The 72,089-nt window shown below is 45.9% G+C and overlaps 1 protein-coding gene across 1 annotated transcript; it reads right to left on the reverse strand.

Moving 5' to 3' along the window:
* Nucleotides 1-9,898: 9,898 nt before the first annotated feature.
* On the reverse strand, nt 9,899-40,646 carry LOC118663487 (zinc finger protein 64-like). Its single transcript, XM_036323153.1, has 6 exons — nt 40,099-40,646; nt 36,885-37,124; nt 23,443-23,604; nt 21,905-21,967; nt 17,752-18,003; nt 9,899-11,818 (listed from the first exon to the last, which is right to left on the reverse strand). The coding sequence occupies exons 1-6, from the start codon at nt 40,142-40,144 to the stop codon at nt 10,536-10,538; spliced, it is 2,046 nt and encodes a 681-aa protein (XP_036179046.1). The 5' UTR covers nt 40,145-40,646; the 3' UTR covers nt 9,899-10,535.
* Nucleotides 40,647-72,089: the final 31,443 nt, after the last annotated feature.

Here is a 72,089-nt window from a genome sequence, read left to right on the forward strand (position 1 = left end):
TTGGGGGCTGTGCTGGGTTTGGCTCTGGGCTGCCAGTGGGTTCACAGGCCCACATGTCTGCTTGTGTCTCATTGGGCCATCAACTACACAGGCCTGTTCTTCCCAAGACAGGTCACATGAGAGTGAGCGGATGAGCCAAATTGTACAGGCACATTTAAAGCCCTCCTCCAATCAGGCCCACTGGTATTTCATTAGCCAAAGAGCCAAAGTAAAACAATGGTTTGGCCCAAAACCAATGGGGCAGGGAAGGACACTCCACTCACCATGATGCCAGTGGGCAAGGGTGGATGAATATAATTCTGTCCCAGGGAGGGAATGCCAACTGGAAACAATGATCTCACCACATTTACTAACATTAAAAATAGGAATACAATCACGTGGCTAAAATCAAACGGATTGATAAATATATTTATAGTAATATAAATGTTTACATAAACATTACGTAGAAAACCCAAATTTTGATCAGCTTTATGGCACGTGACTTATTTTCCTGGAAAACTGACCCATGGGCTGTGGAAATCTAATCTTTGCTGCTTTGCACCACTAGGGTGAAGTACTGTCATTATTTTACAGCTTCTGGCTTGGCTTTCGATCAGTAATGACAGTAAATTAGAAGCTGATTTACATACCTGTTCACCCAACATAGTGATCAATAATGCCACTTCACTCTCAAAGGTTTCCCAGTTTGGATGACAAGCTATATGATCATCTTATAAATACAATATAAATACAGGATTTTGTTCTCCAGAAACAAACAACCTTCCTAAGAGCTAACACTCGCCAAGAAGCACCAACCTTTTTTTTTAAAAAAAGTATTTTGCTTTCCCGTCTAGAAAAATGCTCATTACAAATGACCTCTCTTCCTCCAGACCTTCATATGTTCCAGCCCACCTTAAGCTGCTCACCCCCATTTCTGTTTTCTGCATTCAACTGTGTAACTCCTGCCCCTCATTTTCACTCTATGATTCAAGTCCAGTGACATAAACTAGCTGTGTGAGCCGAGGCCAGCTGCTTACACATGCTGTTTCTCAGTCTCATCAGCCCTAAATGGTGATGGTAATAACAGCTCCCGGGTAGGACTAAGGGGGATGGTCCGTGAGTTAATGTGACTAACACAGAGCAACTGCTCGGTAGGTAGTGGACACCCTGATAAAAATTCACAAATGATTCTAAAAGCCTGAGTATAATGATGTCTTAAAAACTATGGCAAAGAGTGGGAAAAACCCAGATTTCTATCAGTCGATGAAGGGATGAAAGAAGTGTAGTAGAGTCGTACAATGGAATATTAGTTGGCCATAAAAAAGGAATTCAATACTGATACAAGCTACATGGATGAACCTTGAAAACATTGTGCTAAGTGAAAGGAGCCAGACACAGAAGATCCCATTGGTATGATTCTAATTATGTGAAATTATAAAAACCGGCGAAGCAACAGCGACAGAAAGTAGACTGGTGGTAGCCAGAGGCTGGGGAGAGGCAGGGGAAGGACAGTGACTGCTAGTGGGGACAGGGTTTGTTTTGGGGGTGATGAAAGGTTCTGCAATCAGAAGCTGGAACTGGTTGCAAAAACACAATCATAGTGAGATGTTTAAAAATACTTTCAAAGTTTATCAAATAGACAAAATCTACGGGAGGATTACAAGAACTGAATAACAAGTCAACATGCTTCATTCACAGATATCCACCAAACTCTTACAAAAATCACTCATGAACATGGCCATAAAGAAATCTAAAATGGGCTGGCCGATGTGGGTCAACGGTTGAGCATCAACCCATGTATCGAGATATCAAGAGGTCCCAGGTTCGATTCCTGGTCAGGGCATATGCCCAGGTTTCCAGCTTGATCCCTAGCAGGGGACATGCAGGAGGCAGCTGGTCAATGTTGATGCATCAGTGTTTCTATTTCTCTCTCCCTCTCACTTCCTCTCTCCCTAAAAATCAATAAAAACATTTTCAAAATAAAAAACTAAAATTACAAGAAGTACTTTTACAGGTCGCATTCTCAGACCCAAACCCATTATTATCAGAAGCCGAAAGCATGGTTTCACAAATTGGAACTACTTGAAAAATAAAAAGCATACTTTGATGTAACGCTCAGATTTGTCCCCCCTGACCCACAAACCCAACCAACCAACCATCCCTGAAACTAAAATAACAAAAGATCTAGACATTTATGAAAGGATGCTTCAGAGAAAAATCTATACAAATATGGATGCCATGAAAATTTTTTGAAAGACTTTGAAATAAGCAAAAGAGATTTCTGAGTGTCCTGTTAGTTTCCAGCTCTGGATTGTCTAATTCTATAGGGGTTAGTGCCTTTCATTGTTTTTGAGGTATTTTACAACCTGTGGGTTATAGAAAAATATAATAATGCAAATAAATCATCAACATGAATGCAAACAGACTGTTGCCCTGGAGATACCGACCAGTTGCATCTGTCTGTAAATTTATTTTGTGTTTCTGATGGCTGTTGTAAGTCTGCACTTGTTGAATTAATTCTCCTTTGAACCTGTTGTACCATTTTACTGAGTCCCCATTTAAATAAATAAATAAATAAATAAATAAATAAATAAATAAATAAATAATAAATAAATAAAATCCCTAATATGTTCATTTTATATTTGTATGACAGTCATTTTAAGTTTTTTAAAAATTATCTTTTAACATAGGTGAAGTCAAATGGAAAATATATAGCTTTAAATGCTTTCATTACTAAAGGCTAAGAATAAGTGAACTTAGGGAAATTAGAATAACAAAATAAATGGAAAGAAAAGCACAGAAAGAATGCATAAAAAGATAAAAGCTGAAATGAATAAAATGGAGGAGTAGAGAAAAGAAATAAAAGCAAAAGCTTTACTTTTACTTAATACGAATGACAAAATAAACTCTCAGCAAACTAAGATGAAGAATGAAAACACAAAACAAAAACAACAGAAATAAGAAAGCTGCTAAACAAATGTCAAAGATTTAAAAATAATTTTAGGAGAATGTTAAATGGAAGGGCCACAGATTTAAAAATTTAGAGCAAAGTGAAAATTTTTTTTTCTTTTGAAAACTATAAATTACCTAAATTGATTCAGATGAAACATAAAACAGACTGAAAATTACAGAAAAAATTGGAAAGGTTACTAAGGATGTACAATGATAAAAGGCATCAGCCCAGATGATAAACAGATTAATTACTGAGATAACTAAATATTGGCTGGTTACTGAGAAAGAAGGCAAAGAGTCCCAATTTATTTTCAGAATAGAATAACCTAAAACAAACAAACAAGCAAAACTCGAAGCACAAAAAACTCGAAGCACAAAGAGAACTAGACACCAACTGCACTTACACATGTAGTTGTAAAGTATTCAAGGAAAATACTAGTAAATGAGATCCCGCAATGCATTAGAAAATGAATCCAACACGACCAAGAGGGCTTATATCAGGAAAGCTAGGTGATTAGGTACCAGGCGATGTCCTGCCCTAATTTACTATAGCAACATATTTAAGTGCAAAATCCAAATACTTATATCAAAAGATATTGAAAAGATATTTGATAATAGTAAGGAACTCACCCTAATGAAAACACTATGTAAAAATTATAGTAGCCCTAGGTGGTTTGGCTCAGTGGATAAAGAGTCAACCTGTGGACTGAAGGGTCCTGGGTTTGATTCCGGCTAAGGGCACATGCCAGGTTGCGGGCTCGATCCCCAGTAGGGGCGAGCCAGAGGCAGCCGATCAATGATTCTCTCTCATCATTGATGTCACTATCTCTCTCTCCCTCTCTCTTCCTCTCTGAAATCAATAAAAATATATATTAAAAAAATCAGAGTAGAAGAAAATGACTTAAGTATGTAAAAACCAACACCCCAAGGAACCGTGTATTTTATATTAAATTTGAAAATTCTAAAACTATTCAAGTTAAAGTTAGAGACGCAACAAGGATGCCAGCTGTAGCAACATTGTTTGGAGGTTCTGGCTTATGCAATAGGACAAGAAAACAAAATTAGTATATATACTGTAAGGAAAGGATAAAACAATCTGGAGATGAAATGACTATTGTCATATCCATCATATATCATATTTATCAGAGACCAAGAGTTTCTAATAAATTCTGTCAATTAATAATAATTTTTGCTACTAGAGATTGGGACTCACAGCAGATCTACCTAATACACACACACAAACCCAAACAGGCAGCCAAAATGGGGAGGCAAAAAAAACAAGCCCCAAATGAAAGAAGAGACTTTTCCATAAGAAGAGCTAAATGAAATGGAGATGAGAAATTTATCAGATATAGAGTTCAAAAGAATGATGGCAAAGATGTTCAACAGCTTGAGAAAAGATATATAATAACTATGAAGACTAACATAGCACTAATAAAGATACAGTGGAAGGAATACCAGATTTGGGGGAGGCTGAGGATTGGATCAGTGAATTAGAAGACAGGGTAGAAAAAACCAATCAGAGAACCAAAATAAAAATAAAAAACAATAAAAAAAACACAGGAGGACAGCTTAAGAGAGCTGTGGGACAACAGGAAACATAACAATCCTTGCACAATAGATGTGCCACAGGGGAAGGAAGTGAGCAAAGGATAGAGAATGTGTTTGAAGAAATAATGGCAGAAAACTTCTTTAACTTGGTGAAGGAAAAAGAAATCACACAATTTCAGAAGGCACAGAGAGTCCCAAGCAAGAAGAACTCAAAGAGGTCCATGCCCAGACACATCATAATTAAAATGCCTAAAATTAAAGACAAAGAGAGAATCTTAAAGGCAGCAAGAAAAAAGCATTTGTTACCTACAAAGGAGCTCCCATAAGGCTGTCAGATGATTTTTCATCAGAAACTCTACAGGCCAGAAGGGAATGGCATGAAGTATTCAAGGTAATGAAAAGCAAGGATCTGAAATCAAGATTACTATATCCAGCAAGGCCGTCATTCAAAATAGATGGTGAGGTAAAGAGCTTCCAGACAAAAAAAAGTAAGAGAGTTTTTTACCACCAAACCAGCACTGCAAGAAATGCTAAAGGGACTGCTGCAATGAGAAGAAAAAATAGAGAGAGAGAGAGAGAGAGAGAGAGAGAGAGAGGAACAAATGGGACTACATCAAAATAAAAAGCTTCTGCACAGCAAAAGAAACCATCAACAAAACGAAAAGGTAGCCCACTGTATTGGAGAACATATTTGGCAATGATACATCTGATAAAGGTTTACTAGCCAAAGGAATGCATTCAACTTAATAAAAGGAAGACAAACAATCCAATTTAAAAATGGGCAAATGACCTAAATAGACACTTTTCCAAAGCAGACAGACAGATGGCCAAGAGACAATGAAAAAATGCTCAAAGTCACTGATCATCAAAGAGATGCAAATTAAAATGATAATGAGCCCTAGCTGGTTTGGCTCGGTGGATGGAGCATCGTCCTGCTGACTAGAAGGTCCCAGGTTCGATTCCGGTCAAGGGCATATACCTTGGTTGTGGGCACATCCCCAGTGGAGGGTGTGCAGGAGGCAGCTGATCGATGTTTCTCTCCCATCGATGTTTCTAACTCTCTATCCCCCTCCCTTCCTCTCTGTAGAAAATCAATAAAATATATTAAAAAAAAAAAAATAAAACAACAATGAGGTATCACCTCACACCTGTCAGAATGGCTACCATCAACAAATCAACAAATGACAAATGCTGGCGAGGATGTGGAGAAAAGGGAACCCTAGTACATTGCTGATTGGAATGCAGACTGGTGCAGCCACTATGAAAAACAGCATGGACTTTCCTCAAAAAACTAAATAAATTTGACCCAGTGATCCCACTGCTAGGAATATATCCTAAGAAACCCGAAGCACCAATCAGAAAGAATGTATGCACCCCTATGTTCATAGCAGCACAATTTACAATAGCTAAGATCTGCCAACAGCCCATGTGCCCATCAGTAGATGAGTGGATAAAAAAGCTGTGGTACATTTATACCACGGAATACTATGCAGCAGTAAAAGAGAAGGATCTCTTAGCCTTTGAGACAGCATGGAGGGACCTGGAGAGTTTTATGCTAAGCAAAATAAGCCAGTCAGAGAAAGACAAGTATCACATGATCTCACTCATATGAACAAAATAAAATGAACAAAATAAACTGATGAACAATATAGATCCAGAGACATAGAGCATGGAAGAGACTGTGGAATCTCAGAGGGAAGGTGGGAGTGGGTGGATGGGTGGGAAGAGAGCAACCAAAAAGAACTTATATGCATATATGCATAACCCATGGACACAGACAATTGGGGGGGGGTGAAAACCTGGGGTAGGGGGTGGGGGCAAGCTTATAGCTTGGGTCAATGGGAAAAAAGGGGGTTAAATGTAATACTTTCAATAATAAAGATTAAAAAAAGATTTTTTGCTAAGCTAGCTTAATATATTCAATTATATCAAAAATAGCTACACTTTATGCGTGCAACAAATAATTATTTTAGTTGAGTTTTTAAAAATTAATTTTTATTGATTACAGAGAGGAAGGGAGAGAGAGAGAAATATAAATGATGAGAATAATTGATTAGCTGCCTCCTGCATGCCCCCTACTGGGGATTGAGCCCGCAACCTAGGCATGTGCCCAGACTGGGAATTGAACTGTGACCTTCTGGTTCATAGGTCAATGCTCAACCACTAAGCTATGCCAGCTGGGCTAACAAATAATTATTTTAAAATGGAAAAAGTTCTATTTACAATTATAGTAAAATTCAGAACATGAAAATACAGGCGTATATAATAAGACTATACTGTATATGAATAAAATTATGTAATTTCATTGAATAATGTTTACAACAGCATTTGAATAAAAGTTTTTGAGTGGAAGATTTAACACTTTAATCAAGTTATTCTTTTCCTAAGTTCATATATCACATTGATGCAATTCTCATAAAAATCCTCAATGGGTATTCTTTTTCTGGATGGGGGGAGGTACTGGACAAGTGACAGTTAACCTAGAAGTATGAATACCTAAGAATTGCTAAGAAAATTTTGGACAAGAGTATCTACAGAGTCTTTGTAAGTCCGAAAGCTATTAAGGTTTACCTTAATGCAAACATAATCAAATATGTGATGTTAGCAAACCAGAGAAAATATGAAGATCAATGGGCCAAAATAGAGATTCCAGAAATAGATCCAAGTACATTTGGGTACTTCATCTAAAGGTGAAATTAAGATTTCCATCCCAAGGGCAACCAAACTCCTACATCAAAAGTGTATAGATACGAATCCTGGCAACAGCAAGGTGCTAACTAAGCCAAACAATAACAATATTACAGAAACGTCTCAGGAGGGAGGGCCTTCACAGGAAAGACAGGAGCTACAAATTAAGCAGAAGAATCGACTGCATAAAAGGACAGTCATTTTTATATGGAAACAATACCATAAGGAAAGTCAAAAGACAAAGCACGGCAGGGGAGAAAACTCAGCAATATCTGATGGACATGGGTTCGAATCCTCGAGTTCCCAACAACCCAAGGAAAAGAATGAGTGTGTAGGAGTTTAAAAGTCATAGGACAGAAACATGCAAATGATCAAACAGTCTATGTAGAAACAATACAGATCAAAACACCAGCCGGGGAAACGCACAAGGACTAGACAACTCTTTTCTCTCATCAGATTAGCAAGACTTCAAAGGCCGGAAAACACCCAGGGTTGGTGATAATTGGGCACAGACCAGATAAGACTACCATTTTGAAATCTACACAGGTACAAACTACGGAAATGCATTGAAACTCCAAAAGTACAACCGAGTATGAAAAATTATGTAGGATGTTTTACTGTGGATATTGTGATGGCAAACAAAACAAAAAACAACCTAAATATCCACGAAGAAGATGACTAAGTAAAGCATGCTTTGGTCATAGCCTCATCTTTGCTTAAAAAATAAAGTTAGGGCCTGGCTGCAGTGACTTCGTTGGTTGGGTATTGGCTGGTGCAGCGAAAGATTGCCAGTTCGATACCCAGTCAGGGCACATTCAGAGGACAACCCATTGATGTTTCTCACATTGATGTTTCTCTCACTCTCTCTCTCTTTCCCTTCCTGTCTCTAAGCATGTTGCTGGCTGAGGGGGCATGCAGGAGGCAGGCAATCCATGTCTTGCTATCACATCAATGTTTTTTTCTCTCTCTTCCTTTCTCTAAGAATAGTCAATTACAAAAAATAGTACATAGAAAGGAAATAGTATGACCAATTCAACATCAACTCTGTAACTGGAGTAGAAAACAGAGACATAAGCAGGGGAAAAAAGATCAGGATAAACTTCATCAAAATGGTCCCAATGTTTACATCTGGATAGTAAGATTAGTAACTAATTTTTCTAGATAATGTTTCCCATACTTTCTGTATTTAAAAAAAATATGGTTATTTTATTGATTTTTTAAAAATATATTTTATTGATTTTTTACAGAGAGGAAGGGAGAGAGGTAGAGAGTCAGAAACATCGATGAGAGAGAAACATCGATCAGCTGCCTCCTGCACATCTCCTACTGGGGATGTGCCCGCAACCCAGGTACATGCCCTTGACCGGAATCGAACCTGGGACCCTTCAGTCCGCAGGCCGACGCTCTATCCACTGAGCCAAATCGGTTTTCGGCTTTTTAATTGATTTTTAGAGAGGAAGGGAGATAGAACCATCAATCAGCTGCCTCCTGCATGCCCCCTCCTGGGAATTGAGCCCGAAACTTGGTACATGGGCCAGTGCTCAACCAACTGAGCCAGACAGGCCAGACCCATACTTTCTATCTTGAATACACATTACATTTACAGCCAGGGGGAAAAATCTTTAAAAGCTGAAAAAAAGGGGGTAGTCTGGGTAAAATGAAAGAAGTAAAATACCAGGTTCATGACAATGGAAGTTTCCCTGCTAAAATTCAATAACTGAGCTTCCTCAAAAGCTACAAGCAATAATATTATTAAAATACTAACACCGGACGCTGCAAGCTTTTTCAATTTCTTATCAAACAATAATGAATCATATTACCATTGCTGATACGAAAAGAAAAAAATTCTGGCAAAGAAAACACAATGAATTATCAGCATTGTGTTCAAGTAAGTAAGGAGCAAAGACAGAAAAGCCCAATTCAAACTCTGTATCTATTTCCAACGGACAAGCCTCAAGGTTTCCAGCTTTGCCATTTTGTTATTTCTTTAGTTTGCTTTATATCTTTTATGTAAAAGTAAACTGATGTGCATGAGAACTCTAAGTTTGTGTATTAGGGAAGTAAAAGTGTGTAGTAAAAACTCTGATTAAAAAAAAGTAAGTGCTCTTATATTTTAAATATACTTCTCTCACAAGAATAACCTCTCTAACTCACAATCTTGCTGACATTCTGTGAGAGCATGCTTCATTCATTCAGTACTTACTAAGAGCCCATCATGAGTTGAAGATCATGCTAGAGGCTGGAAATTGAGATATTATGACCCCTAGTTCATGTATTTGGGTATAATCCTAGCTTGCTCTCTGGTGCCACCTACTGGTCAAACAGCATTTCCACTCAAATCACTTGAGGTACCACAGATATTTGACTTTAAGACCAGTGGTTCTCAACCTTCCTAATGCCGCGACCCTTTAATACAGTTCCTCATGTTGTGGTGACCCCCAACCATAAAATTATTTTTGTTGCTACTCCATAACTGTAATTTTGCTACTGTTATGAATCGTCATGTAAATATCTGATATGCAGGATGTATTTTCATTGTTACAAATTGAACATAATTAAAGCATAGTGATTAATCACAAAAACAATATGTAATTATATATGTGTTTTCCGATGGTCTTAGGCGACCCCTGTGAACGGGTCGTTCAACCCCCAAAGGGGTCGCGACTCACAGGTTGAGAACCGCTGGTTAAGACGTTTCTATAAAACTTATAAGCCAGGGCTACACACCTTTGCTTGTTCAAGTTCTCTTTAATGATATGCTCATTCACATCCCCTCAACCCCAAATCATACTGTGACTACAAAATCATTAACATTCAGTATATTTTAATCATGTATCAATACATTAGAAAATCATTCCCTTTTTGTTTTAGAACTAAACTTTTTTTTGGAGGGGGGTGTCAAAAACCCATGTAACATTATGTAGAAAATGGTCCTTCCTACCATAGATTTGTAGCCATGTATTCTGGGGGTATTTCAGGATGGCACGTGAGAGGCTGGGAAGTACCATCTACTCCACAAGTTTAATGAGATGGAGAAAACTTTTATTAGAGTTGGGAAATCAAGTTGGAGACAAATGTACTCACTACTCAATGCATTTAATTCCAAGCTCTAATCATAATTATCCCGGTAACGTTGAAGATTCTACAACAGTGACAACACTTCGATTCAAGAGGAGGTCTCAAAGCTATTACAGCATTAAAAATTATAGTGGGCAGTATAAAATTACAATTTATTAGGGGTGTGTGTGTTTTCACAGTAATGTTTAAACACATAAAGGGCGTCCCTCTTGCAGAATTCTATGTATGACTTGTCACATTTCCCCTCCCCCCCTTTCTTTCAAGCTCCCCCTTCCTTCTTTTGTTTTTTAATCTGGTATGGAATCCGCTGGGCAGAGCAACGCCGGGTGGGCCCCTCCTTGAATGATGGAGTAAGTCTGCTTGGGTAAGTCTGGCTGGGAGGAGGAGAATATCGGTGGGGCCGTGGTGGCCACAGCGATGTTCTGGCCCCCATCGCTCACCACAGTCACCTCGGCCGTGCCCTCCTGAATCAGAGCGTTAAGGCCTTCAAAGTCGGTGCAGGTGATGCCGGAGCTGGTGATAAAAGTCTGGTTGCCAGCGCCTTCCTGGGGGCCGCCTGGGGCCGTGGGGATGAGAGTCTGGTGCAGAGTGGCTCCGTCCGTCTGGTCATGCGTGGTCAGCAGGACAGCGGGCTGGGTCATGGCACCCACCTCGCTGGGGCACCCCGAGGGCTGGGGAGGGGCGATGAGATTGACCTGGCGCAGGATCTGCAGCCGGCTGTTAGCGGGCAGCTCCTCTGGGTTCTGGGCCACCAAGGCCGACGGCACGATGTTCACGGCGGCGGCCGCAGCCTGGACGATGGTGTTTGTCTGGGGCACCTGATGGCCCACAATGATTTTGACTCTCCCCTCACTGAACTGGGGCACGGGGCTGGGCTGGAGGGGGACCTGGAGGTGGCCCACCGCGAGGGGCGCGGCGGCTGGCTGCTTGCTGGGGTCGATCTGAAACTGCAGGACGGTCACATCCGAGTTCTTGTTCTCATTGTACTCACTGTGCTGCCTCTTGTGGCTGCGCAGCGAGTCCTCCCGCATGAAGGAGGCTTCGCAGATGTCACAGTGGAAAGTCTTCTTGGCGTCCAGCTTGGCCACCTGCCGGCTGCTCTGGCGGCCCGTGTCCTTCCTCTCCGAGGCCTCGCTCTTGACCTTGTCCGCGTGGAACTTCTTCATGTGCTTGCTCAGGTTGCTGGGCTGCTTGGTGTCGAAGCTGCAGTAATTGCACTTGAAGGGGCGGTCGGTGCAGTGGATGCGCTCGTGGATGCGCAGCGCCGCCTTGCTGGAGCAGGAGTAGCTGCACTCGGCGCACTTCTCGGGGTGCTCGGCCTGGTGCAGCCGGCTGTGCTTCCGCAGGGTGGCTTTGCTGTCCCCCAGGAAGTCGCAGTGCGGACACTTGAAGTTATTCCCGCTGTGCTTGATGCGGATGTGGGACTTGAGGTTTCCCTTCATGGTGCAGCGGACATTGCAGAACTCGCACTTGAAAGGCTTCTCCCCCGAGTGCACGCGCATGTGCCTTTTCAAGTCCGAGCTGATTTTGAACTTGGCGCTACAGAGCCAGCACTGGAAGGGGGCGTCCCCTGTCAACACAAGGTGAGTTTCGATGAGAACAGGCAGGCAACAACCACAGCGGATCCCCCCGAAGCACACACCTTCTAACCGCAGCTCCCAGCAGCCCCTGGGAGAAAAAAAAGGGGGTGGGGGTGGGGGGCTTCTCTTCTTTCCCCAAACCTAAGCCGCCACCACATGCTTGGTGCACCACCACCGTCTCAAAACCCAGGAGGAAAACGGAGATTGGAAAGAGCTTTGTAATTTGTCCCAAGTAAAGTAAGATGTGTGCATATCCTTAGCATAGTCTTTAAAACAACCAAGCTATCACTCCTACAGTTACTGTGACCACTCTGGTTCGGGGTTGTGCCATTCTGCGTGATCCATTGATTGTGACCGAGTTACATGTTGTAACAGATTGCAGGACACATTTCGAACCAGTCAGCTCCATGCTCACTCATCAGAACACTCTTTTTACCGTGATTCAAATGGCCAGCTTATACTTCAGGCAGATTCTCATTAATAAAGACGTGTTTATCGCGCAAACTTTATCCCACACATTGCCAACTGCGTTCTTTGCTGGTGGAGTTATAAAATCCAGCCGCTTGACTTTCTACTTTTTAATGTTAAGTTCATATTCGCTGAAAGATGAGCAGGGAAAGTGAAACTGCATGCATCTCAACGGCGTGATACTCCAAATGGATTTGGTCTGTGAGTGCCAAGTCCAGTGTATCTTAGGCACATTGGTGGCCCCGCCCATTTCAATTACTGTATAATTAGGCAAAACAGCAGCTAACATTCTTCAGGGTTGCTTCCGGGATGGCAGGCACTCTGCTGAACACTCCACAAGAATGGTCTCATCGGATGCTCCGACAGTCCCAGGAGGTAGGTACATTAGCAGTATTATCATTCACACCATTGTACACATGAGGAAACTGAGGCCTAGAGAGACTACATAGAGAACTTGTTCACAGTCACCCGGGAGCATGCAGCAGGGCCTGGACTCCCAGGCTGGTATGCTTAGATGCCAGGTAATCAACCATCGGTACCTATGGCCAGTGTTCGCTGTCTTGGGCCACAGGCTCAATAAACTAAGCCTGTGTTCCTGCTTTTTGGTGTAAGGCCTAACACATCACCATGAGCTGCTTAATGCATGCAATTAAAGATGACAGGGAGTGCCCTAGCCAATTTGGCTCAGTGGATAGAGCGTCAGCCTGCGGACTTGAAGGGTCCCTGGTTCGATTCTGGTCAAGGGCACATGCCTGGGATTGCGGGCTCAATCCCCAGTGGAGGGTATGCAGGGGGCAGCTGATCAATGATTCTCTCTTATCACTGATGTTTGTATCTCTCTCCCTCTCTGAAATCAATAAAAATATATTTAAAAAAATAAATAAATTTAAAAAAGATGACAGGAAGGGGAAATAGCCAGCTTCAAGAAAATTGGGAAGCCCAAACCTAAAAAAGGCTTTCTGTGTAACTAAATACCACCGAGATCATGCACACTAAATTCTAGAATGGTAAGCTATGGCCAATTCTGGCTCACAGCCTGTGTTTGTAAATAAAGTTTTATTGGTATGCAGCCACACCCATTTGTTTGTGTGTTGTTTATGGTCACTTTCAAGGCACAGGTGAGCGACCGTGACAGAGACTGGGTGGCCCACAAAGCCTAAAATATTTACTATCTGGCCCTTTTTAAAAAATATATTTGATTGATTTTTTTACAGAGAGGAAGGGAGAGGGATAGAGAGTTAGAAACATCAATGAGAGAGAAACATCGATCAGCTGCCTCCTGCCCACCTCCTACTGGGCATGTGCCCGCAACCAAGGTACATGCCCTTGACCAGAATCGAACCTGGGACCATTCAGTCTGCAGACCGACGCTCTATCCACTGAGCCAAGGTTAGGGCTACTATCTGGCCCTTTACAGAAAAAGTTTGCTGACCCCCTTTTCATAACATCAACCCCTTTTTCCCAGTTCAGTGAAACCCATGGGCCCTTTCTCAGAATAATGCTTAAATATTCAAAGTAAACTGAAAATGAATAGGAATACAAAAGAAACCGATTACATTGAAGTAGTTATTAAAAATTAAACGAAAAAAATCTGTGGTATGGCAATGTCTGTGCTTACCAATGTATTAAAGAGTAAGGTCCAACGGCAGGTCTAGTGACTACAACCCTTTCTAAACAGAGAAGAGCACTGAGGAAATTCTGATCTTCCGGCAGCCACTGGTATGGGAAGACCTGTGGTTTCCACTGGCAACGAGTCCCGTGCACTGTGATCAGACTGGTTGCCAGTTGCTGTAACTGAAGGACGCACTGAATTTCAGTCCGGGCGAGTGAAAATGAAGATGTAGAGTCTTCCCACCCAACTTCATGGACTTCCTAAATTCTACGCATGGCTCCGTGGGTGGAGGTGTCTGTGGTCTCAGAGGAAGACTCGCTGCTCTGGAATGTTTTACCAGGTTTTCTCTTACATCCCTGCTGAAATTAGTGACAATCTTTTTGCCTTTTTTTTTAAAAAGCATCAGCAGAGGTGAAACCCAGAAAAGACAGATAACCAAATCTCACAGAGCTTAACAACACCTTTGACATGAAAGTCAAAGGTTTAAATCCCTTTACCATCTTCTTCTTTATTCCCCTTTAACCATAGATTTATTTCTTAAATGAGGAATGCCCACTACCTCATCCTCAGTGGGGACTTAATGGGTGTTGTTGAATGAATAAATGACAGACACAGTTAAGTGGACAGATCTTTCTTGAGGTTAAGTTGCCCCTAAGATGACTGACAACGTAGTTGATCAAAGCAAAGGAAGAGTGAAACAAAATCCTATTACTTTTACAATTTGTAAAATATTATAAGTGCCGCAGACTTAAAAAGGGGAAATGAAAACTCCATGGAGACATAAATGGAACACATTCAAATTTTTAGATAATACACTTTTCTGGACCACGTTAAAGATGCTACAATAAATGCTAAGTTTATCCATGTAAATCAAAATGATTCTGAACCGTTTCCAAAAATGCATCCTTCAGCTCCTCTAACCTAGGTTGGGGAGATTTCTGAAGATCGGCTGGGCATTAGTTATGTCAACGTCTTAATGTGCTAAAGGCCACAAAAATGTCCCCCAAACCCCCACCTACCATTCCTCCCTGTAGCCATGGCCTGACACATATATCATCAGGCTGCTCTCCTGACCGGGGCAGGATGACCTGCCATGACCTCAGACAACAGGACCCATCATGGCATCAGATCCAGCTGATGGTACGCTGCGCAGACCTGACACCGTAATGGCTTGAAATGGGCTTGTGCATTGGGATTTGCTCACTTGCACGTCTGTCATCCATTGCCGTGAGAAGGTCAAGCCTGGGCTGGCCCTCTGGTCCCAGGAGGAGGAGGACAGGTGCATGGAGCAGAGCTGGGGAACCACGGTAAAGGCCAGTGCACAGGCCAGGCCACGGCCAGCTGAGTCTCCGACGGGGAAGTGAGCCGGCCAAGATCAGCAGAGCTGCCCAGATGACACCAGCTGATCCCCAACGTGGGAACAGAAAAGGCACGTTGTTGCATCCACTGAGGTGTCGGGGTTGTTACACTGCATGGTTGTGATAATAGATAACAGATACAGATACCAGTATGGAGAAATGGAGCGTTGCCACAACAGAAAACTAAGTTATGTAGCACTGGCTTTCGGATTGGTTGGCAGGCAGAGGCTGCCTATACACTATGGAATGGCAAACATTTGGTAAAACTGTCACCTGCGGTAACTTAAAAGATAGAATACCACACCTATTGAATGGTGGGCTTGATCGAAGAGGTTAATTCAAAGCAAAACATCCAAAGTGTCTCACAAGCTGCACCTGATAAGCTAACACAAGAAAGAGACAAACACACAAAAAAACCTGGCCATTTTCTAAATGGACCTTAGAGAGAGAAAGTAGAAAATCAAAGATGCACTGGGTTGAATAAAGATGCTCAGCTTGCCTGGCCGCTGTGGCTCAGCGGTTGAGCACCGACCTGTGAACCAGAAGGTCACAGTTCGATTCCCAGTGAGGAAACAGGACCCCCAGCGAAGGGTGTGCAAGAGGCAGCTGATCAATGATTCTCTCTCATCATTGATGTTTCTCTCTCTCTCCCCCTTTCTCTCTCAAATTAATAAAAATGTATTTTAATAAAAACCACAAAAAGATCCTCATCTCCAGCCAGCAGAAGGTTTTCAAAGAAAACAAACTGTGGACAAAGATCCTGTCCAGGGAGTTGATCTGGAGATGGTGATGAGTGGGGTGGGGTGGGGGAGGACAGTGAGGAGGGGGGGAGAAAAGACTGAATGAGAAATGAAGGATGTGAATGTAGGTTCTGTTAAAATCTCTAAAAGAATGAAGCTGGAGCCACGTAGATTCTCTCAGCTGGACAAGGAGTCCTACAGGTCTCAAGGATTCGACCCACAGAAGGCTGTGCGCCCAAAGTGCCTGCAGTTGGGCTCAGAGGAACGGCAAGTCTCGGGAGGGACTGTGGTGAGGCTGCTGGCACAGACACAGCGGAAGCTCCGAAGTCTTACGACCGCTCTGCCAGCGAAGCTGTCCCAACCTGGACTAAAACTCGAAAGAGGTGCCCAGCTTTCGGCAGCTGAGACACAGGCTGAGAAAGGCTCCCAAAGGCACGTTTTCACTCCTTTTCAGAAGTAGCCAAGGAAGGGGAAGGAAAGGATGTGCCACGGAACAATCTAGAAACCAGGGAGCTGAGCCAAAGCTCATCACGAACCATTCCCTGTCCACAGATGGGGGACCGGGACACCGGTCGGAGGGACTTCAGAAATGTGTTGACCAGTGACTGCCAAGTGCCTCAGTCCTTACCTGTCCCAACAGCAAGGTTACTGCTATTGTCCTGGCTCTGTACACCGGGAGTGCGGGACGGACCTGTCTTTTTACTGCTAGGGTCTCTAGGTCAAGGGGACACGTATCCACACCTGACGGAGATCACGAGATCCTGGACTTGGGAGGGTGTGAATGCGTCTGCATGCCAGAAAGATGTGAATGACGGTGGGGGGGGGCCTCAATTCCTTATCCCTCCCTGCATCTCTCTGGCCTTTGCCATGTAACCTTGTGGTGACCTCCTCCTGTAGGTGAGCTCGTGCCCAACCCTTTACACCAGGCCCAATGTATCATTTTCTTTAGCCAGTGGGATATAAGTACAGGTTTGAAATGGGGTTATACACTGAGGCATGCGTGCTTGTATTATTGCCATGGTCACGAGAAGGTCAAGCCTGGGGTAGCCCACTGGTCCCAGAAGGAGGAGGAAATGTATGGGGGGCAGAGCTTAAACCCCCGCCTACCTGCCCCAGCCAAGGCGACGGACATCCAGGGAGCCCACAGATAACAGATCCCCAGCCAAGGGCAATGGACACCCAGCCTTCCCCACACACGTGACTGAGCCCAGCCAACATCAACAGAGTTGTCTAGCCACGCCCATGCTGACCTGAAGTATATGAGCAATACATACTTAGTACGATATGCCACTGGGGTTTCACGCTGGTTGTTACACAGCAGCATTGATCAATAGCTGACGGATACACTTGCCAGAAGGAAAACACACACCATTTGTTAAGTTACCCACTCTGCTGAGCTTTTCCATCAAGCTGTCCCACGCTCAACTCATCAGAGTACACTTTAAGACAGAGGAAATGACTGAACAACCATTATGCAGAAATGTATTAAAAATGCACTACTTGTATCTCTATTTCGTTTAGCATATCTCCTCAATTAAATACTAGTGAGTAAATTATAAAGTTACATAAAGCTATATAGAGAGAGAGTTATAAATTGGAGGTTCCCCCTATTTTACTGAGGAAGGCACATCTGGGCAGATGAAAAGCAAAACTGCATACAATGGGATCATCAAATACATATGTTGTGCCTATGACGGAAGCAATAGCAAGCCAGGAGCACGGAGCGGGAGCGGCGAGGGACTTACCCGTGTGGGACCGGAGGTGGACGGTGAGCTGGCTGGAGTTGCGGCTGGCGTAGGGGCAGATCTGGCACTTGAAGGGCCGCTCGTCGGAGTGGATCCGCAGGTGCTTGTTGAGGCTGCTGCTGTCGGCGGCGGCGTAGTCGCACGTCTTGCACTTGTAGGGCTTCACGCCCGTGTGGCACCGCATGTGGGTCTTCAGCTTGTCCTTCCGGCTGAAGCACTTGCCACAGACCTCACACTTGTGGGGTTTGTCTCCTTCAAACACACAGAGGGCGTCAGGAAACAAGCGTAAAGAAGAAGGCTTATCTCCCACTGCCTTGTGGAAAGAGCAACACGCGATCACCAAAGACTGTTAGAAAACCCCCGATGGGATGTGTGGTTGGCAAAGAGATAACATCTTGGGAGGGGGGCGGGGTGCCTCTATTTTGAGGATGACTGTGCTATTACTGGTATTTTCTAATTTTTCCTATGTTGAATATGAACTTCTTATTTATTAAGAATAGAATGCAACCTGGCCAGTGTGGCTCAGTGGTTGAGCATGGACCCAGGAACCAGGAGGTCACCGATTGATTCCGGGGATGCAGGCTCAGTCCCCAGTAGGGGGCATGCAAGAGGCAGCTAATCAATGATGTTCCTCTCTCACCTATGTTTCTATCTCTCTATCCTTCTCCCTTCCTCCTCTCTAAAAATCAATAAATACATATACTACTATAAAAAAAAGAATAGAATGCAACTTAAATTTTTAAATTTAAGCTCAGTAAAATAAAGTGTCCACTGTCCCTCATATCCATTCTCTCCATTTCCCTTGTCACAAGAGACATGCCCTAAACCTCAGACCCCTTAGGTTTTAGGGGCTCGTGTCTGACCAGCTGCGGACCATGTCCCTCGGCCTCATGTGCAGCGAGGTGTGATTCTGCGACCACGTCCTCATCAGTGAAATGGCAGAGAAGGAAAACGTGCCCCTTTTGGAAAAAGAAACTGTGTGCTTTATACTTTTCCTCTTTCCCCTCCTTCCTGTCAGCTGTAACCAAGACACGGGGTGGACTGGCAGGTGTGGGCAGGTTAGGCCAGCGCACCTGCAGATGGCGGGGAACGTAACGTCATGCACTGTGATGGCACAGAAGGAGCTTAAACCCCCGCCTACCTGCCTGGACCACCTGCTTTCCTCTGGCCAGGCATGTGACAGAGACACAAAGCCCTACCTTGTCTGAGCTGGTGTCGGGTTTCTTTGCTATACCTGCTTAATCTGGACTCGCTAGACACGTGTCAACTTGTCACCCATACGTTTTTTGACGTAAACTGTTCCAATCTCTTTTGTATCTGTGTGTACCTGTACTTTTTTTGGTACAAAAAGACCTCTTGGCTGACATCAATTTAAACACTTCCTTTCTGAAAGGCACTGTGCCTCTGAGTGGTTTTACTGAATTCTCTCAACAAGTGGGATTAGAATCCGGGACTGTCTTGCTTTCTTAGCCAAACGCAACACTGCCTCCCCACTGACTACATCTTTTCACATCATTGATATTTACATAGTTTTGATTGATTTCAGAGAGGAAGGGAGAGACAGAAACATCAATGATGAGAGAATCAGTGATCGGCTGACTCCTGCATGCCCCCTACTGGGGGCTGAGCCCACAACCGGTGCATGTACCCCGGCCAGGAATCGAACCGTGACCTCCTGTTTCATAATAGGTGGACGCTCAACCACTTAGCCACGCCGGCCAGGCAATACCCACATGATTTTTAAGGCTGAAGCATTTCATGTGCAGATGTACCGTGCATTACTGAACCGATTCCTTACTTGGCCACTGAGAAGAGTAAAAGAGGTATGTGCATACTGATGTGGGAAGATGTCCAGGAGTAAACGGAAAACAGCAAGCTGCAGTGATGATGTATACAATATCACGCTGATCTTTGCCAAAAGGCTGAGAAGCTATCATATATACAATATTACCTTAGTAAGAGATGAAAAAAGGAAATTGTGTGTGTGTCGTAGGCTTGGTATAGGCATGCCAAAATCTAAGAATGAGACCCACTGGACGATTAAGACTGGTGACTTATGGGCACTGGGTAAGAAGGAGATGGGATGTGAGTTAGGATTTTCACTTTTACTTTATAGCAAATACGTAAATAACCAAGTGCTCATATCAACGTTGGCCCAAACTGATCACTACCATCATAGACTAAACATCTGGCATTCAAGAACACCCTAAGTGTATTAAATATGACAATTTTACTATTAAAATGTTAATAGTCAAATTTAAATATCCAGGAGCAGTACTTTCTCATTGTTGTCAGCTGTTAGGTGGCGCCTGGAGTCCCTGTCCGTGTGGCTGCAGCACTGAGCAGCTGCTGGCCGGCTCTGCTGGAACAGAGCCCTGCTACGCTTTTTTTCCATTTTTTATTTTTTGTCAAATATAGTTTTATTGATGTCAGAGAGGAAGGGAGAGGGAGAGGGAGAGGGAGTGGGAGAGAGAGAGAGAGAGAGAGGTCAATGATGTGAGAGAATCATTAATCGACTGCCTCCTGCACACCCCACACTGGGATTGAGCCCACAACCCAGGCATGTGCCCTGACCAGGAATTGAACTGTGACCTCCTGGTTCATAGGTCAATGCTCTACCACTGCGCCATGCCAGTCGGGTGAGCCCTGCTATTCTCGCTCCCGGCCACGTCCTCTCCTCTGAAAGTAACTAAGGTAAGTTTGCCTTCTTGTCAACTCTCCAGCTTGAAGATGTTGGTGGACATACTGCACTTATGCAGAAACTACTCTATAAACGCAAGCCTGGCTGACTGCATGTAAAAGATGCTTTCTGAGGATCTGCAGACACAGACTGAAGATCGTGGCCCTTACTCACATATACATATACTTTTTAAAAGATGTTTTTAATTGATTTTTCTAGAGAGAGAGGATAGAGAGAGAAAGAGAGAAAAATCGATCAGCTGCCTTCTGCATGCCCCTGACCGGGGATCGAGCCTGCAACCCAGGCATGTGCTCTGACTGGGAATCAAATCAGCTACCTTTCAGTGCATGGGACGATGCTCAACCAACTGAGCCACACCAGCCAGGGCCTTACTTATATTTTTATAATGCTTCCCCAAGCCTCATTAATAATCACAGCACTGTACTCGTGCAATGATGAATATGTGACACTTGGCTGACGGAACTTCAGCACATGAAATCCGTGTGGAGAAATTCACTGCTTGTTACATTGAGAATGCTTACCAATACTTGAAACTTAATAACTGAACATGCTGATAATTAGAATAAATTCAGGTGGCAGGTCACTGTGAGGTTGATAGGATCCGATGGTGGCCGCCAGTGCAATAAGGCAATCACTGGCCAGGGCCAAGGAGTATCAGAAACAACCGATCTTCCAAATGCTGAGGCTAAAATGTGGTCTTCAGGCAATCAGTGACACCTAAGCCAGATCTCAGTGGGTCTCTACCTTATACACTCATTTTTAAATTTATACATGTCTGTAGCATCGAATTAGGGGTATCTCATACTTTGTTAAAAAAAAAAACAGTGTAAAAATGCAATTCCTTTTCCTTGCAGAAAATTGGGGAGACATAAAAGTAACATATTAAATAAATTTAAAATCACTAGAAATAATCACATTTTTCTTTTTCCCACACACTGATTATTTTCTCTCCTTTTATAAAAAGTATTTATTTATGAAATCCCCCCTTCAAAATTGCATAATTAACACACTCACTGCATCCAATGATACAGTGTAAAGATACATCAAAGAAATGTTACTATTCTCCCCCCTTATTCCTCTCTTCACCAATCATCTCTCTCTCTCACACAAACATCCACACAGAGACACATTTATACAATCATCTCCTCAAAAATGACAAAAATAGGTGCATTTAAATTTTAATTCATTCTGGCAAATTAATTTTCCCAATGGCTGTAGCAGTTCATTCACATTGCCACTAGTTAAGTTCGCTCAGGTCTGTTTCAGTCCTGGATTTATTGCTTTAGACATTTTCTGCCAAAATCACGTGTAGGAACAGCATCTTGCTTTTATTTATTTGTGTGTGTAAGGCACTGAGGTTCTCTGTCATGTCCTGTGTCTGACTTGTCTGGATCCCCAGCTCTTAGCACAGAGGACGTGTCAGGGCGTCGGTGCCAAAGAAATGGAACTTACCTGTGTGGATTTTTAAGTGCCGCTCCATGTCCTTCATGCCATAGGCAGTCTTGAACTGGCAACCTTAAAAAGGCAAGGAGAGAGTAATTACAAGACATCATCACTTCAGAGCGGAGACACTTCCTCAGCCAAGCGATGAGAGTTACATAACCCCCAGAAACAGGACACACAGGTGTCCCGTGCCCCCGACGCGATGAACCACGGTCATGACATCACTCCTGCGCGTCCGGCCCACATTGCAGAGCCTAAGTCCAATCGGGAGGAAACCTCAGACAAACCCAACGGAGGGACACTGTGCCCAATAACTGGCCTGTACTTTGCACAAATGTCAAGGTCATGAAAGGAAATGACACCTGGAAACTAAAGGCAATGAGTGATCCTGAACTGGATCTGGGACCAGGGCAAAAATGTTTTTCTTTTGACCCAGAGACAATTGGTAAAATCTGAATAAGGTCAGTTATTTGACAACAGTGTGTATCAATGTGAATTTCCTGACTTCGATGATTGGACTGTGGTCATAGGAATTTCCTTGTTTCTAGGAAATACATATTGAGGGACAAAGGGACAGCATGTCTGCAACTTACTCTAAAATGGTGTGAGGGGGAAAATATATAAATATACATGTATATAGGAAAAATGACAAATTACATGTAATATGTTAACATTTGGAAAATCTAGATGAAAGAATACAGAAAAATTTTCAAACAATTTATTATTATTTCTTAAATATATTTTTATTGATTACAGAGAGGAAAGGGGAGGGAGAGAGAGAGAGAAACATCAATGATGAGAGAGAAGCATTGATCAGTTGCTTCCTGCACACACTCCACTGGGGATCGAGCCTGCAACCTACGTTACGTGCCCTGACTGGGAACTGAATTGTGGCCTCCTGGCTCATAACAACACTCAACCCTGAGCCACGCCAGCTGGGCTTGAACAATTTTTGTAACTTTTCTGTAATTCTGAAATTATTTCCAAATAAAAATTTGTGGGTTTTTTTGTGCAGTTTCTCTTTTAAACTAAAAAAAGAGCAATCTTTTGGATATCTTCCTAAGCTACCGCACTACATGAAAAATTCACAGTCACCTGAAACTCACACCTCCCATTTCAAAGTCCCACGGCTGTGAAAGTCTCAAGAGCCTAGGTCAGCAGTTCTCAACCTGTGGGTCATGACCCCTTTGGCGGTCGATCGACCCTTTCACAGGAGTCGCCTAAGACCATCCTGCGTATCAGATATTTACATTACGATTCATAACAGTAGCAACATGACAGTTGTGAAGTAGCAACGAAAATAATTTTATGGTTGGGTCACAACATGAGGAACTGTATTTAAAGGGCCAGAAGGTTGAGAACCACTGGCCTAGGTACATGGTGACCCGGGATAGCGGAGGTAGGGCGTACGGGATGATGCAAATACGGGGCTCTGACGTGTAAGCCGGGGAGCTGGGAGCCCATCTACGTTGAGTTCATGATGTAGGACCCTGGAACCTGCACAACGTCACATCCTTTGCACAAGCAGGACACAAGGCTGCCTTTACCTGGGTAGCAACAGTTGAGCCTCTTCTGAGCAGGTGGGGCCGAGGGCTTTTTGGCACGTGACTTGGCGGGCAGAGAGATGACAGTGGCCGTCTGGTTTTCGTTGCTTTCCGTGGGCAGATACGTCTGGTAGCCATGCTCAAACACAAATTCTGGAGCTGAAACTGAAAGACAGGGTGGTTATTAATTTTCATACTATGAATACCCAACAGCTCTCCCTTTGGCCGGCCTGCCTCTCTAGCGCGTGAACATGTTAGGTGGCTTTCCCAGCCTCCCTAGCTGCTTGGTAGTGTTCACACGGCCCCATTCCAGCCAGTGGAACATGGGAGATACACGCTGAGGGTTCTGGAAAAGATTTCCTCCCGGATTCAGAACAAACAAACGAGTGGGGGAAGAGAGACAGTGGAGGAATGCTCACTCCTGCCGCCCTGGTCACCCCACTTCCTGTCTTTGGACATGCTGGAGTGAGGATGTGGTGCCCGGATCTGTGGCAGCCATTCTGTAAGCACAAGGGAACAGCAAGAAAATCAGATGTTGGGCCAGAGTTCTGAAACCATCCAAACCTAGGCTTCCTTCATAAATAAGAAACGTCCCCACCTTTACACCAGGTAGGTTTTCTGTTAATTCAGGCAAAGGCTTTAGGTTCTTTCTTTTTTTTTGGTTGTTTGTTAATCCTCACCGGAGGATATTTCTTCCATTGATTTTTAGAGTGGAAGGGAGGCAGGGGGAGTAGGAGTGGGGAGAAGGTGGAGAGAGGACATTGATGTGAGAGAGACACATCAACTGGCTGCCTCCTGCACACAACCCAACTGGGGCCGGGGACTGAACCTGCAACCCAGATAGGTGACCTGGAATCAAACCTGAGACCCTTTGGTGTGCGGGCCGACGCTCTAACCACTGAGCAACTCCGCCCAGGGTTTTACCACAAAAATCCTAACGAACAACTGGAAAGAAACTGATTGAAGAAATCCTGGGTAAAACTACAAGTTCTCCCAAAACCACTCTTTAACACAAGTACTCCTAAAAAAGGAATTCTTGTGTTCTCACTGAAGTTTTGAGGGAAAATGAAAAAAAGGGGACCACACAGATTTATCATTATACGAGATAAAACAGGTAGTCTCAAACTTCTTTATTTAAATCGACAGACTTCACATCATTGCCTATTTGGGCTGTGGCTGAAGCAACAACATCTCTGCCACAGGTTTGAGGTGCTATATTTTCTCTTAACAAACATCTTCATTCTCTGAATGTAAGCCATTATAGATTGTAAGATGCACCGTTACTTTGTGTATAACAGATTTTAAAAAGCCGCCAATTAAACACCTGACGATGCGGTGCTTTCATATTCCTCATTTTGTATCTAGTACTGATGTTCCCTAGAAATTTCGCACATGTGGCATGGGTCCTTTTAGAACTCTTTGGCTGTGTGGACCTCCACCCCCCGGACACCGAGGCAAGAATGACAACACCATCCTGATGCATGTCCAGGAACACCTGGTTCCACCAGCATCTGGTGTCTGAGGAAACCCATGGCTTCCATCGTCCTCTGCCGGGGTTCTTGTTCCAGCATCAAGAAGGGTTCAGGAAATCTGGAGAAGGCTGTGCGTACATTAAATAGGAGTCCAGAGACGAAAGATAATTTTGAAAGGCATTGGGGGTCAGAGGAGCTTTAGCTACAGGAGCTAAGTTTTCCTTGTCTCAGGACTCCATGCTTTTTATTAACACAATTTGTCCTGAGGCGAGGCAGGGATACACACTTCAAAGGGTCAGGTTTTTGTATACAGAGGCATTGTCAGAATGGGGAGAATTAGCCTACGGCTGTTCAGGTGTTCAGCCAGTAGGAGGCAATCACATGTAGATTAAGATGCCCTGAGCTGTCTGTCAGCAAACGATCAATTTAATGCAGCGGTTCTCAACCTGTGGGTCGTGACCCCTTTGGGGGTCAAACGATCCTTTCACAGGGGTCGCCTAAGACCATTGGAAAACACATATATAATTACATATTGTTTTTGTGATTAATCACTATGCTTTAATTATGTTCCATTTGTAACAATGAAAATACATCCTGCATACCAGATATTTACATTACGATTCATAACAGTAGCAAAATTACAGTTATGAAGTAGCAACGAAAATAATCTTATGGTCGGGGGTCACCACAACATGAGGAACTGTATTAAAGGGTCGCGGCATTAGGAAGGTTGAGAACCACTGCTCTAATGTACCCCGTTTGGGGGAATGCCCTCAGCCATTCCCAGGTTCAGCGCTGCTGTCATGCTGGAATTGGCTTCCGTTGTCCTCAACTGAAACATGCGGAGGGAAGTGAAGCGGCTTTTGCTCAAAGTTGGCCAAACCATTCTGCAGGCGGATGTCCCGCCTTCATGCCAAGTCTCTCAGATGTGTCCATCGACCACACCTGCCTCTCCTGACGTCGTGTCCCATCTACTCCTTCGGCTTTGGCTCTTGGCTCCAGCTTCCCTTGCTCTGTTTGGACCCCAGCCAGGGGCACTGACCTACCTAGGAACTTGCTACAAAGGCAAATTCTTGGGCCCCACCCCAGCCTACGGAATCAGAAACTCTGGGCTGGACCCAGCGCTCTGCGTTCTAACCATCTGCCCAGCTGAGTCTGAGCCTGAGCACCACTGGCACAGGTGGCCCTTTTCCGTGCGTTCCAGCAGGAAGAATTAGCCCAGCTTTGTCCAGCGGAGGCCACCCACCCTTCTTGTTGCTGCGTCTCAGGAACAGAGGGGCTGTTCCTCCAACGCAGACATGTGCTTCATCACTAGCAGACGGAGCCCCTACGACTGTTTCCAGGTATCTCTGGGAACAGTTACTTTTCATCTTCAACCCGAATCATCACGCAGCATCTGGGAGACGTTCTAACCAGCAGTGAAACTCGATGTGCGTAGTTCCAGAAAAGGTTCACGACTCGGCCGAAGTGACCAAAATGGGCTCCATAGGCTCAAGTTAGTTCACGGGTCCAGAGAGCACCTTGTTTGTGACTGCCTGTCGGCCGACAGCAATCTCATTAATTCTAAGGTGCACCTCCCTGCCGGGGATCTTACACTGTAGCTTTGGCTGATGTGTAAGGGCCAGGTCCAGCTGTTTGCTGTGGGAGACCTCAGGCCAGTAGTGTGAGCCTCAGTTTCCTCCCTTGTAAGTAGAGACAGTCACTGCGCCCACCTCATGAGGTTGTTGCAAAGGTTAACGAGAGAAGCAGAAGCCAGGATGTGGCCATGCTCGAGTCTACAGGTGAACAGAACTAGGCAATGGCACTGGATTCTCAAGGGGAGTTTGACCAAGACCCAGGGAGACCAACGTCCCTGTTTGCCGGGGGCCGAGGGTCACCCAGGACATAGGGTTTGCAGTGCTAACTAGGATGGCTGGGCATGTTCACATGACCTCCTAGCTTTCTGCTCCACAGCTTTCTGCACAAAAAGAAGGCTGGCAGGTGTGTGTGGTGGGTGGGGAGCAGGGTTGTGGGAGTGGCCAGGTCCCCCACAGGCCAGCTCAAGGAGTCCCTCTCAGTCCTCCCAGGAGGTGAATGCAGGGCCCCCGTCCCCTGAGCTGAGCATGACTCCGGGGAGATGGGCGGGGCTTCAGCTCCTGACCTCCCGCCGGCCCCTCTCCTGTGAGCCTCAGCGCCCCAGGATTTCATGGCAAGTCACAGCAGAGGGGGCTCGCGGGAGGAATGTGGATATTAACCAGGTCTCAGAGGTGTGGCTTGCAAATACTTTCTCCCATTCCGTAGGCTGCCTTTCCAGTCTGCTGTTGCCTTTGACGCGCAGAAGTTTGGTGCAGCCCCGTTTGTCCATTCTGCCTTTGTTGTGTTGGGGAGACGGCAGGAAGCAAAGGGCCAGGCACCCAACTGCAGGGATCATTTCAGAGGCAGGGCTGCTCACACATAACATGTGAGTCACCCCAAACAGATGTCTCCTGGATGGGAAAGGGTTTGTTCAAGGGCTTGGGCTCCTAAGTCTTATCTTCTTGAGTCTCGGCTTCCTCACCTGAAAAACAGGGCGATTCCCATTCCTATCTCCTCGGGCTGTTGTGAGGATTAGAGATCAAGCCTGTGAAACTGTTACTGCTATTGCCATTCTTCACTGATTAATTTAGCAAAAATTTACAAAGCACCTACTGTGTGCCAGGCATGGAAACACATCAGTGAGCCAGAGGCAAAACCCCTGCCTTTGTGGAGCTGGCACTCTAGTTGTGAGTGTGCAAGCAAAAAAAAAATAAAAATGTAAATAAATACTCTATAGCTCAATGCTATGAAGACAAATACAGCAGGGAAGTAGGACAGGAAGTGCTGGGGGCATGCGACTTTAAGTAAGGTAATCCCAGAAGGCCTCAGTGAGGAGGTGACATTTCAATACAGAACACAGAAGCGTGTGATTATTAATCCTCTTCTGTTGCAGGTGTCTGGAATTCAACAGCCAAGTTACCCAGTCTTGTTGGAGCCTCCTGGATGGCTTTATTAGTGCCCCCGACCCCCATTTCATCCCTCCCCCACACTCGGCTTCTTGCCATGGGACCTGCAGGCCCCACAGGGAAAGCCTTCAGGTGGCCTTGATCAGGAGGGGCTGCTTTGAGTGTCTGTGTGCAGTTTGGTGTTGGAGTCGCCACTCGTCCCCAGGGATGACTGGGAGTGTGTATGTGCTGTGTGTGTAAATGCCAGGCTGACCTGGGACCAACCTCTGTCCCCACCACTCACTAGCTATGGGGTCTTGACCGAACCACGTCGCTGCTCTTCAGTTCTTTTGCCAGTAAAACGGGGATGTGAGCAGCGACCTGCATGCTCAGACCTTCCTGTCCCAGCAGACACCTGACAGGCCAATCAGACCCGCTTGCCCTGGAATTAAGAATTGGGACTAAGACTGCGTTTTGGCATGGACTTTCCTTCTGCAGAAAAAAAGAGGCATAAAACTTGGGAGCTGTCACGCCAACGACGCGCTTCTCCCCGTGTAACAAGCACACAGACCATCCTGAGATCTCTTTAAATGCAGATTCGGAGTCAGCAGCTCTGGGCGGGGCCGAGACTGGGTTTCTAACAAGCTCCTGAGCAGGCGCCTGGTCCTCGGGCCACACTTTGAACCGTGAACATCCGAAATCCCGAATATATTTCTGGTTTCTGGTGTCCATCGCTTTTTACATTTTTATTTTTTTTAATATATTTTTATTGATTTCAGAGAGAAAGGGAGAGGGAGATAGAAACATCAATGAGAGAGAATCATTGATCTGCTGCCTCCTGCACGCCCCCAACTGGGGATCGAGCCTGTAACCCTGGGCATGTGCCTTGACCAGAATCGAATCCGGACCTTTCAGTCCACAAGCCGAAACTTATCTACTGAGCCAAACCGGCAGTGATGGCGAACCTTTTGAGCTCGGCGTGCCAGCATTTTGAAAAACCCTAACTTAACTCTGGTGACGTGTCACATATAGAAATTTTTTGATATTTGCAACCATAGTAAAACAAAGACTTATATTTTTGATATTTATTTTATATATTTAAATGCCATTTAACAAAGAAAAATCAACCAAAAAAATGAGTTCACGTGTCATAGGTTCGCCATCACTGGGCTAGAGCCACTTTTTAAAAAATATATATTTTTTTATTGATTTCAGAGAGAGAGAGGGAGAGAGAGAAACATTAATGATGAGAGCGTATCATTGATTGGCTGCCTCCTGCACATCCTCTACTGGGGATTGAGCCCACAACCTGGGCACGTGCCCTGACTGGGAATCGAACCATGACCTCCTGGTTATAGGTCAACGCTCAACCATTGAACCACACCGACTGGCCAGTATCACTCTCTTTTGAGTTCCAGCCACATCCTTACCCTTGGTCCTCAGTGACTCCCTATTCCCTTCTAAATAAAAGTCTCCTCTCGGGCTTAAACTACTGTCACAGGCAAACAACCAACCGTCCTCCCTAAAACAAAGTGAACCCGCACTAGACTGAGAATCACTGAACAGGAACAAAAAACCCACCACTACAGGCGGAATGGAGCTTCCTTCCCACTTCCCACACCCCCGTCCTCTCCGAGTGCGGGGCTCACTTATTCATTCAGATCTCTGAGCACCTCCTATGTGCCAGACGCCCATGCCAATAGATTTCCTTCCTGTCTCCCCTTTTCCTGGTCTGGTGGTTCTCAAATTTGATCATGTACCAGAGATTCTGATGGAGATATCAGGGGTAAAGTCTGGATATCTTTATAGCTATATTTTTAAACTAGATTTTTATTGATTTCAGAGAGAAAGGGAGAGGGAGAGAGAGAAACATCAATGATGAGAGAGAATCACTGATCGGCTGCCTCCTGCAAGCCCCACACTGGGGATCCAGCCCACAACCCGGGCATGTGCCGTGACCAGGAATCGAACTGTGACCTCTTGGTCCGGGCATAGCTAATTATCTCTCTCTATCTCCCTTCCTCTCTATGAAATCAATAAGAACATATTAAAAAAACAACAAAGAATTAGCTAGTATTATTGTTGCCACATTGTATGACAAATCATTACATAGTTTGTCTTACTGCGTCACTCACGTGCTCAACAACCTTCAATGGCTCCCCAGCTCCTTCAGAAAAAAGGCCAGAGATGAAGCATGGCTCCTACCACTACTTCCCGGGTCATCTCTGGGCACGGTTATCAGATCTTGCCTCGAGCTGCCCCACCCGCAGACCACCATCAGGAAATGCCCCCTTTCCACCATCTTCCTCCCAAAGGCAGGTGATTCTTTCAAGACGACTCATACGTTTGACCTCACAGTATTTTCCCTGGCTTTCCCCTGGTGACTAACGACTCCTTTTCCTTTCTGACAAGGCTGTGCTCATCCCACGTGGCTGGGCGTGCATGTCTCACACCTCGGTCCTGCTCCCCTGCTCACGGGCTTGGAAGTCTCCAGGGGTGAGCATCTCCATTTCTCGGCTCCAGCATCTGGCGCACAATAGGCCCAGAGCTACTGTCCTTGGGCCCCGGGATGGGGCAGGCGCCAGGCCTTGTGCTTCATGGCTGTCAATGAACTTCATCCTTACAGCTGAGCGCCCGCTCCTGTTCTCACTCGGTAACTGCTTCTCTGAGCGCCTGTGAGGGGCCAGGCCTGCCTGCAGGGAGACTGACAGTCTAGTAAACTAGAAATGAAACCACTAATCAATGGCTCACAGGCCAAACAAGCCTTCAGATTCTTTTTTAAGGCTTTCAGATCAACGAGGTGAGTTTGTTCTTCCCTATGTCAATGTCCTCTGGCCACAGACCAGGGACACACCTGCAGGTGACTAAGTTCATTACTCACTGCAGGAGGGAACCCTCAGACCATGGGAGCCATGGAGTCTCAGTGACAGGGTGCTGGAAAGGACTCAGATTTGGGGCTCATGCTAGGTAATTTTGGGGGAGGGCTCAAGGGAGCCTGCATTGGAAGCTGCCAGAAAGTGGGGGAGCCTGGCCGGCGTGGTTCAGTGGTTAAGCACCAACCTATAAACCAAGAGGTCATGGCTTGATTCCCAGTCAGGGCACATGGGTTGCGGGCTCAATCCCCAGTAGGGAGTACGCAGGGGGCAGTCCATTGATGTTTCTCTCATCATTGATGTTTCCATCTCTCTCTCCCTCTCCCTTCCCTCTCTCTCTCTCTCTCTCTCTCTAAAAAAAAGAAAGAAATCAATAAATCATATTTAAAAATAAAAGAAAAAGTGGGGGAAAGTCTGTGATTTGACATCTTAATAAACATTACCGAGCAGCAGAGGAGGCTAAAGCTGTAACAGGTAGAGAAGCAGGCGTCGCTCAGATCAGTGGGGGGGGATGTTTGCTATTTTGTGGCGCCAAACGATGACGAAGGCATTTTTTTTTTCCAGTTCCTCCATGGTCACAGTGGCCCTGACCATGTTGATGCTCTGTGACACTGTTTATGTTCGACAGAACAGCCTGGGCTGGGAGAGCCAGCCTGGCTCCTAGCAACACCAAGATCTCCCAACGATGGCTCCTAGCTGTCCGGCCGCTTTCCTCTCTCAGCTGGCTGCCCACGGCCCTCCGACTCTCCATCTGCTGCATCCACCACACTGCCAGACCCCCAACAGCACCCCACTTCACTTCTCTGGCTAAGTAAAAACTGCTTGTCACCAAGTAACTGGTCAGTTACGACTGCGGTGAGTGCTAGGTGGGAGGCAGTGAGAAACCCCATCTCAGGAGTGGCGGGAGGGGAAATCACGGCTAGCTTCTAGGTGGAGGTGACTTTTAACCTGGGACCTGCAGAGTGAAAACTAACCAAAGGAGATGAACAGATCATTCTAGGTCAAGTGATCAATTCAACTAGTATTGGCGGGGGACTTGCCATGAGCCAGGCCCGGTGCCGGCATTTTCTGGGTGCTGTATAGTTTTCACAGCCCGATTCACTGAACAAGAGCTGACACTGACAGTGCTAAGTGTCCTCCATGCAGAAGCCCTACAGCCGGGTTAGAACCCCCAAGGTGACTGCAACCCCATCACCTCCGTGTTACAGTTGGGGAAGCGGAGACACGGGGCTAAGTGACATGCCCACGGTGACCGCAAGTGCTCACGGCAGGAGCTCCGCCCCATCCGGCTCAGGGCCTCGAACTTGCCATTTATTCCTGCCCCCACTTTAAAAACGAGACACCCAGAGTCCTTGGCTCCTCCGGCACTATGCATCCAAGACTCGAACCCAGGCCCCTGCCTCCAAAGCCCCACGATTTTAAGCCAGAACTTAGAAAATGCACGTGGGATGCTATTTTCCCCCCACCAGCATCAGCATCTAATTTTACTGCTCCTACAGGCAAGTTCTTCAATCCAATGTGAAGCAGGAAGCTTCCAAACTACCGGCGGAGAATACATGCTACTGTACACCCAGCTAGTGTAGGACAGAGAGAGACCCAGGGGCTGAGTGGCGAGGAGGTCGGCTTCATCAAGGACCAAAGAGCGAGAAACAAGCCTGGACCGCGTCCGGGAGAGGGCATCTGGAGAGAGCTGCCGGAGTCCGGGTTCGGGCTGTGGCCTCGGGCGGGGAGGGGCTCTCCCACCTGGCTGAGACCGGAATCCCCCGGGAGCTTGTTAAGCACCAGGTGCCTGCGCCTCAGCCAGAGGTGCAGCTCCAGGAGGCGGAGGCCAGGCACCAGGGTCCTTAACAAGCTCCCTGGGGACTCCAGTCCACAGCAGGTCCATAGGCAGGTCTGGGCATCGTCACGGGTGGGACACTGATGCCCCGGTGTAGGGGGAGCTGGGCCCAGAAAACCAAACTAAATTGTGTGAAAGAAAGGAAACCCACAAGATTCCGCTTGTTTTGTGGCACAGGCGCAGGAACGATCGGAAAGGGCAGCTGAGTCGGGCAGAAAAGCAGCAGACCTCACCATCTGTTCATTCACCTCCTCGTTAAGAAAATCAGTCATTTGCTGAGTCCCATCCCTCTGCCCCAGGTCCTTTCCGTGGATCGCTGCAGAATCCTTACAATACCTGGTGCTAACTCTATGCCCTAATCGTGTTAGGCACCATAATGATCTCTTTGTACAGAGGAGGAATTATTTTTTTTAATCCTCACCCGAGGGTACTTTTCCACTGCTTTTAGATAAGAGTGGAAGGGAGGTGTGGGGAGAAGTGATGGGGGAGAAAAACATCAATGTGAGAGACACATCCATTGGTTGCCTCCTGCACAAGCCCCTACCGGGCCGGGGACCCAGCCTGCAACCAAGGTACGTGCCTTTGAACAGGAATCGAACCCGAGACCCCTTGGTGTGCAGGCCGACGCTCTAACCACCAAGCACACCAGGAGGGCCAGATGAGGAATATTAATCAGAGCATGTAAGTGACTTGCCCGGTCCAGGGCTGTGAGGCGTTAGACTGCGATGCGAGTCCAGCTCTCTGTCTCCGGAGCTCAGAGCTCGGAGCTGGGTGCTCCCTTCGACATGTGCAGTGGGTGCCACCATGAGTTGGGCACAAAGAGGACTCCAGGTCTGGCCCGAGCGTACAGGACGGTATGCACAACTGAGGCACAGCATGAGTGAAGGAACGTGGGCAGTGGAAATGCTGAGATGGATGTCATCGGGCCAAGAACTAGGAGGACAGAGGAGCCATTGGGTGTGGGGTCAGTTTCACTGATGAATGTCACTTGGGTAGTCAGTGGTTCATTTACTCAACCCAGAATGAGCGCCCTCCTGCCAGCACCTTCTTGGCAGCCCTGTGTGGCTGCCAAGGGACAGTATTGGCGGGGGACTTGTTCCCTCTGCCTGAGACACGTGTTCCCTCTGCTAAGAGACACTTAGCCCCGTGTCTCTGCTTCCCCAACTGTAACACGGATGATGGGATTGCAGTTACCTTGGGGGTTCTAACCCGGCTGTAGGGCTTCCGCATGGAGGACACTCTGCACTGTCAGTGTCAGCTCTTGTTCAGTGAATCGGGCTGTGAAAACTATACAGCACCCAGAAAATGCCGGCACCGGGCCTGGCTCTTGGCAAGTCCCCCGCCAATACTAGTTGAATTGATCACTTGACCTAGAATGATCTGTTCATCTCCTTTGGTTAGTTTTCACTCTGCAGGTCCCAGGTTAAAAGTCACCTCCACCTAGAAGCTAGCCATGATTTCCCTCCCGCCACTTCTGAGATGAGGTTTCTCACTGCCTCCCACCTCCCTGTCCCTCTGTGGCCCAGCTGCCTCTTGCAAGCCCTGAGTGCAGCCCTGACCTCATTCATGGTGCTTATGGTTCAGTGATGGGGCAGACCTTAAGGTTCATGCCTACATAATCATTGAGTTATGGGGACCTGACCTGGTCTGAGAGAATAGTGTATGAGTGTGATATTAAGGAGGGGGGTTGGAAGAAATGCCTCTAGGTGCAGCTCTGAGGGACGCCTAAGAATTAAGTCAGTTCCAGGCAGAGGAACAACACGCACTGCAGCTCTGAGGCCAGAGGAATCCTGGCTCCTCTGGAAAACAGAAAGGTGTGCGTCTCGGCTGCTGCAATTCACAGGGGAGGGGATGTTCCAGGATAAGCCAGATGCTCTGTGTGCAGACAGTTATGAACCTTAAACTCTTAGGCTGAGCTGGCGTCAGTCAGGCAAAGACAGGAAAGGTATTTCAGGCAGAGGGAACCTCATAGGCAAAGGCTCAGAACACAGAAGGATGTAACGATTGGAACACAAATAAAGTGTGGGCCTTGACGCCTTCTCACACCGTGGCACCACGGCATAGCGTGAGGGTACCGGGCGTCTGCTTCTGAGGACAGGGAGCTGAGTCTGCAGAGAGAAGGCGCCCGGGGTAAGGGCCACGATACCTGAGTCCCAGGACTGTCCTGATCCTGTGGTGGGACCCTGGCCATCTCTCAGCCACATCTACAGCTACACTGGTCTAGCTGTAGGATGAGAAGGTTGCACCAGGCCCATCTCCAAGGTGTATTTTAGGTTTCAAATGTCTTGGTGACTTCCTCTAAAATAATAATTAAGATAAACTCTGGAGAGAGTGGGAAGACCTTGAGGTATTATTATTGTTTGTGAGGTGATCAGTTAATGATATTTCAATGTTTTAAAAACTCAGCAGAAACACTATTTTGGGTGCATTAGGGAAACAACTGCAGAACTTTGCTTACTACCAACAAATTCAAACATCACAGCCACATATATGTGATGAAGAGAAAGTAGGTGGTGTTCTCCACGCCTCAGCTCCAGATGAACTATTTGGTAAACGTGAGAATATGCTAAAAAAAAAAAAAAAAAAGCCTGTGGCTCAGTCAGGCGCACAGATGTGTTTTGTTTGGCCATCAAAGTTGCAAAGTTTGGGAAATTTCACATTTGGTTGGTTTCTCTGAAAAACTCAAGTATCTGATTGCATCCAAAGAGCAGCTATCTCCGCTTTGCCACAGTCCTCACCATTCCCTAATGTGCACAGTTTACATGCCTCTCATTAGTATGACCTGCCTCACTCCTGTTCTAGAAGCTGCCCTTGAACATAATGATATATATGTATGCATCTGTGTGAGTTTTACACTTTGAGATTTTTCTCTGTCTGCATATAGATCTCCCCTTTTCAAGGCCAAGTTTTACTCCACTGTCTGAATCTCTGATAATTGATTTATCTAATTTCCTCTTGTTGTAGACATATAAAAGTTCCACTTTCTTTACAGTATGCGCTATAAGTTTTACCGGATAAATACCTGGGAGTGGACTTACTGGGTAAATGTGTTTCATGTACATTTTGAAATGTGAAAGATCTGAAATCTAACATTGAAAACCCAAAAGATACCACAACATCACCCAGGTTACGTGAATTTACCTCCCCAGGAAGGGGAGCAGCTCCTCCCCCTAAGCCTTGTCGACAGGCATGTCTTTCACTGCTGAGGCAGCAAGCATACTTCCCTGCTGGTGCCTCTTGTCTAGCACCTATTATCCTTTGCCGACTTTTCCACTTGGTTCTTTTTCTCGACGTCACTGATTTTTAGGAGTTCTTTACATATGACGAACATTAGGCCTTAGTCATATATGTTACAATACTCTTCTCCAGTTGTCTTTAGACTTTTCGATACATTGTTTTTACTTTGGAAAAATTGCAAGTTAATCTGCAACTACTTGCATGCTTCTTTTTCTTTGGTGGTGGTGTCCACAACCTGTCTTCCTTGGTAGGCACAGTATTTTTTTTTTTTAATTTAAAAATGTGAATGCCTTTAGCTAAGGAATACATTTTCCAATTCCCCACAGGACCCCACAATGTCAGTACTAACATATAAATGGGTTACTTCATATTTGTAAAGTTATCTGTCTGACCCCTTAAGACAGATTATATAGGTGTAAGTGTAGGTGTATGTGTGTGTTTGTGTGCGCGCGTGTGTCTGTGGGTACACATGTGTGTGCGTCTGTGTGTATAGTATTTACTCTAGGACTTTTATGGTTTCATTATACACAGTTAAATTTGGGATCCATCTACAGTTTACTTTTGGTGGAGTGAACGGATACCACCCAGAACTGGGATGAACTTTTCTGTTTTCCTGGTTGTACCCCAGGGGAGGGAGACATCAATGTCTGCTTATAGGGTTAAAAACAGGCAAAAAAAAAACCAACAAAAACACCCCTCTTTTTTTATCTCTTAATACAAATAATGCAAATGTGAAGACCACATACATATTCCCATCACCCAGAATAGCTATCTTTTTTTTTTTTAAACAGCAATGCATTTCCTTGCGAGTATTCTTCCTCTTAGAATTAGGTTTTTGCTTTAGAAACTTGTTTTTTAAATTTTGTTTTGTTTAACATGTGACAACATGTATAACTGCTAACACATAATGTTTTAACCCAGCCGTTCCCAAACCCTGCTGGGCAACTGGTTTCCCAGTGGAGCTTGTTAAAAATAATGAACCAGCAACCCTAGCGGGTGAACCCTGGGAAACTATATTTTTCACAAGTTCCGTGGCGGCACCTGGGACATGGCCCACTTTGCTCGGCTCCCCATCCCCCCGCCGTACCTGTGATGGTCTGGGTCTCCGAGGTGATGGTCCTGGTGGTGGTCTGTGTCTGGGTGGCAGGCACCGTTTCCTCGGAAACGAACTGGACGGTGCTGGGCGCCGCCCCGGTCGTGCTGGTCAGCTGGCAGCCACTCTGCTTGTGAGCTACAAAGGCGTCCAAGTTGTTAAACTGCTGCTTGCAGATGCCGCAGATATGGATGTCGGGGGTCAGCTCGACCAGCACCGTTGTGCCCCCAGGAACTCCATGGGACAAAGGGAAAGTGACAGATTAATCCCAAACAGTGTGAAATGACAATACAAACCAAACCCACATAGGAAAACAGGGCATGGTGGCAGACATGGCTAGTTGCCGGCTCAATGTCCATTCCACTTCCCTCTTCTTCCTTGCACACAGGTTTCCGAGTCTGTCCTAGCAGTAACGCACCCAGAACCAAGTAATGGCTCCTAACACATTTTTGTCCTTAGGCGCACGAGTGGCATTTTACAGGAGAATGTTCTTTGATATGCATGTCTGCCCTGCACTTCGAAAAATCAGCAGCCATCTACCCGCCCAGCTATAAAGAATGGTTGTACCTCTTTTTCCCCCCTCATAAGGATTAAAAAAAAAAGATAATCAAACAAGAAAAAAAAAAAAGAATGGTTGTACTTCCCAGTCATGAAAACGAATCCCTCCACATTTCCAAATCCTATCCACCCGCCCCCCCGCCCCCCTAATTGTAAGAGCCACCATTCTAAATAATGTTGGTCCCCTCCATACTTCGGAACACCTGCAGCACACTGCTAAAGGAGTTTCTGGAGAAAGTTTGGCTTTCATGATAAAAAGGGAACAGGCATTTTCCCTTGAATGCAGATGTGATAGCAGGGGCTTGTGCAGCTATATTGTAACTATGAGGAAAATGTCGAGATGCCTACAGATGCTGGTCCTTACTTCATTGATCGCCTGAATCAACCAACTGCAGACTTCTCATTAGGCTAGTATAGGTCAGTTTTGTCACGTATGGCCAAAATCCATTCCTAACTGACAGGGGCATTGTCCCCCGAGTAATGATACCAAGTAGTAATACTGTGTTACTTTATAAAGTACCCACCACAGTACCTGGCACTATATTAGAAAGGGCTATGTAATGCTTATTGAATAAGGAAACACCGCTAATTAATAAGTCTCTAACATGAGAACCTTAATTTTTATTTAAAAAATTTACTTTGTCTTCTTCTAAGGAAACCCATGTTTATAACAGAAAATTTAGAAGAGAAGCAGTATGTGTATCACGAACATTACAAAATATTTTCTTCCATTCATCTTCAGTTAAAAATTGTTTTTAAGTGAAAATTGTTTAAGATCATAACGTATTGTAAAATTAACCTTTTCCCCACATAAGATCGCATAAGCATTGTGCTACATCTTTAAAATGTATCTGTGAATATAATTATGTAATAACACATTCACATTATTTCATGTTCCCCGTGCTTCTTAAATTTCAGTAATTACTAGGTCTTGATATTATTCCTAACTTTTCCCATGCCTAAACGATATGAGAAATATTTTGCGCATATATGGCTGGCATCCATGTATCAATTTCCTGAAAAATTCAAAGTCAGTTACATTATGTTCAATTTTCCCCAAGTCTAACTAAGACAAGAGATCTTTGTGGGGAAATACAATGAGGTGGACAGCTGCGGGAGAGGTGCTCCGAGACGGGGCGTGGCAATGCCTTATCAGCCACCTTGCACTTAAGTACTTTGAAGTCAATGGATGGGAGGAAGGAGGCCTTTCCTTCAAAACCTGCCCCGGGGCTGCTGAGATGCTCCTGGGACTAACTGGAAACAAGGGACCAAGAGATGAAGGGACCTGCATCGCGGTCGGTTCCGATGGAGGGACCTGCATCGCAGACGGTTCTGATGCCCAGGATGAAATGGGGAGAAGTTTCTGCTTCACAGCCTGGTTAAGAGGCTCCAATGAGATGGTGCTTGTAAAAGGCCAGCGCAGGGGTCCCCAGCCCCCAGCATGTCTCCTGGTTGGGTTATGAAGGAGGGACCCCACTTGAATTTGCAAATCTGAAAATCTGGAATGATAAAACATTACCTACCTTTGCACTTGTAGTGAGAATGAACTGAGACCAAATAAAAAAAAACCTCTGGGCACAGCTCGTGCTCACCACCAGCAAAAAGAATTTATTTTTCTTTGTCAAGTTCTCCAAACCTGTTTCAGCATCAGAATGACCTGGGGAGGTGGGCTAGGAGTTAAACATGGGCACATCTGAGTCCCACTTCCGAGAAAGGCCGTAAAGGAAGAGGGGTGAAGGGGCGCTGGGGTTTAGGAAAATCTGTGCTTTTCACAAATTATGCAAATAACATACCCTGCCAAGTTGGGGAGCCAAAGTCTCCCAAACTGTTAACTAGTAACAGCTAAGCGCTCACTATGTGCCAGGTGTGTGCAAACCCTTGTGCCAGGCGTTCTCAAACTTTACGTGCTCCCGAATCTCCCAGGAAAGGGCGGGTCTCTCCCCCTCCATCATCCCTCCGGCAACCCAGCCCCGACCAGAGGGGTGGGGCCCCGAGAGCTTTCTGCTTTTTAAAATAAGCGCCCGCGCTCCCAGGTGGCTAGCGTGCGCGCAAGTCCCTGGACCACACTTTGGGAAACAATGCTTCGGACGAAACCAGGGGCTGCTTGTCTCCTAAGGAAAATAAAAACGAACCTCAAACTCCGAGGAACGACGACGGCTCCATTCCCCATTCAAATCTCCACCTTTAATGTGGACAAGGCTTTGCAGTCAGGCGGCAAGCCCCGCCGGCCAGACCTCGTGAGACCCTCCGATCCCCACACTTCAAGGATCTGGGGCCACCGAGGCAGAAGTTTTCCCACCAGCGTCGCAGCGGTTACCCCAAATCTCCCCAACTCCACGGGCGGGGGCGGGGGGAGGAGGAAGGGGACCGGGAAAGGTCCCAAGGGGATGGCGATTGTCTGAACGGCATGCCCTCCCCCACCGCCCCCTTCCAAGGGGTCTGCGGAACCGGAGAGCGCCCCCAGCCTGGCGCCGCGTAGGGTGCCCGCACCCCAAAGCCACCCCGGCGCCTCCCGCCCAGCGCGCCCGCCGCGGTCCCCGGGACGCAGACACGGCGTCACCCCGATTTCGGGGCCCCGGGCCTGCTCGCTGCGCGCGGACGGGCCTGGGCCCGGGCCCCGGAGCGCGCACGGCGCCCGGGAAGCACTTACTTTGCACGGAGCCGGGGAAGCTCTCGCCCTCGCTGGTCGCGTTCATGGCCGCAGACGGGGGGGCCCGGCCGGTGCTGGGGTGGGGGGCACTGGTCTACATGGTAGAGGGCTTTTCCTTTATTTTTCCACACCCCCCCCGCCTTCCTTCTCCCAACTCCGGCGGCGGGAGGACGGATGTAAAGCGAGCGCCACTTCCGCTGCCTAGAGGGCGCTCGGCCCGGCGCCCCGGCCCGGCTGCGGAGCGGCTCCAGGGCGCTGCGCGCAGCCCGGTACCCGCCGGCCCCGGACGCGCGGGCCCGAGGGACCTGGACGGCGCACTGGAGTCCGGGAGGGTAGGGTGGACACGGGTGGGAGGGCTGTGCCCACTCCCGCAGCCCTGCGGTCCGGGCCGATGCGTTCGGCCTCCCCTGCTCGGGCGCCTTTGCACCTGCCACCCTGGGCAGGGTCCCCGAGGAGGCCCGGCAGCCGCGCCGCTGGGAGGGGGGTTGGGTGGCCGAGAGGCCGCCTCGGGCTGCAGTTCTGGGTGGGCGCTGCTGTGGGCCTGGGAGGAAGCCCGCTGAGCGTCAGCGCGCAGCTCATCGGAGCGCTGGTGGGAGCCGGGCCTGACTGGTGCCAAGGAGAGGACCGCGATCATGCAGATGAGACTGACACCTGGGACCGGACTCGGAAGGCCCCTGCCCCGGAGGCCCGCGAGCCTTCCGGGCACAGCCACCTGGAGGGCTTGTCAGAGCACAGGCTGCTGGGCCCGCCCGAGTTTCCGATTCAGTAGGTCTGGGGCGAGGCCCGGGAACGCGCATTTCTAAGTTCCCAGGGGAAGTCCCTGCTCAGACCACCCTTGGCTTGTTCAGTCTGATACTGCGGCCCTCCTCCCCCTCCCAGCCGCCTTGCCTCCCTCCCTCTGCTTTGTCTTTCTTCTTAGAACTCATTTTATCCAACTTTATGCCATCTGGAGTCTGTCTCTCCAGGGCAGCGGTTCTCAGCCTTGGCTGCACATTTGAATCACCTGGGAATCTTTTTAAAATACTGATTTCTGGGCCTCATCCTCCGGAAATTCTGTGTCTTTGTTATGGGGTGGGGCCACAACATTAGTGACAAAGAAACAGAATTTCCCAAGGATGAGGCCCAGAAATCAGGATTTTAAAAAGATCCCCAGGTGATTCTAATGTGCAGCCAAGGTTGAGAACCACTGCTCTAGGGACTCTGTTTATAAGTATTTGCAATGTGCCAGGCACTGGGCTAGACCTCGGAGTTGCAGGGGTGATCCAAAAAGAGAGTTTGGGGAGTGGCTAGCGATGCTCATCAGATCAGCAGGGTTCTTGCTTGACAGTGGTAAGGCCTCAGAAGACATAAAACACGGATGTGATAGTGGCCGTGGGAATGGTCAAGGAAGGCCTCTTGGAGCAGGTGCTACTTGAATGGGGATGGAGGACGGCAGAGCAAGGGCCCTGAGGCAGGAATGAGCTAGGTGTGGATTGGCTGTTGCCCACCAGTCCAGCTTCCTGCTGGCCAGTCCTCTCCTGCTGTGCTCAGGCCCCTACCACAGCCTCCCAGCTGTTGCTCAAACACCAGCTCTCCTGCCCTCAGGCCCTCTCTCTGCTTTTCCCTGGTCTTTGCAGGACTAGCTCCTTTCTGCCAGTCAGGGCCAAGTGGAATGTCCCTTCCCAGGGAGACCTTTCCTGTCTCTATGGAAAGCACCTGCCCCCTTGGGACTCTACCAGTCACCTTCGCTATACCTGTCCCTAGGTAACACAACTAAAAAAGGCATGCTGCTGAGGGCAATATTTGTTTCTTATTGCCTATCTATATACTAGAGGCCCGGTGCACGGATTCGTGCACATCGAAAGGAAATTAACTAGAATAAATATTTAAGAGGCCAGGGAGGGACCGCGGGAGGGCTCCAGGGCATGTCCGGCCCATCTCAGCCAGTTCCCATCGGCCAGACCCCAGCAGCAAGCCAACCTACCTGTCCGAGTGTCTACCCCCTGGTGGTCAGTGTGCATCATAGTGACTGATCAAATGGTCAGTCAGACACTTAGCATATCAGGCTTTTATATATATAGATATGTAAGTGTGTGTGTGTTTTATTCATGTATTTTACAAAATTATGTCTAAAACTTACATGCTGTTTTTAAATCTCCTTTGGGGTATATATTATGACCATTATTTTAAAAACACACAAATAATACATGGCTGCCTGAAATACCACCAACCATAGATAAACAGTATTTACATCTTTATGTATGATACATCTTTCTCGACATTTTACCATAGATATATAGTAGAATGAACCACACGAACTAGTGATATTGTCTATTTTTAATTTAAAAATGTTAATTTCATGTGGCTCTCAAATCAGTACAGGGATGGGCAATAGTAGGTTTACAGCTGTGATAAGTGAAACGGTTTATTCTTGTATTATTTAATTATTGCATTAATCCGAATCACCATTGTAAGCCTACTTTTGCCCACCACTGGATAGAATGTTATACACCTGCTAAAGATGGTTGTTTCTGTTCCCAACATTGGTTGTTTCAGTTTCGTAGTAGAATTTCTGATTCATAACTGAGTGAATGACCTTCTGAAGAAAACTTTCCTCGGCCTCCTTTGTGACCAGTCATGGCCGTAGGACTAAATTCTGGCAACATGAATGAAATGCTGTGATGTAACTTCTGGAAAATCTCTTACAAACAGCAGCTGACATATGCCATTTGCCCGTCCTTTATCGCTCCCTGCCTTTATTGCCTGGAATGGGGATGTGATGGCAAGAACTCCAGCTGCTATTTTAGACTGTGAGAATGAGGCTGTCCTCTAGGTATGTTGGGTAGGTAAATTGGATGTAGTCCAGGTCGTTAACTTCTTTTTTTAAAAAAATATTTTTATTGATAGAAACATCACTGATGAGAGAGATTCATTGATAGGCTGCCTCCTGCACGCCCCACACTGGGGATCGAGCCCACAACCCAGGCATGTGTGACGCCCTGACCGGGAATCCAACTGTGACCTCCTGGTTCATAGGTCGACGCTCAACCACTGAGCCATGCCGGCTGGGCTGCTAACTTCTTTAGGGAGATGTCAACTAGATTGCCTCCTTCTGAGCTTCACAAGAAATGCATGTTTATCTGTGTCAGGTACTGTTATTTGTGTGTGTGTTTGGGGGCGGGGTGTTGTTTCTTCCACATGCCGCTGAATCAGATCCTCATCAAATGCGACGCAGTGCACACTGTTTCATAACTGGCTTCGATGCTGAAGAGTTTGCACAGCTTGGTTGGCATGTTAGGAAGACCCGTGTAGTTGTTACACGTGCAGACTCACCAACCCCGTCTGTGGGGATGGCTTCGGAAGGTCTGGGTGGAGTCCGGTACACGTGAATGCTCCCTCGGTGACCCTGGGCACTCAGCACTTGCAGACCTCTGCTTCCCACTCTTGCTTGTCATGGTTGCATAATATTTCATTCTCAAGTGGCATCATGATTCACTTGGGATGCTATTGGGTGCTAATGGTTTTTTAGGTGTAAGTAACATACCTGCAGTTGCTTTGCTATTGGTCGATGTGAACACATGCCCACGCCAGCCGTTCTGAGCAGAGCTGCAGGTTACAGTTGTTCCAGCACCACTGGGAAGGGCGTTTTCTCCCTTCCCCCTTTCAGGTCACTTTTTTTTTTTTTTTAAATATATTTTATTGATTTTTTAGAGAGAGGAAGGGAGAGAGATAGAGAGTTAGAAACATCGATGAGAGAGAATCATCGATCAGCTGCCTCCTGCACATCTCCTACTGGGGATGTGTCCGCAACCCAGGTACATGCCCTTGGCCGGAATCGAACCTGGGACCTCTCAGTCCGCAGGCCGACGCTCTATCCACTGAGCCAAACCGGTTTCGGCTCAGGTCACTTTTTCAATACGGGTTCCTTCTAGATTGAATTGCTCGGTGAGGATGACATTTCTTACCAAGTTAACAGCCTTTGTTTGACTAGAATGAACAGAATTTATTCTGTTCTCAAGTTATTTTTTTACTCTTCTCATTTAATAGATGAAATACAATTTAGAAATGGCAACCTTCCTATGAGGTTCAGACATGTGGGCAATCCTACTCCATGTTCAAAATCTAGAATCTAAGATACATACATTTAAATCCGTTGCCAATGCTTAAAAGATGATAGATTTCTCATAAAAATCAGGTTTTGTAAGGTTTTTTTAAGTGTAAAGATCTGGCAGACCTGAGCCTGGATTATCTTGTGGTGACATGGAGCCTGTCCTCTCCTGTTTGCCCCCTCCTTCCTACACTTCTTCTTTAAAAATACTTTTATTGATTTCAGAGAGGAAGAGACAGGGAGAGAGAGAGAAACATCAATGATGAGAGAGAATCACTGACTGGCTGCATCCTGCACGCTCCCCACTGGGGATCTACCCTGAAACTCCGGGCATGTGCCCCTGACTGGAATTGAACCCTGGATCCTTCAGTCCGCAGGCAGACACTCTATTCACTGAGCCATACCAGCCAGGGCCTCCCTACGCTTCTGACATAAGCCTGAATATCCGTTTGCTAGGTCATCGCCCTTGTGCTCCATGTATTAGAATTTATTCAAAATTTCCAATGTGTTTCTTATAGAAGAGAGTTATCCTTCCCTAGGGTTTAAATTTTTCTTTTGACTAAAAATCTCTATCAAGGAATTACTGACATCACATGTGCTATGTCATGTGATGCCCTGAACAGCAGAGAGGTGGACACTTGCCACTATTCTATGTGTAGAAACTGAGTGTCACAAAAGTTAAATACGTTTCCTCCCGTCAAAGGGCCAGTAAAGGGCGATCTCAGTAAAGCATCTTTGAGGACGAGTAACAGAAACAGTAGAAGAACAGAGGTTTGCCTGGTGTTTCAAAAATCAACCTGTTAGAGTTATTTCCCGGCTTAAATAATTTCTGGAAGGAGATTTCCAGACACTTCCTTAAATTATTAAGAGGATATACAGTTTTTCTTCTGGTGATATTAATCGTAAGAATAATGAGATCATAGGCACTGGATTAACTGTCATACGTTTTGTGAGCAAAGATATCCTTCTCTTAACAAAATAGTTCATAATTGCAGGTGACCAAAATTTGTTCCACAGCAAACATGATAACAAATGTAGTTTTCTATAGCAATCATGCATAGCCCACTAAAATGTAAGTTCTCAGGACAGGAACTTTTATTTATTTTTTTTGTTATACATCAGCACTGTAACGTGCCCAGTATATAAAAAGGGATGGATGGATGGATAGATGTCTCATGGATAGATGGGTGGATGCGTGGACAGACAGATGGTATCAAGGTTCCTTTGCAAGACCACTATTAAAGCAAACCTTTGACTTTTACAGAAAAGCATGTTTCCCTTTTTAGTAAACATACAGACAGTGTAAGATGATGACAGAATCTAGAAAGATTATAGATCCCATTTAAATTGGTAACTGCTATTCAAATATTTATAAGCCTTCCTTATTTTTCTAGACAAAGGCTGGCTACCTCAGGGCTTTGCCGTCCGTCTCAAAAACAAATTTGAAATTTCTCAAAAGTACTTCAAAAAGTTGTGGCCCAAGGTTTCAGCTGTAAATTTAATGAGGCTGGTGGGAGGGCTGTGAGTCCGCTGCCCTCCGACCCATTCCTCGCGCCCCTGCTCAGTACCTGTGTCAGCGTAGCCCCTGTCTGTGTGTCCGTGTGTCTGGGGCTTCTAGCTTTCAGCTGGGCTTGGCTAATGGGCGGAAGGGAGAAGCCAGTGTATTTCTTCCTCTCCCTCCCTATTTTGGGGACAGTGGCTGCAACCAACTCCTCAATGGCCCCAGACCCCCGAGGGGTGTGCTTTGGCCTCAGCTTCTGCCAGGTGGCTCTGGTTCCGGGGCTCTGAAAAGTCCACCTCCTCTCTTGCTTCCCAGCCTCCTCCCTGGGTGGAAGCAGTAGAGCTTCCAGCTGTGATTAGTCTCTCGGCTGCCTAACCATTCCCACATGGCTTTTCAGCTCTTTCACCACCTGTGCATCTATTTCCTGCATTAAATGCACTTAGAACCTCAGGGCTGCTTCTCTTTTCTGGTTGGGTCCTGACTGACAGCTGGCTGAAGGCTTGTGGCGCTTCAAAGGCAGTGGTTCTCAACCTTGGCTGCACATTAGAATCACCTGGGAATCTTTTTAAAATCCTGATTTCTGGGCCTCATCCTCCAGAAATTCTGTTTCTTTGTTATGGGGTGGGGCCACAACATTAGTAACAAAGAAACAGAATTTCCCAAGGATGAGGCCCAGAAATCAGGATTTTAAAAAGATTCCCAGGTGATTCTAATGTGCAGCCAAGGTTGAGAACCACTGTTCTAAGGTTTGTCCTGCCTTTCTGGACGCTGCAGGTGATTCTTAACTGGAGAGCACCTTAGTGTCTCCCGGGGAACGTGCTGAGGACACACCCAGGACGGAATGGTGGCAGGGCGTGTGGCCCAGGCACGCAGCACAGGGACACGCCTGGGTGACTCCCGCAAGCGAGCAGTCCTGACTTCATCACTGGAACCTGATCTGAAATCTTGGAAGAGGGTCAGGGGAAAATTTATCCCCAAACGGATTCACCAGCAACATTTACCAACGGCCTGCAATCCTGACATAAACATACAAGTGAAGGAAGAATCATGTGAGCGTTAACGTAAGTGCTAAGACCCTCTGTGACAGGACATGATCAGACTCTACCTGTCGGGCATTAGGTGGTGATTGCACAACCAAGTATTTGCTGAGAGCTGGCTTTGAGTCTTGCCTGGCACCTAATTGAGAGTGGCACACCTGTATTTTAACAGTATATTCACTTTGGATAATTTCACACAGGCAAGCACACACAGGCCCGATTCTTTTCACTCTTATGTAATTAGCACATGAACATTGAAAGTACTCAAACAGTCTAAAAAAAAGGGTACATGGAGAAAAGTGGGTGCCTCTTCGTCCTCCCCTAGCCCCCCAGTTTCCTCTCCAGGAAGCAGCAACTATTACCAGTTTCTTGTCCACGCCCCTCCCCAATTATACTGTAATGCAAACAACATTTTACATTCTGCTTTTTTCACATAACAATGTGTCGTGGGAAATATTGCTTATACATGGGTCTAGATTTGCATCATTGCTTTAGGAGGAGTTCAGTTTTCCATTGTGTATGCACATACACTAAAATTGACTTCAACAATCCCTATTAATGGACATTTAGTTTGTTTCCAGTTTTTTTTTATTACTACAAAGCTGCACCAAATATCTATGCCTGTATCTGTACATGAGAGAGAGTATCTGTATGATAATTTCCTAAAGTAGAAGTACTAGGTCAAAGAGTACATGCATGGAAAATTTTGAAGTGTGCCAGGGGGTTGTGCCACTTAGAACTCCCGGCCAGCTCGTCAGAGCACCTGTTTCCTGCAGCCTCCCTCACAGGGACTATCACATTTCTGATCTCTGCCAAGCTGATGGGTAAAAATGCTCTGTGGTAGATCTAATTTGCATTTCTCTAAACCAGGGGGCCACAACATTAGTAACAAAGAAACAGAATTTCCGGAGGATGAGGCCCAGAAATCAGGATTTTAAAAAGATTCCCAGGTGATTCTCATGTGCAGCCGAGGTTGAGAACCACTGCAGTCTAAACCGATGCAAGGTTTGAATTTAAGCAAAGCAAAGCAAACTGTCCACATCCATTTCCAACAAAGCAATGCAGTGTGGTTACAATCTGTATAGTTACTGACGCCAAGGAGGTTCAAGTATAATGCACAGGTGGGAAAGGAGACCCTGTTTCAAAGTTGGGAAGTCAAAGAGCTAATCTGAAAGTAAAGTGAACTTGGCGGGTGCCCCCAGAGTGTTAAAAGTCAGGACGAATACTGCGCATTTTCAGATGGCTTTGATAAGATAAAAATCAAAGCAGATACTGGCTGAGCTGTTGAAACACCTTCAGTGACACCATGCTTTGAAACCCACTGATCTAGTTCTCATGTTATAGAAGAGGAAATGGAGGCCCTTCCCTGCTTGTGGGGATCCAAAGCTACTGGTAGAAATTAAAAACATTTTTTCAACCTTTTTGGAATATATTTTTATACCCTTTCACTCTGAGATGGTTTAAGAGTCACCAAAAGTTACAAAAATACTACAGAGCATTCTCATGTACCCTTCACCCAGCTCCCCACAATAATAGCGTCAGGTTATTTTTGGATTGCAAAAAAATCTTTCATATGCTCTTTACCCATCCAAGTTCATAGACAATGCAGAAGGCAGCCATGTCACGATTGTATTGATAATCCAGACATTTCATTAAAATGTTCTGCAGCTCAACCAGTGTGGCTCCAGGAGGTTACGGTTCGATTTCAGGTCAGGGTACATGCCTGGGTTATGGGTTTGATCCCCAGTGTGGGGCGAGCAGGAGGCAGCTGCTCAATGACTCTCATCATTGATGTTTATCTCTCTCTCTCTCTCTCTCCCTTCATCTCTGAAATCAATAAAAATATATTTTTAAAAATGTCCTGGGGAGCAGTTAGGGCCACACTTTCCACTGAAATCGATATTCCCCCAAATATAAAGGTTCAAAGTCCTAGAAACTATCTTCTAGAACCCCTTTGAATTTTCTAAATGTGGAGAGCCATAAAGGTGTCTTTTGTTATTCTAATGAAGTAACTTTTGGAAAGACCCTAGGCCAGTGGTCGGCAAACTGCTGGCTCTGTGGCCCCTTGAGTGTGGCTCTTCCACAAAATACCACGTGCAGGCGTGCATGTACAGTGCGATTGAAACTTCGTGGCCCATGCGCAGAAGTCAGTATTTTGTGGAAGAGCCACACTCAAAGGGCCAAGGAGCCACATGTGGCTTGAGAGCTGCAGTTTGCCGACCACTGCCCTAGGCAATCTAGGGATGGGGGCTGGTTGCCTGGGGAACCAACCCCATTAACTTCCTACTCTCCCATCCCTCCCATCCTGCACCCCCTGCTCCTGGAAGGGAAGAAGGGCTGACTACTGAGTTCAATCATCAATGGCCAGTGATTTAATGAACCAAACCTCCACAAAAGCCTGGGGGAGGGTGGGCTTCAGGGAGCTTCCGGGTTGCTGATCATGTGGAGATTCATGGAGAACAGGAAGCTCTGTGGCCCTTCCCACACTCCTTGACCCAGGCATCCCTGCCCTCTGGCTGTTCCTGAGTTGTACCTTTTTATAATAAACTAGAGGCCCAGTGCATAAAAATCGTACACTCGGGAGGGTCCCTCAGCCCGGCCTGCACCCTCTCGCAGTTCAGTAGCTCTTGGGGGATGTCCGACGGATGGGTTAGGCCCTGCAAGGAGCGGACCTAAGCCGTCAGTTGGACATCCTTAGTGCTGCTGCGGAGGTGAAAGAAGCTCCCACCACCACCTCTGTGCTCGCCAGCCATTAGCCCGGCTTATGGCTGAGCGGCGCTCCCCCTGTGGGAGCACACTGACCACCAGGGGGCAGCTCCTGCATTGAGTGTCTGCCCCCTGGTGGTCAGTGCACATCATTCGTAATAATGGATTGTTCTGCCATTCAGTTGATTTGCATATTAGCCTTTTATTATGTAGGATAGGTAATCTAGAAAGTAAGATGTTTCTCTGAGTTCTGTGAGACACTCTAGCAAATTAATCAAACCCAGTGAGGGGTAATGGAACCTCTGGTCACTGGGTATCCTCAGAACCACAGGTGACAACCTGGTCCTGCTATGGGCTTCTGAAGTTGGGGTGGGAGGATGGTCTTGTAGAACTGAGCCCATTGCCTGTGGGATCTGCTGCTATCTGCAGGCAGCATCAGAGCTGAGCAGAGTTGGACACCCAGCTGGTGTTGGGGAATTGTGAGGTGTGAAAACTCACACATCAGAACATGTGACCAAGTCCTGTTCTGTAAGATGCACAGGGGATCTGCAGCTTCTGAGAAAGATGTCCCACCCCCAAAGGAAGAGGCATGTAAGAAGGAAGCCTGTCCCCACTCCATTCCCGGCTTCATCCTCAATGCTGTGGGCATTGGGAGGAATTGATGACTCTAGCTTCAAGGACGGCCCTATCGGGAACGGCTCACTGCTTTCTCCCTTTTCTCTTGGCCCTGATTTAGAAAGAAACATTTTTTTTTCATGTTAACTTTTTAAATTTAGTTTTAATTTGTGTCTACGTTATAAAGGCACATCGTTTCCAGGGTTAAATAATTCTATAAGGCTTGTTATGAACAAGAGTGATCTCCTTACCCCTATGCCCTGGGCCCCAGAGGAATTGTGTTTAGATCAATATTCACTGTTTACATTGTGTAAATCCTAGTTGCAGCTGACCCCCAGTATATTCTGGCTACTTTTCCTAATCTGCACAACTCTTTGTTTTCATGAGAGTTAAAAAAAAATCTCCTTTTCTGTTCGCTTCCTTTCCTGTGTACTAATTCCTCTGAATGAGTCACCCCCAGTTGCTGGAATTTCCTCTCAATGCATTCGAACACACGATGGTTCTGTGGATTCCATCCTTTGAAGAAGATTCTTCAAGCTGGATTGGGGAGCTGAGCAGCTATTGTCTTGGGATGTTGTCTTTACCGTGGTCCTGGGATTTCTCATGTTTCCCCTCAGAACAGAACCCCTGGCTTTGCAAATCTTTTACCTTCCCCTGCTTGGTTTAGTGCCTTTCTTTTGGTGTTCTCTAGTCCCCTGATAAAGGACAAGGGGGTACATTGTAAGAGGTAACATGTATATCCTCATACTTTATTGATGGTTTGTGTTTAACATTTTAGGCTTGGTAGAATATTACACTGAGCCGTGGGAAGGAAAGAACTCCTGATACATGTAAAAACTTGAATGAATATTTAAGACATTATGTTGAGTGAGAGAAGCCAGTCTCAAAAGGTTACGTACTGTCTGATGATTCCATTTATGTGACATTCTTTAAAGGGCAATACAGTGGTGACAGAGGACTGATCCGTGGTCACCAGCCTTAAGGGGGGAGAGGAGGATTTGACTACAAAGGGGCAACACGAGGGGATATTGGGGTGATGGAAATGTTCTGTATGCTGACTGTGATGATGATTACCCGAATCTGTACATGAGTTAAAATTCACAGAACTGTACACTGACAGGAAAAACCTCACTATATTATTAAAGAAAAACACTCTAAGTTAAAATTATAGTTGATTTGGGGGACATCTGTAATAGTGTCAACAATCCTATATAATAAAAGCCTAAGATGCTAAGTGTCTGGTCATCTGGTAGGCCATTCAACCAATCAAAGTGTAATATGCTGACGATATGCTAAGGCAGGGGTGGGCAAACTTTTTGACTCGAGGGCCACAATGGGTTCTTAAACTGGACCGGAGGGCCGGAACAAAAGCATGGATGGAGTGTTTGTGTGAACTAATATAAATTCAAAGTAAACATCATTACATAAAAGGGTATGGTCTTTTTTTTCCAATAGTTTTATTCATTTCAAATGGGCTGGATCCGGCCCGTGGCCGTAGTTTGCCCACGGCTGGCCCAGCCTCTTGCTCTTAGGAGCACTAGACAGCATTGTGCGTGGGGACCATATTAAGCAGTTGGAAACCACTCACAAAAATCAGGAAAAAATGCGGAGAATGCGACACTAAATAGACAGTTAGGCAGACACTTGCTTCGCAGATGAGAGCTGAAAGGGGCGGGCCGCTGTGGGTCACCTCGCTGACCTCAGCTGGGAATGTTGTATTGTTCACGTTTCCTGCCACTCTGCACTTGTCCCCAAATCAGCGGGGGAGCATCGCAAGCACTGGTTTCAGTGTTAAAAATAAAGGTTAGGAGCAGGTAAATCACAAATACTGAGCTTGTGAGTACAGAATCCACTGTACCCGCCCCTCAGAAATTTGAAGGTGTTATTCCATTGTCCTTGAGGTTCCGATGTTACTGATGATATAAGTCCAATGCCGTTTTGATTATTGTACTTTTAGATGAAAATTTTGTGGATTTTTTTCCCATCAGCTTTTAGCTACTTTCCTTTGTCCTTTAGTAGCCTAAAATGTTTAAAAAATGTTTATATTGATTTGAGAGCGAGAGGACGAGAGAGTGAGAAACATCTCTCAGCTGCCCCCTGCATGCCCCCGACCGGGGATTGAACCTGAAACCAGGGCATGTGCCCTGATCGGGAATCGAACCTGTGACCTTTTGGTGCATGGGATGATGCTCAATCAACTGAGCCACACCGGCTAGGCCACCTAAAATTTAATGGTAATATTTCTTTTTTAAATTTTATTTTATTTTTTTAAATATATTTTTTATTGATTTTTTACAGAGAGGAAGGGAGAGAGGTAGAGAGTTAGAAACATCGATGAAAGAGAAACATCGATCAGCTGCCTCCTGCACATCTCCTACTGGGGATGTGCCCGCAACCCAGGCACATGCCCTTGACCGGAATCGAACCTGGGACCTTTCTGTCCGCAGGCCGACGCTCTATCCACTGAGCCAAACCTGTTTCGGCTTTAAATTTTATTTTATTGTTTAAAGTATTACAGATAGTAGTACATATGTCTCCTTCCCCCCTCCTCCACACCATTGACCTTCCTCTGGCCTCCCCTTCCTCCCCCCTCCCCTCCCCCTCCCCCCCAGTGTCTTGTGTCCTTAATGGTAATATTTATTGTCTGGGTCTATTTCTATCCATTGCACTGGATGCTCAGAGGATCCCTAGCGTCTCATCACTGATGTCCTCTGTATGAGTCCCAGGACATTTGGATGATTTTTTTCTTCCTGTTTTCTCTGTTCTCTTCCGAGGACCCTGGTGTTTGGAATGGGAACTGATCCTCTCCTTGTCTTACTTATCATTCCCTCCAATTCCATGTCTTGGTCTTTTTTCTCTACTTTCTGGGATGTTTCTTCAAAATCTTACAAGCTTTCTACTTAGTTTCATATTCCTGCTCTCATGTTTTTAATTTCCCAGAACTCTTTGCTCTCATCTGATTTTTTAAGAATGGCACCTGCTTCTCATCTGTGAGCACATTATTTCCTCTTGTCTGACCATGTCAGTGCTTTGGGGAGGGACCCCCCACCCCTCAGTGACGCCAACCCCAGTGTCTCCAGCCATTGTGGGCACATTATTTCCTCTTGTCTGACCATGTCAGTGCTTTGGGGAGGGACCCCCCACCCCTCAGTGACGCCAACCCCAGTGTCTCCAGCCATTGTGGGCACATTATTTCCTCTTGTCTGACCATGTCAGTGCTTTGGGGAGGGACCCCCCCCCCCCCCCCAGCTCAAGAGACACATCCCCTCCAGGGATGTCAGATAATAAATTCGTTCCCTGTAGCCTGCCCCTTTTTCATTTGCTTGTCTGGCCTTTGTCTTCCCAGTTTCCTCGAAGGTCTGTGCTCTTGGCTCTCCAATCTTGCTCTAACAGCGGTTCTCAATCTGTGGGTCGCGACCCCTTTGACCCTTTCACAGGGGTCGCCTAAGACCATCGGAAAACACATATATAATGACATATTGTTTTTGTGATTAATCACTACGCTTTAATTATGTTCCATTTGTAACAATGAAATTGGGGGTCGCCACAACACGAGGAACTGTATTAAAGGGTTGCGGCATTAGGAAGGCTGAGAACCACTGCCCTGGGAAGAGGCACTGAAGAGCTGATTGGCAGTTCTGAGAGCTTGGGGTGGGGGTGGGTGACTTGAAAAACGTGAGCATCTGGGCTGTGTGACTGCCTGGACCCCTAACTTCCTACACCCACATGGCAGTATACTTAGGTTTCCTTTTTCTACACTGGGCAAATTTTCTAGAATATTCTTGCCCACTCACCTGCCTAAAGGGCATCAGCCTTCTTGCTGGTGGTCTTGGGAGGTGTGTGTGGGGAGGAAGGTCAAGGCGGTCTCAGCAACCAGTATGTAACCCTCCCCCTGCCCCCTCTGATTTTGGTTTAGTCCCTGGGCCTGGAGCTCCCTGTCCAGGGACCTTCTCTTCAATCCTCTCAACGGACCACAGACGTGGGGCCTTAGTGCAGGAAGTGGCTTGTTACCTGTTGGTTCTGGAGGTCTGATGTCCTAAGACCCAGGTGGTGTCAGGGCTGCTTCCTTCTGGAGCCAGGCTGGCTTCCTAGTCCCCAGTTTCCCTCCTGGCACAGGAGCGCCCTTCCCTCCAAGGCGCCCAGATCCTGGTTCTGGGCAATCACGGACTCGTTACCTTACGTGGCAAAAGGACTTCGCAGATGTGATAAGTGAAAGATCGTGAAATGGGGAGCTTTCCCCCCATTGTCTGGCTGGGTCCCATGTCATCACCAGGTCCTCATTAAAGGGAGGAAGGGGGACCAGAGTCAGAAGAGGTAAGAAGAGGCGGGGGAGAGAGAGAGATGGAAGAAGGGGGAAGGGGCCGGGAGCCAAGACATGCAGGCAGCCTGCAGGAGCTGGAGGTGGGTCCCCCCGGGCCTCCAGGAGGAACGCAGCCCTGCCAACAGCTTCGCTCCAGGACTTCTACCCTGGAGAACTAGAGGGTAATAACCGACTACATTTATGGTAATTTGTTACAGCAGCAGTAGGAAACTAATACACCTCTTTGCACATCCACTTCAAGATTCCTGGGCTGTGACTGTGTCTGTTCTTTGACCTGGCTGTATCACCTCCACAAGCCACCAGACCCGGAATTTAGCCCAATGAGACTGAGTACGGACTCCGGACCTCCAGGGATGTCAGATAATAAATTCGTTTCCAGCCATTAAGTTTGGGACAGTTTTGCTACAAGCAGCAAGAGGAAACTTCTCTCTACTTGGGGACACAAAGAACATTCTAGTCCCAGTGCCCGAGATGAAAAGGTTGGTGTGGAGCTGCGCCTGAATAACTCACTAACTTAATAAATAACTCAACATGAAGCCCGCAGCCTGAATTAAAAAGTGAGCTTTCATTGTATCGGGATCATCTATATGGATTTTGAAATGTATTCAAGTCCCCAAACTCCTATTAATGTAACTGAAATTCAAGTAACAGTGTGAGCAACATGGATCTTGTTGGGTCAGCAATAATGTCTGCCCGTGGTACATGAAAGGTTCCCGGGCCTCCCGCAGTCACAGGAAACCAAGCCGGTGTTAATGAGGCCACGGCCAGGAGGTGTCAAAGGCAGGGGAAGCTCTGCAGCGAGAGCCGCAGACTTTAATCTCTCCTCCTACATCCCAAATACGACTGGATGGTTGCAACATCACAACGGACTTCCTTTTTGATTTTTACCAGAGCTTTCACCATTCGCTTCATTTCTTTGTTGGCAGATGTGTGACATATTTTTTTCCCCCTGAAAAACTTATTCAGCACTTCAAGGTGTCATTACTCTTTAGTCCTGTGTCTAGCATGTTTGGCTCAAGTTTTTAAAAAGGAGGGTGGGGCGGGGGCAGAGTTTTGGTCTGCGTGCTTGGCTGAACAGGCTCAGAGAGAAATGGGAAAAGAAAAAAGGAACAGAATTGAACAAGAAGATTTCAAGCTCATTCCTGGCATGCATCCCACTTACATATTTTTTAAAAAATATATTTTATTAGTTTTTTACAGAGAGGAAAGGAGAGGGATAGAGAGTTAGAAACATAGATGAGAGAGAAACATCGATCAGCTGCCTCCTGCACACCCCCTACTGGGGATGTGCCCGCAACCAAGGTACATGCCCTTGACTGGAATCAAACCTGGGACCCTTGAGTCTGCAGGCCGACGCTCTATCCACTGAGCCAAATTGTTAGGGCACCACTCATGTATTTTTTAATGGCCTCCTACCTGGGAAACAGCTCAAGAGACACAGGAAGAACTTAGATTAGGGCCCGGCTTTTGCTATGGATACACCAAAAAATGATGTGTATCCCTAATGCTTACATGAATGTGACTTTATTTGGAAATAGGGTGTTTGCAGATATAAATAAGAGTGGGATCATATGGGTGTAGGGTGCACTCTTCCTCCAACATGTCTGGTGTCCTTGTAAGAGGAGGAGAGATACAGACACGCACACAAGCAGAAGGCCCTGTGGAGACAGGGGCAGAGGTGGGAGTGATGCCGCCACCAGCCAGGGAACATCGAGGTTGGTAGCAGCACCAGTAGCTAAGCAGAGGCACGGGACAGGTTCCCTCTCCTGGAGCCTTCAGCGAGAACATGGCCCTGCCGACAGCTTGGTCTTGGGCGTCTAGCCCCAGAACTACGGGAGAATACGCCCTCTTGTAACAAGAGTCTTGTTCTAAGTCACCCGGTGTGCGGCACTTTGTTACAGCAGCCTCAGGAAACTAACAGCTCATCAGCCATGACCAGCTGGCATCTGGGACTGGACCGTTCTTCGTTGTGGGCTGTCCTGTGCGCTGTGGGAGGTCTGGCAGCATCCTTGGCCTCTACCCACCGGATGCCAATAACACCTGCCCGCTTGTGACAACCCCAGTGTCTCCAGCCGTTGTCAAGTCCCCACTGCTTTATAGTTTAGGAAGCTCTGTCCCTTGAAGTTATGGGGGTGTAGCTAGAATCACTGATTACAAAATCAACTTGTTTGTTCTTTTGACCAATAACCACTTCTAGCTGCTGACGACTCTTTGTGAAGTGTCGCTTTCCTAGGCAACACCCTCCAGTTCTGTACTCTCCCTGGCGCGTCTCCCCCTCCAGGAAACGGGTGGGCTCGGGTTTTCTGTGTTTCTCTCCTTGGGCCACACAGAAGTCCCCTGGAGGTCGTACTTGAATGCTTAGAACAAGGCCCATCTCCATGTGGCTGCCCACTGCCCGCCTTGCACGTCTCAGAGGGACAATTTGGTAAAAATGCAAATTTCTGGGACTAGAATATTGACTCCAAATAAGTGAGGGAGGGACCCCAAAATGTGCATTTTCACCAGCCCATCCTGGTGAATCCAATCCATGCTAAGTTTGTGACATATTGGCTTAGAAAATGGAAAGCAATGTTAATTTAAATGTGTGGTTACTGCTCCCTCTCCTCCCCACCCTTCCCCTCCCTTCTCCTCCCTTCTCCTCTCCTCTCCTCTCCTCTCCTCTCCTCTCCTCTCCTCTCCTCTCCTCTCCTCTCCTCTCCTCTCCTCTCCTCTCCTCTCCTCTCCTCTCCTTTCCCCTCTCTCTCTTTCTCTCTCTCTCTCTCTCTCTCTCTCTCTCTCTCTCTCTCTCTCTCACACACACACACACACACACACACACACACACACACATCAAACTTCTGGGATACAATTATACGTTAAAGTCCTTTCAAGATTTATTTAGAGGGGGGCTAAAGGTTGGGAGGGAGGAATACTGAGGGGAGCAGCAGTAAGACTCCATTTATTCCCTTGGAGATCCCATTGGCTATACATAGGAGAGAACTAGATAATGATGGGAGAGAGAGAGAGAGAGAGAGAGAGAGAGAGAGAGAGAGAGAGAAAGGGAAAGAGTCTCTTTCTCTCTCTCTCTCATATCTTTTCCCATAATGGCACTAATACCATTCATAAGGGCTCCACCCTCATAACCTAATTATCTCCCAAAGGCTCCACCTCCAAATAGCTTCACACTGGGATTAGGGTTTCAACATATTAATTTTTTTTTTTTGGGGGGGGGTGCTGGGACACAGACATTTAATCCATAACAGCTGTCTAGAACTGCTCTGTTCAAAATGGTAGCCACTGGACACATGTGCCATTGAGCCCTTGAAATGTGGTTAGTCCAAACGGAAATGTGCTATGTGAAATAGACAGCAGATTTTGAAGACTCAGTACCGAAAGGGGGGGGGGGGAGGGAGAATATGAAAGATCTCTGTAGTCGCTCTTAATATTGATTAGGTGTTGAAATGGTATATTCGACTATAATGGGTTAAACAAAACGTATAGTCAAAACTATTTCACCTGTTTTTATTTTTATAAAAATGTAGACGTTAAAGTATTTCTTGTGGACGGACCTGGTTTATACCCTTGCACCCGCAGTCACTGGTTAAGGCCTTTCTAGCCCCCCCCCCCCCCCCGGAGCAGAAGTGGCTTCAGGAGCCAGCGAGGGAGGGAGGGAGAGCCCAGGTGCTTGGCTGGGGGATAGGAGCCCTGGGGGCCCATGCGCAGGGGAGGGGGATGCATCTGCCCCAACCTATGGGATCCTTGTCCCATGACTCCGTTACATTTTCACTCACATGGGCTTCTTTGGAACAAAATTTCACCATGAGCGATAATATTGTGGTATCTCGGGCTTGGTATGCTAGGGATATTTGCTTCTAAGACACATTAAGATAAACACGACTGTTAAAATAGAATCATATTCCTCTCTTGTCCCACCAATGGTGCCTAATTTGGAACACTCTGGCAAAAACCACTGTTTGTTAATTTTCAGCGAAGGAATTCTGTCAAGAGAGGAGTCAGTCATTCTCTGGTAAGTAGAATTATAACATTCCTCCTCTGATTTTATGAAGCCATTTGAATTCTTCCAATGTGTTCCTTTGACACTTAATGCAATGTTTATGCAACAATCATAAAAATTAATTGTCTTCCTTCTCGAAACTATTTAAAACCCTCGTCCTTGGCCTGCCTTATTGACATGTGAACATTAAAGTATGACTCGGTGACAATAATAATTTTACAACAATGAATAAGTGTCAAATTAATTATGTTAAAACAGTAATTTGTCTGCTTCCTTTCTAATATGTATAATTATTAATTTGGGGAAAGTGTGCAGAAAATATTAAGCATATTGTCAGAGTGGAGGTTCAACCTCTGAACTGATGTTCACTTTTTCTTCTGAAATGTGTTGTTCGGGGGTTTCCTTTTTGTTAGGATCTGTTACTTGGTGCTCATAAGTTTTAGGGAAATTCCAGAAATATCTTAGATTTCCAACCAGTGGTTAGGAGGTGTCAATGGCAATATTACCAGAACTTTCTGTTCATGCAAACTTTTTTTTTTGGGGGGGGGGAGGGGGTAAGGGGAATAGGTGTGTTTTTTTTGGGGGGGGTCATGATTAGAATTGGATTATCTTCTAATTTTGTTTGTTTGCCAGGATATCTATGCAGCTAAAAATAAAAAGCACATATGATTCATTTCATTCTTTAAATATTAACTTAAATATATCTCCTCAGAAAATCCCTATTTAGACTTAACATGTTTTGGTACTATTCTCTGCCATCATCTCAGATAGTGTAAAGAGATGAATTCAACCTCTATTTTTTGGTCAGTATACTTAGTTTATCACTTTTACACAAATAACTTCTCATACGTATATTTCCCTGTGAAAGGGAGCCTCAGTTTGTGGATGTACATAGGGGCTCTGGCGGGTGGAGGTGTAGCCCCCCAGCTCCTCTTTACTGTAATGGGCAGTATTCCCCCAAATCACAGGGCGCCCCGTGCAGCTTGGGACGCACAGGCAGGGAGAGCTGCCCAATGCGGCTGCTGGCCGGTCTCAGGGCTTTCGCTAATCCTGGAGCTGGAGCCCGCCTCCCTTCGCAGGGCTCCGGTGGGTCTTGGCAAACCCCTCCTCTGGCTCCGGGGCTGGGACCTGCCCCTGAGTGCTGAGGTCTTTCTCCCTCTCTCTTCTTCTTCCTCGGCCTCGGCCTCCGCTTCCGCCCACATCTCTCTTTCTGGAAGGCAGGGTTGGAATGAGGGTGAGTCATGCCAGTGGAGGGGTGGATCTGTCCTTACTTACATTTTTGACATTTGCCCCTCAGAGATTTTGTTGTTGCATGATTTTTGATTTTTGAAATTATGGCATTCCAATATTATTTATTTGGATTACTGAGCTTTTTGGTGTCACCTTAAAGTTCTTACTTGTCTCACCCTGGCCTGGCCCTCCTTCCAGCTCTTTCCTGAGAGTCTTGACAGCCCCTGACATTTACTGCATCCGGATAATGAGTATTAGGGGCACCCAACTGTCTGTGTTGATCTGTATTGTCTGGAGTTTTTGAATTAAAAAACACAACTTTACAAATACGATACAAATGCATACGCCTGCAATCAAGAAAGATTTGTTGTATTGCTTTATATATGTTATATATAAATTTAAGTATTCACTACAGCATTTTTTTTTCTTATATTAAAATTTCTACATTTATAGCATTGTAAAATTTTGGAAAATATTTTTCTAAGTATAATGAAAAAGATTAAAGTTACCCTCATACGCCACCTTTCGGAGGATCGCGGATAATATTTTCCGTATTTGCATCCCATGCTTCCTGTGTGTCTGTCTGTGTGTGTTTGTGAGACAATGTCAATCAGAAAGGCCATTGCCATGGGATTCGGGAACGCAAAACTTGGGATCATATTTTATAATCTATGCAATTGACCCCCCCCCCCATTTTTTGCTCCCTATATTATGTCCTTGAACATTCAGAAATAACTTCTTTTATGTTTAAGATGTTAGCTTTAGGAAACCCTGTTTGTTTGTGAATGTGCGCACCACGGTGTCACACCCTAGGTGCCTCGTTGTGTTACAATCTTTACGCAACAAGAGATCATGGCTATTTTCCGAGGTCAGTGATAGTCTCTGATCCTCAGTGGTTGCCTGTGTCCCGGCGAATGACGGTCGGTCTGTGTGAGGCTGGAGAATGTGGGCTTGAGCATCTCGACTGCCTGGCCCAAACCCTGCTCTGCTCCGTACTAGCCATGGATCGTGGGCAAGGTATCGGAACCACTCCTGTCTCTATTCCGTTCCCTTTCAAGGTAGAAAGTAACATGTCACAGGGTTGCTATGAAGCATCCATGAGCAGATGTCTGTTACGCCCTTGGAAGAAAGCCTAGCAGATCAGAAGTAATCAATAAAAGCGACATGTCATCAACAACAATGTAATCATTTAACCCTCTCTGACTAGATATTTAGGTTGTTTCCTGCTCTGCTTTTTTTTTTTTTTTTAATATATATTTTATTGATTTTTTACAGAGAGGAAGGGAGAGAGATAGAGAGTTAGAAACATTGATGAGAGAGAAACATCGATCAGCTGCCTCCTGCACATCTCCTACTGGGGATATGCCCGCAACCCAGGTACATGCCCTTGCCCGGAATCGAACCTGGGACCTTTCAGTCCGCAGGCCGACGCCCTATCCACTGAGCCAAACCGGTTTCGGCTCCTGCTCTGCTTCTTAAGGTAGTGTTGTAAGCATCACCCTTTTCTTAGTTCAAGTCCTTAGAAGTGGAAATATTGGATTCAAAAGTGCAAATGTTGCCTGGTTGGTGTGGCTCAGTGATTGAGCAGCGACCTATGAACCAGGAGGTCACGTTTTAATTCCCGATCAGGGCACATGCCCGGGTTGCAGGCTCCATCCCCAGTGTGGGGCGTGCAGGAGGCAGCCGATTGATGATTCTCTTGCATTATTGATGTCTCTCTCTCTTTCTCCCTCTCCCTTTCTCTCTCTGAAATTAATAAAAACATATAAAAACAATGCAAATGTTCGTAAAGCTCATGCTATACAATGCAGAAGTGCTCTCTAGAAAGGTTGAGCCAATTTCTGTTTCCACCATCAGCTGAAGTATTTTAAATATCCCTTTTGTCAAGTTAGATGAGCATTATTATTGCTATTATTTTTCATTTCTTCACCAGATATTTTCCTTTCCAAGTTCCCGACAGTCACACTTCTTTCGGCATTATCCCCCATACCGCAGGTAGATGACATTTTTAATTCTTAGCTGAACTGGTGTATAGACAAAGTGAGTATTGTTTGAAGCAGTCTGCAGTCTTTTGTTTGAAAAGAGAAACAGACACAGGTAAAGAGGGAATGTGCTTTCTCTTACATCCTGCTCAGCACAATAACCATTAACAGGTTGGATGGTATCCTTCCGGACCCTTTAAATGATCATTTGCAAATAAGTGATTTATAGTAAATAACACAGCGAGTTATTAAAATGCAAGCAGGGTTCAAATATATCTATGAATACTTATTCATTTATAAATTATTCTTACTGAATGCAGAATGCTTTTGGCATTCAGCACTATGTCATGCATAAACATTTACACTGTATATGCAGATCGGCTCAATTTTTCAAAATGGTTGCAAAGCATTCTCTAACAAAATTTATTAGTCATTCCCTATTGATGAGCCATTGTCTCCAATCTGTTAATGTTATAATTTGGTGCATCCAACATCTTCATACCTATATTTGTGTTTATTTGTATGCGGATAAATATCTTAGTGTTCAGTTGTTGGGGTGATTCATTTAAAAATACGAATGCAGTCAGTAAACAAAGATAAAGTTAAGATTGGAGACAATACAGTTTTAATCTCTTTCCCCCATCGGTTGTCGGAGGTATTCTAGCATAAATAATAAATGAGCTTAATTAAAAACAAAAACGAACCACACAAAAGAACACTCCAGCCCAAATTTCAGTTTTAGAGTCTTATTTTAAAGGAGACAACATAGAAATTCACAAAAGTGGGTTTAAATGAGTGGAAAACACACCCCCGGCCCCACTGTGTCCCGTTTTTCCTGCTCCTGCTGGGAACTTTAATTTTTAACTGTAACCTAAACCACCTTTAAAACAAATCACTTATTGCAAAGGTTTGCTCTGTCGTAATTGCCTGGTTATTTGGGTGATGGATACGTCATATCTGAAAACAAACTAGTTATGTTTTGAAATTTATTTCCACCTGCACTATCTAAACCGCCAAAGAGGCGCGCACTGCATGGATAAATACGATAAAAAAGAAGATGGATTTAGAAGCACGGTGCTCAGGTTTAGTATTTAGTCATTTTTATGACATTGTTGGGCCCACCATGTAAAAGAAGCCCAGCCTAGGAGCTGTTAATGGGTGTGGGATTTTTGCCTGTTCCCTTGTCCTGGGAAGGAGGTAATTCTAGCCCAGACGCTCTCGAATGCTTTACAAGTAATAGAAACCAAGTGGGAAAAGCATGTTTTATATTTAAAGGCTGACATCCTCCGAGAAAAAAAATTAAAGATTCAGACTCCTCGGCTGTGATTCAGTACCTAAACACTTCCTGCTGCTTTCAGAGTGTCCAGGAGGCCCATAACCGCGCCTGGGCGGGAGGCGTCCGGGGCTGCTGCTCACTTAGGCCAGTTTATCAAACTAACGAGCGCTCCAGAGTGCTGCTATTTCCAGGCTCAAGTCCGCCAGGGAGGGCCGGAGAGAAAACAAAACCCAAATTCAGACAGAAGAGTCATCCTAAGGGCCAGCCTGACAGCAATTTATGAACTCAGACACACCAATTCTTGCCCAGAGTGATATCCTTTGTGGAGATTTCACTCTACAAATCTTACGCGGGCTCCCCTAGCCGGAGCGTTACGGATAAAGCACCGTGGTTTTTACCACGGTGATGTTTATTGATCTAGACCTAACAGCAGTGCCACTGTAGGGCTTTTCCCAAGAACATACTATTTGCAAATAATTGTGGGATTGGGAAGACTGTGTTTTCCTCTTGTTGGGTGCTTAGTGCTTCTTTTAAATCAACAGAAGGAGAAGGAAGTTTCAGAATTTATTCAGAGGACGTTGTTCTTTACTTTGGGATTCGACCGAAGGTAAGGTCGGGAGAAGAGAGTGAGTTTCTGTGTAATTTGTGTCATCTACACAACCATGGCATTGGAACATGAAATGCGGCATCAACAGACAATGAGGAAAGAAAATGGAACTTGTATACAAATGCGTGTTCCTTAAAGGCTTTTGTTACCTATTATTTTCTAGCTGTGGAGGCAGAAAGAAGGCACCTGTCGGATACACTTACACTGAGAGTAACATACCATATAACAGCGGTTCTCAACCTGTGGGCCGCGACCCCTTTGGCGGTCGAACAACCCTCTCACAGGGGTCGCCTAAGACCATCCTGCATTTCAGATATTTACATGACGATTCATAACAGCAGCAACGTTACAGCTATGAAGTAGCAATGAAAATAATGTTATGGTTGGGTCACAACATGAGGAGCTGTATTTAAAGGGCCAGCGGGTTGAGAACCACTGCCGCATAATTTAAAATGCTAAGTCCATCTTGCAGGCTTGCCTCATGCCACGCCGAGTCATTTTGAAATTCAACTTGTGTTTAAAGGGATTATTCAAATATTGTCAATCAAACATTAAAAGCCATTTCTCAGAGGTGACTTATTACAGCTTGGTTTCATGTTTACAGCATAGCCACATGTGAATTTTCGAGTTGTAAAGTTGTTTTAGCTTTACGCATTTGGGTTCTTAGTCTTCTTTTTCATTTTTTTTTCTTTGTTCCCTTCCTTATGCCCTTTGGGGGGCATATTTCACATATATTTCAGATGAAGCAGGACAAAATTTTAATTTGTCCTACACGTTTTTCTTATTTTATGGTAGAAAAACAATCTGCTAATATTTCTTAACTGTTATATTTGTGCCCAAGAGAAGAAATTTTTCCTGGAATGGCATTAAAAAAAGAAAAGAAAGAAAAGAAAAAGAAAGTATTATGGATATAACGCCTGCACTCTGAGTTACATTTTAAAAAACTTCAACACATTACTATTTACATTAGTGTTTGACGTATTTTCTCTTGAGGAACTATGCTTTTTGCGTAATGACCTACGTTTCAAGAGCAACGTTTTTGTAAATGATGATGGTAGAATTTATGTTCTTGGACCTTCAGGCCATGATTTATTCTATTCTGAACCTAAACAAGAACATTCTTTCCCAACCAAATGGCCATCTATCCTGGCCATGTGATCTACTGTTTTTGCCTTAGAAAGGCATGGTCGCCTGGTTCTGTTTTTGTTATCAGTAATTTCATACATGAGTCATGAAGCCCACGGATTTCCTCATGCTCAATGTACACGTATTTACTGACATTTTGACAGCCTATGGTTGGTACTGTTGGGAGGAGACCTTGGATTTAGTATAAATTAACACTTAAAGCCTAGGCTTGCAATTAGGTATGCACAGAGTGGGGCAAAAGCAGGCTTGCAGATGTTCGTATGGAAAATAATACAACAATTATGAATAATAACACAAGAATAAACTCTGTGTTTTGCGTGCTCACATCTGTAAACCTACTTTGCCCACCCTTTATTTTTTTACTCTAACGCTGGAAATTAAGAGTAAGAAAAATCACTCTGGGGAAGCGAATGCTGCTCCCCCCTCCGCACCCCATCACTTGAAATGTGTAGAGCAGGCTTCCTGCAAAGAACAAGAAGAAGGTGATATCACCACTAGTTTGCATTTTACATTGTCGTTAACAGTTACCTTCCCCTCCATGCCCAGCATGTCCCCCACCCCTCACCCTTCTAACAGGAGCTTGAGTTATTTTTCATGAGCATAGTCAGTCAAAATGTTCTGATTTCCCACTATAAAGGCCAGTGAGGTCCCTGCGGAAACTTCTTATTCCATTGCAACCCAGGTGGACAGTGACCCAAGGTCAGTGAATCAGCCTGTCTTACCCTGGACTTGGAATTGAGAGTGAACTGAATTGGAGATGGAAAGATGGGCCAAGGGCAATGGCCCCTGAAGGGCGTCCTAGGCTAGGTCCCACCTTGTTCCTGATCTCTGTTCATGCCTGATTTTGCAGATTTCCTGTAAATTCTGGAGGCTCCCGAATACCCTGCCAGGGGATTCCTTTCTTGCTTTTATTGGCCAGTACCATTTTCTGCTGCTTGTGGCCAAAGAACTCTGATAGTTTATGGTTTTTTTTAAAAAAATTTTGTTTAAAAAATCCTATCCTGAGGATATACTTTTATTTTTATTGATTTTAGAGAGAGAGAGGAAGAGGGAGGGAGAGAGAGAGAGACATCAGTGTGAGAGATCTTGGTCCCCTCCCATACATGCCCTGACCAGGAATTGAACCCGCAATGTTTTGGTGTACAGAATGATGTTCCAACCAATTGAGCCACCTGGCTGGGGCAAATATATGTTTCTTATTAACCACACTAGGGGCCCAGTGCACAAATTTGTGCACCTTGAAAGAAACTGTGGGCCATGAGCTTGTGGTGGGCACAGGGGCAGGTCTCGGCCCATCCTCTGTGCCCCTGCCTTGCCCCTCCCCCTCCCACTGCAGCCCCTAGTCCCCTGTCTGCTGGTAGCCCCGCTCCCGCCACCGCCACTCCCATGCCCCGATGGTGCTGGCCCCGCTTGCCCCGCTGATGGCGCGGAGCTATTGGGGCCAGCACCAGCAGCGGGTACGAGTGGGGCCAGTGCTGTCAGCAGGTGTGAGCGGCAGCTGCTGCCCCAATCGCCCATTAGGAGCAGGGGGAGGTGGAGAAGCCCTCAGGGATGATTGGGGCCAGAAGCCGCCGCTCGTACTTGCTGACTGCACTGAGTGATCAGGACCCGTGCTGGGCACTGGCAGCTGGTGCGAGCACTGGGCGGGACCATGGCGCACGGGAGCGAAGAATTTTCAGTAACCACCAGAGGCTTGCCCCGGTGATAGCGATCAGCGCCCTGCCTTGGTCTGGCACCCCCGCTCACCTGCTCCACCATCCTGCTGCGGCCGATGCCCGCCATGATCCGCACTCTGCCACCTGCTGCTGATACCCACCATGTTCTGCACGCACCCCCTGCTGGTCAGTGCATATCATAGCGACCAGTTGTTCGGTTGTTTTGCCGTTTGGTCTATTTGCATATTAGGGTTTTATATATACAGATGGGAGTGGTGAGCGGGTATCACCATCCCCATTCTACAGACTTGGAACTGTGAGTTCAGAGAGGCCAAAGGATGTACCCAACATCTCACAGTGACTAAGTGACAGACCGTGATTTTGGTCTCTGTTTCAGAGGTATGTCTTCAAAGGTTATTTTCATTTCTTTCGGTGGCAGAGCCTGGTTTAAATACCAAACAGCCCTGTGTTTGCGTCTTGGGCAATGGCTGCAACTCTCTGAACTTTATTCCCTCACCCATGAATGGGGATGTTAATAATATTTACTCCAAGGACTGGTGTAAAGACCACGTAAGAGAATAATCTCAAAAGCACTTAGCCCACTGCTTGGCATGCAACCAGCGCTCAATAAACATAATTCTGAAACGAGGAGTCACGACATGAGGTCCAGGATCTCTGGATGTTGTGTGGGGAAAAAAACTATAGTCTCAGCAGCAGAAAGTTGGTGAGATGGAGGAGACCCCTCAGAACAGCAGCCCTGGTTGGACCGAGCCAGGATCGTGATCAGGTTGCTGGGCTGTTCCCAGAGCAGCTGCCTGTCTCCCCTGAGCCCTTCAGAAGCCACCGATGTACATATCTGCTCGCTCTCACCCTGAGGGCCAAGGACAAATCAGCACAGATGTTCCCCTCAAAGATTTGTGATGGTCAACAAAGACCGCTGGGTCATGCTGGTGAGCGAGGAGATTCACTGCACTTTAAAGACTGTAAGAGACACTGGGAGAGGTAGGCAGAGCGGAGGCCTCAGAGTTTGAATCCTGACTCCACCCCTTACTGGGCAAGTCTGTGAGCTTTTCCCCACTGTGGGCTCCTGGCCTCGCTGTCCAATAGAAGTTTCAGTGATGCTGGACATGGCACACATCTGTACTGTCCACTATGGTAGCCGCTAGCCACGTGGGCGGTTGAGTTAGTGTACCTAAAGAATGGAATTGGTAATTGTATTAAGTTTTAATTAATTATAATCTAAATTAAAATAGCCACAAGTAGTTCACAGCTGCTGATTTGGAAATCTAAGTGCTAGAGGAAGAATAGGCTGGTGGTAGAAATCAAAGAAGCTCTACTCCCTTTGTGTGATGGAGTTTAAGTTCGTGAACCAGGGACATGTGGGTGTGGCCTCTGTTGCTGAGATTCTTGGGGAAGTGCATGCATTCAGACCATGAGGCTGGGACAGAAACTGTGAGTAGAGAAGGGTGGGGAGCAGCCCCAGGAATAAGAAAAGAAGGGCCATAGATAATCATTAGGGTCTGCTATGGACTTAATGTTTGTCACCCCCAAATTCATATTTTGAAGCCCTCATCCCCCATGAGATGGTATTTGGCATGAATGTGTATAATATCAGAGATGTGCTTGCTAACTTTTCCCTCATCCACCATGAAATGAATGTGTAACTGGCAGAGTGTGGAGTCATCCTTTATGCCACCTGAGTTCAGACGCTTCACTACTAAGTGATTTATGTGCCTACTAGTGGCCCAGTGCATGAAATTTGTGCACATTAAAAGGGAATTAATTAGAGGAAATATTTTAATACTGCTACTTGCCCTTTCTCTATAATAGAAGTGTCAGAGATGAAAGAAAATTAGTAAAATGTATATGAAAATCTTCCTCCTGTCAGAGTCTGGGGCACGCTACAGGACCCAGAGTCAAGTCTCCACCCACCCACGTGCACCTGGAAATTGCACGAGACCCAGACCCGGCCAGCCCCACCCCAATTGGGTGAGATCCAGACCCAGCCGGCCCCACCCCTATCAAGCCCTGCCAGGCGGGGTGCTTAGCCTCAGGTCCCCCGGCACACCCTCAGGTCTCCCGGCCCGGTGCTGGGGCAGGGGGCACGGCCTCAGGTCCCCTGGCCTGGGGCAGGGGGTGTGGCCTCAGGTCACCCGTCAAGCCCCGCTGGGTGGGGGGGGGCACAGCCTCAGGTCCCCCACCCTGGCCTGGTGCCACACAGACTCAGGTTCCTGCTGATCGCTCATATGGCTCATTATGGGAACCCCGCCTCTGCTGTGGGTGCAGCCATCTTATGACAGCATGATGGAGTGAGGGTCAATTTGCATATTACCTCTTTATTATATAGGATTTGTCACCCCTGGGTGGTTCAGGTCTCTAAACTCACAACTGTGCAGCGCCTTCCATAGGAAAGGTGGCAGATACAGGGTGACCAGAGTCCCTGTTTGCCCAGGACTTGTCGCTGCAGGGTCCACTGCCTGGAACCCCTCATTCCTGGGCAGACCAGGAGAGCTGGTTACCCTCCAGCTGGCACGCTCATAACTTATGGCCACTCTCTTTTTAGAGCTGGCCCAGTTAGTCCACAGATGTTGGGCCAAGGTAGCCATGGCAAGAAGGCACCAAATAAAAGCCAGCCTAGACGTGGAAGTAGAACATGGGGTATATCAACCGACTACTGCTCAATCACTACTTAATTTGGGTCTCCCCAGTAGCAGACCCTGAGATACAGATTCGAATGCAAGTAGATAATTTGGGAGGGGACCTCAGGAAACATGGGAAGGTGTGGGGCAGTGAGACGAGGCTTGAGAGCAGCCAATAAAGGATGTCCTATGGAAGAAGTCACCACTGTAACTGGAACCTCACTGGGGTGGAGCTGGAGGAAGCGGGATTTCCTAACCTGCGGGCAGCGACCCCTGGCAGTGTGGGAGGTGGCTCCAGTGTTTCCTGGATGCAAGAACACTGACTCACAGTGAGAAAGGGCTTCCTGATTCTTGTTTGTCCAGAAACAAGTTGCGAACATCTCCACGGGGGGTTGGGGGGGTGAGGGGTTGGGGGATGGTAGGTGAGAGGAGGAGGGGGTGGGGCTACTTTCTCCTGGACACCCCTCCCTTCTTGCAGCCCCCCCCTTTTTTTTTAATAAAAGAGATCAGGCCTCAATCTCAATGCAAACCACAGTTCCTAGAATGTAAGGCTACCATTTTCTTTATTTTGATGGTTAGTTTCTACTTACAGCATGCAATCTCGGTCTTTATTTAAACCAGCGGTTCTCAACCTGTGGGTCGTGTGACCCCTTTGGCGGTCGAACGACCCTTTCACAGGGGTCGCCTAAGACCATCCTGCATATCAGATATTTACATGACGATTCATAACAGTAGCAACATTACAGTTATGAAGTAGCAACGAAAATAATTTTATGGTTGGGTCACAACATGAGGAACTGTATTTAAAGGGCCAGAAGGTTGAGAACCACTGATTTAAACAAAAGTCATGCTGATTAACGACACACATTAGGTAGGTTAGCTGTGCAGATGGGATATTAATATGGTAAAAGTCATGAAGGTGAGATATTGACTGAGACAAACCCTAAATGTCCTCCTACTTCAGACGCTTATAGTTCCTGTGCTGCTCAGTGAGCCTTGTTTTGGTGAAACTCTACTGCTGACCTTCTCAATCAGAGGTTAAACCTTCTCCCCGTCCTGGGGCTGTAGAAGCCTTTTCCCTTCTCTTGTGTGGTGAGTTGGACCGGGAGAGACTGTGATGAATGACTGGATAAAGATCGCCACTTCTGGGAATTTTTTTTTCCTGAAATATCCCTTATCATTGTCTGCGTCAGGCCACAAGACGGCATCCGCAGATTGGCACTGAAGCTCAAAGAAGAGAGGCGTTTGAGAGGGACAACGGTGTCCCCACCTTCTATGCATTTGGAATCATGCCTATATTCAGTTTTCTAAACAAAGGAGGGCACTTTAAGAAGAAAAAGTGATGGTGTTTTCAAGCCTTGCTGGGCTTTGAGAAGAAAAAGGTGCTTTAAAGACAAAGCAATTGCATTTAATTTAGTAGCTGAAAGGAACATTAAAAAATGCAATGGATATTTTTTTTTTATTTTTTACAAAAAAGAATGCTGGGATCTGAAGCAATCTATTCTAAGCAAAGTCTGTTTTATGAACAGCAAGTCTGCATGCAACATTTTCTGCAAACAGGTCAAATTCTGAGTATTTTGTATAAACACGACACCCCACTAGAGGGCGGTCTTTAGTTGTATATTTAACATTTTCTTCCTGTTTGTAAAAATAATAATAAAAAAAATGACTATAGGGCTATGAATTCTGATACAATGTTGGTTGAGCATGTTATGAAATTTTCTCCCAGACATTGTTTTATTTTCAGCTTATATGTGTGAAATTCGACTTTAAGAAGTATAACATGATCCCGAATCCTTCAATATGTATAAAATCCCCACGGTATTGTGGCATGCCAGAAACCAAAGACATAAGTTTAAATTATTGTAATCCCATAGGTCTTTTCACTATTGTTTCTCCCTATATGTTACTTCACAAAGAAAATGTATTGTAAATACTAATTTCGTCTCCTAAGATCTTTTGCGGAAAGACAAAGAGAACCCATGTGGTCTAGGTGGGGGGTTCTGCAGGTGTTTCCAGAGCGAGTTTTTGCTTAAAACCATTCCCAGGATGTCTGTTTAATTTGTTTTTCAGGATTTTAGTCATTTAGCTTGCATTGTCTTAGATCCCCAGTAACATGGTCTGCTTCTCTTTTCTCTGGTTCCAGTTTTTCTAGGTTCTTTACCTTTCTCTTTGGATTTGGACTCCTCAGACTACCCTGCATGAGAGGCTGGTGTTCTTGGAACCGCTTTTAAAAATAAATTATGACTTTCCCCCCACTTTTCAAAAAAGAAAAAGAAATTAGTCAATAGGAGTTTCTCAATTTAAGTTATTTCACTGCATGACATTTTTCTTAAATGGTTACAGTGTAAGGCAGTGGTTCTCAACGTTGGCTGCACATTAGAATCACCTGGGAATCTTTTTAAAATCCTGATTTCTGGGCCTCATCCTCCGGAAATTCTGTTTCTTTGTTACTAATGTTGTGGCCTCACCCCATCACAAAGAAACAGAATTTCCGGAGGATGAGGCCCAGAAATCAGGATTTTAAAAAGATTCCCAGGTGATTCTAATGTGCAGCCAACGTTGAGAACCACTGGTGTAAGGTATAGTTTAATAGGATAGGGATGTGATGCAGACATGCAAATTTTAGTTACTTAAAGTATAATAAACTGATTTCCATGGTGTTTTAGAAAAGTCTTCATCCAAACATGTTTGGGAATTCTGACAATGCCCTGGAATTACAATTCTTTTTAATTTTTATAATCAAACATATAACAGAAACATGCCTTCAGATGCAAACGATAAACGTAATATAATTTTTAACACACAGGGAAACATGACAGGCCCTCCTTATCCCTTCCCGAAACCCTCTTCCTTTCCCAGGAGCAGTCTCTGTTCGCGTGTAAATGTGCGGATTTCAGGCATTTTTATGCATAGTTTAAAAGGAACGGTTAGCTTGTATTACTTTTACCTTGTGGACTCACAGCCTATGGATGGACAGACTGCCTTTTCTAGTTAACAATGTGTCTTGGCAAGCTTTCCGTTTTACTACCGCTGACCTTCTCAACCAGCTGTTACATCTACCTCACTCTACACCACGGGAGGATATGTCATCGTCTACATGAATGCGCTTTCATTACTTTTTCCAGAGATGGAGGTTGAATCCAGTTTTTAAAACATTTCCAACAGCCTGCAGAACACCTTCGCTTACACACT

The sequence above is a fragment of the Myotis myotis genome, unplaced genomic scaffold (assembly GCF_014108235.1).
Source record: "Myotis myotis isolate mMyoMyo1 unplaced genomic scaffold, mMyoMyo1.p scaffold_m19_p_9, whole genome shotgun sequence".
Classification (NCBI taxonomy): Eukaryota; Metazoa; Chordata; class Mammalia; order Chiroptera; family Vespertilionidae; genus Myotis; species Myotis myotis.

Bases quoted from the DNA above. Each gene is read 5' to 3' on its own strand.
- LOC118663487 (XM_036323153.1), bottom strand. From the start codon at position 40,144: ATGAACGCGACCAGCGAGGGCGAGAGCTTCCCCGGCTCCGTGCAAA. The intron at 18,004-21,904 runs GTAAGTTCCATT...GTGTGTTTGAAG, and splicing joins GCACTTAAAAATCCACACAG to GAGACAAACCCCACAAGTGT. The intron at 11,819-17,751 runs GTAAGTCCCTCG...TTGTGTTGACAG, and splicing joins CCACCTCCGGTCCCACACGG to GGGACGCCCCCTTCCAGTGC.